Here is a 70857-nt window from a genome sequence, read left to right as displayed (position 1 = left end):
AATAAACAAGCTGCAACTCGGAAGGACGTTGAACGGGCTTTTGGGGTTTTTACAGGCTAGGTTTGCCATTCTACGACAACCCTCCCTTGCGTTTAACGAAGACATATTGTGTGACATAATGAAATCTTGTATCATTATGCACAACATGATTGTCGAAGATGAACGACACAACTATACTCGGGCCGAAGTTTTAAGAAGGTACTATGAACAAGATCGCCCGCAAATTACAAGACCCACTACAAGTGCTACAGTTAACAACAACGAGCCTTTTGAATTCAATGTTGGCCGACCGCCAAACGTTGATTTCGACACGTACGTCCAGAGAAGAATGTCACTACGTGATAGAGACACTCATGTTCAATTAAAAACGGATTTAGTGAAACACATTTGGCAAAAATATGGTTCTATTAATGAGTAAAAAAAAAATTTGTCGTAAGATTACAATTTAATAGAGTCTTATGTAATTGTACGTTAAAAATCTAGGTTCGTTATTGGTTTGTAGTATTAAATGTAGTCGTACGCCAATAAAATTTTATGTTGTATTAAATTTATAATTAATTAGCGATTAAAATTTCAATATTATGAATTAATATTTAATAATTGTATTAAATTAAATAATAATATAATTGTAATTAGTAGCTCTAAAAATTCATTTAACCAAAACATAATAAATAATAATAGGGTGATGTGTAAGAGAGAGAAATATTGGTGGGGTATGTGAAAAAGTAGGAGAGAGATTGATGAGCATTTTTTTTGCTCACTAGTGGGATAAAATTTGCTCACAAAAAATGCTCATGAGCAAATTTAGTTGGGAAGAGAGAGAAAGTGGGTAGAGAGAGAATGAGGAGAATTTTTTTTGCTCACTAGTGGGGATGCTCTAAGAGATCTATTGTACAATTTAACGGGTCTATTTTATATACAAGACCATAAAAACACGTAATGGGTCTGTAATAGTAGGCGCCAATATTATGTTTCGTGGTTCTAAATAAGAAGGTAATATAAAAGAACCGTTATAATTCACAACGGATCTCTTAGATAAGAGACATGTTGTTAGGTACAACGAGTCTTATACATATAAAGTAAAAAAAAAATGCAATTATTTAAAGTTAAAAAAAATAATGAGTAATAAAAGAGTTTCTACATAGTTCCATTATTCATTATTGTCACCTCTTGTTTTCCATTCCCTCCCAAATTCCTACCCAAAATAAACCCTTTCATCAAATAACTCTCTTCAATTTTTGATTGCCGCAATATCAATTCCAAACCAGTTGGTTTTTCATTACTTTCAATTCATTGCCGCCTGTATTGTTGGATTTTATCTCCCAAATTATTGAGATATATTTTAGGAAATTAATAGGATATATTTAGTTTCCATATTTTATGCCAAGCATATTATCTTTTTGAGATCTTTGGTTATTTCCTAATTCTATCGGGTTAGGGAAACCTTGTATTATTTATTGGCTATGGCCGTCATTAATGAAAGTTAAGCAATTGAGTTTATTCAATTTAGCATGGTATCAGAGGTAGATTAGGTTGTGTTGTGATCCGGGCCAATATTATGGACAACTCACATGTGAGGGGGAGTGTTGAGCCCATGAGAAAACCTACATGTGAGTGGTGTGTTGTCCCACATTGGTTGAGTTTATAAATGAGAGTTTGTGTTGGGATGTGTATCCCACATTGAAGAAAGAAGATAATTGTGTCCACTTTATAAGGTAAGGGGCTACTCCCCTCAAGAGCAGGTTAATTTTTTTTTTTTTACAAAAATCATAAAAATGGTTGGAGATGATATGACATCTCCACCGCAACCAAATACCACTACCATAAACACGGCTCAACAAAGCCAAAACCGCACAAAGTTGGACGGAAAGGCTCTAGAGTCTGCTGTCCGTACAGGGCTGCGAAGGAGCCGTGAGGACTCTGAAGGTTTTTGCAGCCATGGGGGAAGTATTCGGCCAATGTTGTTTCAAGTGCTTCTTCTAATGGCTTATTCTCTAATGCAATTACAGGATTGTTTGGTAATGTTAATATTCCCGACAATTTATTTGAAAGGAAAATTTGATGTTACCTCGTGGGTTATTGACACAGGGGCAACTCATCATGTAACCAGAGACAAATCATGGTTGTTCGATACTCAGGGTTTTAAGTGTCCTGTTGGCCTTCCCAATGGTGACACCGTATTGGCTTCTTTAATTGGTTATGTTCGCTTGTCGGAAAAGCTTATCCTAACTGGGGTTCTTTATGTTCCTAATTTGAGTTGCAAATTTCTTTCTGTGTCACAAATTACCGATGAGCTTAATTGTATTGTCCAATTTAACCCTTATATGTGTGTTGTACAGGATCAAACGAAGGAACTGATTGGAACGGGAGCTAGGAGAGACGGACTATACTATTTTAGCAATTTAGATTCGGTGAATCATGTTGATGTGGGTAAAGAAAGGTCGATCTTGGACTTGTGGCATCGTCAAATGGGTCATCCCTCCGAAAAAGTGGTTAAGTTACTTCCTCATGTCAGTGGCAATAAACATAATCTTGCTAAAGGGTGTGAAATATGTATGCGTGCTAAACATCTTAGAGATAAATTTCCTTTAAGTGATGGTAGAGCTTCTAGGATTTTTGAGAAAATACATTGTGATTTGTGGGGTTCGTATCGACATGTCTTTTCGTGTGGAGCTCATTATTTTTTTACTATTGTTGATGACTATTCCCGAGCTGTTTGAATTTATTTGTTGGTTGATAAAACTGAGGTTTTTCGAATGTTTTTAGCATTTGTTGCAATGGTTGATAGACAATTTTCTCAAACCATTAAGGTTGTGCAAAGTGATAATGGCACTGAATTTACTTGCTTGCATGATTATTTTAGTGCTACTGGAATTATTTTTCAAACCTCTTGTGTGGGGACTCCACAACAGAATGGGAGGGTCGAGAGAAAACACAAACACATTCTTGAAGTTGGGAGAGCTTTGAGGTTTCAAGCCAATTTTCCTATTTATTTTGGGGGGAATGTGTTCTTGCTACTGCTCATCTAATAATCGTACACCCACTCCCTTGTTACAAAATAAAACTCCATTTGAAATATTGTTCAATAAACCTCCCTTGTTTGATGCACTTCGTACTTTTAGATGTCTTTGCTTTGCTCATAATCAGAAAACAAATGGGGACAAATTTGCAAGTCGAAGTAGGAAATGTATTTTTGTGGGATATCCCTTTGGGAAGAAAGGGTGGAGATTGTATGACCTTGAGTCGAAAGTTTTTTTTGTGTCATGTGATGTGAAATTCGTAGAGGAAGTGTTTCCTTTTGGTAATCCGGATGTTGTGAATATAAAGACCATGGTTTTTTTATCAAAATAATGATGTTCATGAGGATTTCGTGGAGTATGAGGTTTTCGATGACAATGAGTTAATTTTAGGAGACGAGGGGGTTGTTTTAGAGGTTAATGAGCAGGCTGCCACGAGTATCAAGCACACAACTCAACACATGCAGCAGCCCGGGACAGATTACACCGCAGCCCAACCGCGGCATGAGGTACCTGAACGCAGACAGGCCGCAGGCACGTGCTCGGAAGCCGCGGGCGCGGGCTCCACTTTGCAGCAGCAAGGCAGCGTTTCTGCCTCCCCCGATGGAGTTCAATCGGGCGCAGGCTTAAGTGGACAGCACAGCAGCGACATTTCAGTCAACGAGCAACAACCGAGTGTCGAACCCTTGGGTAAGGGATTCCGTGAAAAGTTTCCGTCGGTCAAGCTCCGTGATTATGTGACACATTCTGTTTTTGCTAATAATCCGTCCTCTCCGTCTTCCATCACACCTTCAGGTACGCCTTACCCTTTAGCACACTATATAAATTGTGACATATTTTCTATGAATTATCGCAAGTTCCTTGCAGCTGTTGTTCTAGGAAAGGATCCAAAATCTTTTAGAGAAGCCATGAAATCTGAAGGTTGGCGATGTTCTATGAAAGAATAAATAAGGCATTGGAAGATAATGGGACTTGGACATTAGAGCGTCTTCCTCCCGGCAAGAAAGCTCTAGGCAGTCAATGGGTGTACAAGACGAAAGTTTTGTCTAATGGTGATATTTAACGTCTTAAGTCTCGTTTGGTTGTCTTTGGTAATCATCAACAAGAAGGTATTAATTATGGTGAGACCTTCGCTCTGGTCACAAAAATGACTACTGTTTGCGCTTTTCTTGCTATAGCAATCTCTAAAAACTAGGAGCTTCAGCAGATGGATGTTCATAATGCTTTTCTACATGGTGATCTGGAAGAGGAGGTGTACATGAAGTTACCTCCTTGTTTTGAGAGCTCGGATCCGAGCTTGGTGTGTCGTTTGGGAAAGTCTTTGTATGGGTTGAAACAGGCTCCAAGGTGTTGGTTTGCAAAATTGACTGCGGCTCTGAAAGGGTATGGTTTTCTCCAATCTTACTCTGATTACTCTCTTTTCACATACACTAAAGGCAATGTTCAGATTAATGTCTTAGTCTATGTTGATGATCTTATTATTTCTGGGAATGATTCCGCTGCATTGACTGTATTCAAGGCTTATCTTTGTGATTGTTTTAAGATGAAAGATCTTGGTCCTTTGAAGTATTTTTTGGGCATAGAAGTGGCTCATAGTAAATTTGGTTTGTTTTTGTGTCAACGAAAATACACCTTGGTTATTGTTTCTGAAGCAGGGTTATTAGGGGCAAAGCCAAGTGGTTTTCCGATTGAGCAAAATCACAGCTTAGTCTAGCTAGTGGTGAGTTACTTGTGAATCCTGAGCCTTATCGCAGATTGGTAGGCCGATTGATTTATCTCTCGGTTACTAGACTGGATTTGGCGTATTCTGTTCATATACTTTCTCAATTTATGCACGAGCCTCGCACTGAGCAATGGGAGGCAGCTCTGAGGGTAGTTCGTTATTTAAAGGGCACCCCGGGACAAAGTATTTTATTGAGTGCAGATAGTGACCTGACTTTGCAGGGTTGGTGTGATTCAGATTGGGCGGCATGTCCTCTTATTCGTCATTCGTTGACAGGTTGGCTTGTGTTTCTTGGTCATTCTCCTATTTCTTAGAAAACTAAGAAACAACCTACAGTTTCTACCTCTTCCGTTGAAGCCGAGTATCGATCTATGGCATCGATTACTCATGAGTTGAAATGGTTAAACGCTTTGCTATTGAGTTTGGGGGTTCAACACCCTAAGGCGATCAAATTGTTTTGTGATAGTCAATCTGCACTACATATAGCCAGAAATCCAGTTTTTCATGAACGAACGAAACACATTGAGATTAATTGTCATATTGTTCGTGATGCTATTACAGAGGGCTTAATTGCTCCATCATATGTTTCCATTAAGGAGCAATTAGCGGACGTTTTCACTAAGGCTCTTGGGAAGTCTCGGTTTGATACTCTTCTTTCCAAGTTGGGCATTTTTTATCCCCATGCTCCAATTTGAGGGGGGGTATTGAGATATATTTTAGGAAATTAATAGGATATATTTAGTTTCCATATCTTATGCCAAGCATATTATCTTTTTGAGATCTTTGGTTATTTCCTAATTCTATCGGGTTAGGGAAACCTTGTATTATTTATTGGCTATGGACGTCATTAATGAAAGTTAAGCAATTGAATTTATTCAATTTAGCACAAATTCCTAGCTACCCAAGAATGTGGAAGAATGTAATTCCCGAACTTGTTTTGTCAGCTCCGGCCAGTGATATTGCAATATAGTAGCCCATCTTTGGGTTTTCTTCAAAAAAAAAAAAAAGTGAGCAGCTCCTCCACATATAGTTGGATTTCCCACCTCCACGGCTCCACCGTACCGCAACTTTCATCCACCGCAAAGTTAAAGGTTAGAATTTTGGCTCAATTGATGCATTGATTGTATGCTTTGTAAAGGATATTTCAACGAGTCTCTTTGCTTATTTTTGTAGTAGTGCACCCTCGAACAAGCCTTTAGGGGCTTTAGGCATTGTAGAACTAGAAGAGCAAAATTAAGTGGAAGAGAGGCCGAAAGGGTGGAAGAAGAGGAGATGGGGAAAAGGCGAAGAAGCAAAAGCAGGGTATATAGTAGTGGTGGATTCAAGGAGGTCAGCGGCCAAACTATGTTCAATCATAAAATGTTCATTTTTATTATATTAAATGTTCGTTTTCAAAATAAAGGACCAACTAGAGTTAAAATTCAGTTTCCTTAGATCTAACTTCTTACATAAGAAGGTAGATAGAAGCAAGGAAAAAGGCTCACAGACTCACAAAGAAGGGATTGAGCAAGTCTCAATATGAAAATAATCGATGATTCGTGCACCCGGGTGTACCATTTGCATGACCAATATATATATGGCCGGACTAGAAGAACATAGCTTATAATTATAAGAACTTTATAAATTTATTATAAAAGAATGCAGTATTAAAATATAAAGAACACAATAATTTCTGAGAATCAATTTTAAAAAAACTTAAAAGATAATTACTATTTAATTTTTCTATTTAAATATTTTGTCATACTACCTCCGTTAACTTTTAGTTGCAACTTTGGGATATTATTTGTGAGATATAAAATATTCCAAAGTTGCAGCTAAAAGTTAACGGAGATTGTATATACGTTATACGGAATAAGTTTATACCAAGACTATTGCAGTAAGAACACAAACAAATCTCAAACAAGTTTTATTCGTAGGCATAATTAGACAACAACAACACTTTTTATTATTACAAGTACACAAACACATCATACAGAAGACATAGCAGATGATGACATCGAATAATCAAACTATAAAAGTTTGATCTAGTTCTGCTTATTTATTGACATAAACATTTACGGAATAGTAGTAAACACGTGCTGGTAGAAGATTTTAAACTATATAAGTTTGATCTGATCTGCTTATTTATTGAAGTAGCTTAGGCATTAGCAGGGAGATGATCTCAAGCTGAAATCATAGACCAAATTTGGGAGACAGAGCTTTCGTCGTAACAATTGAGATAAACTGAATAGATAGGAGGATGTACTTGAGTTACTTTGACATCCATCACCATACCAGTGGCCACATTTAAAATGGTGCCGTCGGATTCATTAATAATCCATGGCTCATTAGTCCATCCACCGCATGCTCCTACACTTATCCTATGTTGCCCATATTCAAAACGTAGACACCGGTCTTGGTGCTGTTCTGGCCTAATAGTACCATCTGGGTATAATGCCCACCTTTCGTCTTTAATATTTTCATCACACACGTCCATCTTTACCCTTCCAAGGCCGTCTTGTGTTAAGCAAAGTGAGTTATACTTATAATCAACAATCTTAATCACTGGTGGCCTGGTTTCGTATCGTTGGTGGGAAGCCAAATTTGTCTAGGTACATAGTGATGGTAATCAACAACAAGATTATCATTTGTATCTGCGGTCAAGGAGAGCCCGGATTTGGGATTTATAATCCTTCCGAGATTACTCTGAAATTCCCATTTGGTGGCATCAGGAACAGCAGTTTTACAGTCAAAGATCATTACATAGTTTCCTGGAGTATATCCATAAGTTGTTAAGCACTTTCCATTAGACCGAATTGTTTGGTCTGTACCAAAGATCCAAAGTTGATTTTCTTGTGCGTCTTTGCATTCACTTAGAACTATATCGTTTCCATTATGATATTCTCCGTTTTTCACAGTAACACACAGGCCATTAAATCCAGCGATGTACACCTTTTGCTCTAAATCAGCACCCTGATTTTTATCGTAACCTCTCATTTCATGTGGCGATACTACTGACAATAACGACGAAACAAAGTGTTGATTATTTGGAACATTAATTGAATTCCCTCGTCTTTCAATGGTGTCCTTGGTGTAGCCCATGCATGGTTCTGGTTGAACCAGTAAGACTAACCGGCAAGCACACACGGCTATAGCCCACAATAGCTTCATGTTTTTCTTAGCTTAGCAACTGTATCAAATTTTCACAATTCAGATTAACCATTTATGAAATTACTCATCAAAACACGATAGTAGAGAAATTGAGAGAACATGTTCCTATAATGAGTATGAATTCGAAACATCTAAATTGGTAAACGCGATCTGAATACTCTATTACAATGAAACTCTAGCATTTAATATGGACCCTATAGTCTTACTTAATCATGCGTTAGCTAAACTTTTTGATTAAGTCAATCTCGACAACATGTAGTGGCGGATCTTAAATAATTTTCTTTTAGAGGCTAAATATATTTTTGAACTTATGATATAAAGTAAATTTCTAATTAATATAAAAAAGGTTTATGTTTCTATCAAATTTGTTTATTTGATGGGAAAAAGTAGTACTTTAATCATTGTTAAAAATAAAATATTTTCAAGTTTTCTTAAAAAAAATGTGATAAAAAAATCCAAACATATTTGTTGCAACTAAACAATTAAAGTTAAAAGTTAACATATAATTAATGAGTAACTATTAAAAATTGACACATTTAACTCAAACATATAAGAGGTCTCAAGTACTAATTACTTATAAATGAACCATACTGTCAAAAAAAAAAAAAAAGTTTGATTATAATGTGATGTGGGATTGAGGTCACGCAGTAAGTGAAGTCAGTAATTTTTAGGGAATGTCTTAGTGGGCGTTTGGTTACTGTATTTTTTGAATTGAAAATGGATCGGATTTGATTAAACCGATATCGTTACCGTGTGTTTGGTTTGAAAGTATGATAACAATTACCATTACCTAAGGATAATGGTTATTCCTCATTTATTACCTCTCAAAAACTTGGGGTAACAAATACTCCTATCCTCCTCTTAACAAATACCTTTTTATGGTTAAACCAAACAAATGAAAAGGTATAGCTAAGTGATTCCTTGCCCTCCTCTTATTTGTTTCCTTTCCACTCCATTTTCATTTTCCGAACCAAACGACCTCTTAGAGTACCGGAAAGTGAAAGCATTTTATGCTATCAGGCTTTAACTAAATATTTTTGGGTTGTATCAGAGCTAGGCCCCAATACTTTTATTAGAGCTAAGATGTCAAGAAGATCGTGGATTCAAATCTCACTTCCCCACTCCCGTGAAATATTTAGTGCACAGTAGGAGGAGCCTTATGTTGCATCCATATATCAAGGTCAAGAGCTATGATGTGAGAGCATAATAGTGTATATACACCAATTCTAAACTTCAACTATCAATTAACATAAATTAAATTTTGTATCTAAGAATTTTAATAAAATACATTATTTTCCCTCAAAAAAAAGAAAAAAAAAACATTATTTTCTTGTAAATGTTAGTATATTTTTTCTTTTTGATTAATGAATTGGAAATGTTATTGTAGAATAAACATATATGTTAGTATATTTTTTCTTTTTGATTAATGAATTGGAAGTGTTATTGTAGAATAACCATATATGTTAGTATATTTTTTCTTTTTGATTAATGAATTGGAAATGTTATTGTAGAATAACCATAAGTTAAGAGTTTGTGTAGATTCTTTCATATTAAATAAATATATAACCATTAGTCATCCAATCCACCTATTTTATTTGCGAATGACAGATATGGATGATAGGTGAAGCAAATGACAAATGAATGTGGATGGAGTAGTATTCAATTGATAGATAAACGCGGATGAAGCTTCACCCGATCTGAAACCGATCTATTGACATCTCTAAATTACACTGTCTAAATTGGAAAATACTTTTTTTATTTTATTGAGCTATTTACCTATAAAATGCTTACAGATGATTAAATTTCAAAAAAGATTATCATGGAGTTGACTTTAGTTCCCATAATTTTAACTTCATGGAAGTAGAAATAAAACTCACAATAGTATGGAATAGATGTATTGAGATCAAAGAATTGCACCCAATAATTAAAAATATAAATACATAAAGTGTTGAGAAGAATAAGTTTACGTACATATTTTTGTGTGCGACCCTTAGTCTGCTTACTACTATGCTGCAACGACTTTGAGGATGAAGGACTTTTTTTTTTTTTTTTTTTGTAAGTTTTTTGACAGTGCTCAAAGAAGGAAGAATTAGAAGAAAATTGTTTGGGAGATTTAAGTTCAAGGCAGGGTGGCTTTTTATAGGCGTGGGAGCTACGGAGTACTATGCATGGCATTGCATGCATGTTTTTAATCTTTGCAGCATTTTCTCTCATACATTACTCCGTACATCACTAAAAACACAGCTAAAGGAACATTACAGTTTTTTTAAGTTTATTTTTTATTGATTTTTTTTATTATTATTATTCATAATCATGGATACACAATTATTGGTCTCTAATTAAATCTATCTGTTTTCGATTGATTATTGTATTTTTCTTCCAAACGTGTTTCTCAATTCGATCATAAAGATTTCTTGCCTCACTACTACAAATGTGGACTAAATTGCTAGAACCATTCATCGGTTTTCCTTTTCCGCTTCATCTCCCTGCTGGACACCAACAAATGCAATTACACACCAACAACCCACCCACAACCGTGAATCACATTCCCAAGTCCTGATGACCTGACTTGGCGTGTGCGCAAGTGTGTGGTATAAAACTCGCCTCCCTCTTACTCAACTATGTAATACAGTATTAAAATACTACAAGGATCTTTTATCAAAATGGTTAATTTTACAAAAGTGTTTACCAAAACGGCTTGCTAATTATAAATTTTAATTCCAAAACTAGCTAAATTTATTAACTTGGAAAGAAACTATTTGTTTCTTATATTCCTTTTCAGCCGGTTTGGTTCACTGTATGATTTTTTTTTTTTTTTGAATTTTGTTTTTGGTTTATTTATTTATTTATATTATTTTGTTTTTGGTTTTATTTATATATTTATTTAGAAATTCTAAAGCCATAGCTTAAAAATATCCCATTAATTGAGAGTGAGGGATAGCTCAAGTGATTAGAGCTTTCTTCCCGGTTCCAGGAGATCCTGGGATCGATTTTCACCCCTGCCCTTGTGGCTCATTAAACACCAAAATAAAAAAAAATAAAAAAATATCCCATTAATTTAAAAAAAAAAATAACATTCAACATTATATATTTAACTGTGTAACAATAATTCTCAATTTTTGTAAAAAGTTACACAAAATAAAAAAAAAATTATTCCAAACTTTCAATAAATAAATAATAGAACCCTTTTTTTAACTCATAAAGATAGAAATATATTAAGGACTAAAGACTTAAAGTTTCTAATGCACTTACAGGGAGAAAAGGTGTATTAGAATAAGACAAAGCCTAAAACTTAGAAAGCAAGCAGGAACAATGAAGTCTTTATTACTAATAACTAGAGTTATACAACTATTGATCATAGAATCATTTTATTTGCTCCAGAAACAACGATTATCAAAGCTTCTTCTAAGAGATTACAGATAAGAAACCCAAATCAAGTTGCAAATACAAGCTAAGTGTGTATTAATTATTATACATATACATGCTAAATACGTAGTAATAATCTAATAAATTTGAACAAGAATGGCTTACGAGATCAAGCAATCAAGTAGCAAATTGTTCTCCGAACATATTCATTGTCTGTCGTTATATATATATATATATATATATATATATATATATATATATATATATATATATATATATATATATATAAGTTTGATTTATTATACACATTAAACTCAAAAATATTTGAATTGTATATGACTTAAATTTTCCAACTTAAAAAAAATAAAAAATAAAAAATAAATCCTAACAATAAAATGAACCAAATTGGTTCAAAGGAAATTAAGAAATAGATAATTTTCTTCTAAGTCAATAATTTAGCTAGTTTTGGAATTAAATTTTATAATTAACTGTTTTGATAAATAATTTTGTGAAATTAGCCGTTATGGTAAAATATCCGTACTACAATATATAAACTAGGAGTAACACTTTTTTCTTTTAATACGGGACTTTTCCTTACTTTTGTTTCTCTCTCTCTTTTCTTTTCTTTACTTTACATCAAGAACTTCCAAGAGTTCTAACAATAATTATATCAACAACTAAGGGTTCAGATTTTAATAAAAGTTGATAATTTATTTATAATTTTACTTATTTTATTTATAAAAGTGATAAACTTAATTTTTTTTTTTTTTTCAATTTGAAAAAGGCTAAAAAGTACAACAATAATTTTCTTTTCCACAAAAGTAACAGAGAAAACAAGAAAAGGTACGTAAGAAATCATTATGATTGAATTTAGAACCACGTTTAAAAGAAAAATAAAAATAAAAAAATCAAACAAAAACAGATTTAAAGACCAATAATAGTGTACTCATGATTATACATAATAAAATTAAAAAAAAAAAATCAATAAAAAATAAAGTTAAAAAACTGTAATGTTCCATAAGTTGTTTTTTTTAGTGATGTACTATTGAGAGACATGAGTAAAATGCAGCAAATAGCCAAATATTAATAGATGATAAGGTCAAATTCAAGTGCAGTATTATTAATTTATTATTCCTACCACGTTATTTATGCTTTAAAATTTTGGACGATAGGTTATCATTGAAATTTCATGCAGCGTGAATCATCAATATGTTTTGGAATTATCTCAATAAATAGTTTATTAATAATATTTAATTATCATAATTTTTAATTATTAATAATTAATGATATTTTCAGTCCTCGCCAAAAAAAAAAAAAAAAAAAAAAAAAAGAAAATATATTTTCAGTCACAAGTTAGCATTGACATACGTGTATAAGAAATTATTTAAATACGTAGGGCTCTCCTTCATGGACTTATTCAAATCAAACTAAATAGTTTCACTCATATTTTGCGGTTATCTTAATGATTTTGATTGATTTTTTTTAATAAATTTACTTGATGGAATGAAAAGTTCAGTAATATTCTTTCAGTTCAATAAAAATAAATTCAGTAAAATTGGGAAAAATTAACTTTTGGTACCTCAAGAATAGGGTCTGTTGACTTTTGATACCTTTCTAATTTTTTTATTTTTTTTTTTTTTGACATCTATCAAATTTTAAAATTAAAGGTTTTGACATCTTCGTCCAATTTCCATTGATCTTTCCATTAGTGGGGCCTTGCCACCTTCTAGCCACCCCTTAGCCCCTTCAAGCTGGTGTCACTGTCGGTTTGCCGTTGGAGCAACCAGGCACGCAGCCCAACCACTATAGTGCAGCCGTCGCGGCCAGGCACGCAGCCTAGTCACCACAGCCGACCGACGATTCTTGCACGCTCTAGCCGCCGCCACCACTATAACCAACTCCTTCAAAACAACCACTCAAACTCCCATTAAATCCGTGCAACTCTAGCCACCATCACCAATCAAAAACCACCTCCATTAAAACCACCTCCCCCACTCCTGAAAACCCCAAACACTCATCCCCCACCATCAAATCTCCATTCAGCAACACCCCTGCTCCCTTGCAATCACCTCGCCACCATGACTGCAACCACCGTTAGCCGTCGAATTAACCATCAGCACCTCCGATTCGCATCACAACAGCCACCTGTTTGAGCGGTCACACACAATTCGCAGCGGCAGCAACCGCAAATCAACCTCACAACCAGCGCTACTCCATAAACTGCTCTACCAGTATCCCAATTTAATCACCACACTCAATTCGTAGCTGGTAGCCGCACCGTTTCTCTCTCGCAAGCAATAATTTAGTCGTTTCTCTCATGTTGTAGACGTTGGTGGTAGGGTCGCCGGTGTTGTGTTGCTGCTGTGTTTGCTGGGGAAAACTCGAATTTTAGTTGCTATTTTTTTGCTGTTGCTAACGGATTCTGTTAAGTGAGACAAAATCTATATTTTGTAACTTTAGTAGGTATCAAAGTAAAAAAAAAAAAAAACAGAATTGAAGAGTACCAAAAGTCAACAGGCCCCATTGTTGAGGTACTAAAAGTCAAATTTTCCTAAAAATAAGTTCAATTTGAAAAAAAAAATAGTTATAAGTTCAATAAAAATAAGTTCAGTTTACTAAAAATCAATAACATTGACATATAAAGAATATACATACTAGAGAATTAGTAAAGATAATTTTAGTTCAGTAAAATTAAATTTCTGTTTAGTAAAATTAATTTCAGTTTTGTAAAATTAATTTAATTCAGCAAACATATTTTAAGTTATGTATAACTAATTTCAGTTAAAAAAAATAAGATAGAGTTAACAAGATCTTAGGGTGTGTTTTATTTACCTAATTTTTACTTATTTGAATTTATTGGTAGGCAATCGCACACCTAACAAAAATAATAAAAATCTAACTAATGCTTCTAATTATGTAGTAGGGTAAAGTTAGGGTCAATCCTATATAAAAGGTAGTATGAATATTGAGTTGCTGACTTGTTGTGAATTATAACTAGTTAAGTCAATCAAATATAAGATTGAAATTATTAAATTACTAAAGCAAGAAAAACAAATAATAAAAAAAAAATCAAGAATTAAGTATCACTGCTAATATAATCAATACAAGACAAACTCCTACCCTAACCAGACAACCAATTAATTATATGTTCACTAGAAAAAGTAATCCCTAGATAGTACCAAATGTCTCTTTCGATTTATCAATGGCTTCTCTAATCACAATCAGATCTATTCTTGTGGAATCATGCAAAGTAGAGACATTAAACTCATTACTTAGTTTCCTAATCATTCATTCAACTACTCACATGAAGAACTTTAAACCCTTAATTTATCTATTCACATCCGTTGAAACTCAACTCTCGTTGCAATTAAAACAAAGTAATAATAACAATACTAATCATCTCTAACCTAGTATTGGCATAAACACAATTAATTAAGCATGAACAATAAGGTTTTTTCACCATATACCCATGAAACTTTTCAAATTCACCATATACCCCAATTTAACAAAAATGCCACCAAATGCCTAAATAACTAACGTACGTTAACTCCATTAGTCATTAAGGGTTAATTGCGCCACATGGCATCATATGCATGCATGTGGTTGATTACTTTTTAAAATTTATTTAATCTATACTTATATATTAAAAAGCGTTCCTAAAATCGTTTATGTGTCATGTCATTCCCCTCTCATAGCATTGTGCCACATCATCATTTAATGACACGTCATTACCAATTAACAAATCATTCCAACTATTATTAAAAAGCTTTTGATGGGTTTCGAACACTAGACCTCAAGGAAACAAGATCTACTTCCTTACCATTTTAGCCAATAACAATTGATGTCATCTATGCTTATAAATATAACTATAAATGACATGCATCAATTAAAAAGGAAATATGAGATAAGCAATTTGAAAAAAAAAAAATAAAAAAATAAGAGGAGTAAAATCAACATTTCACAAACAATAGTGTGTTAAAAATTATCTTTCTATACTCTTTATCAATTAGTAACATTATTTTTAACATTTATGCATACATACATAATCAATGATAATATATTTCATTTTGTCAAAAAAGATGATAATATATTTCATAAAAAAACAGTATAAAAAAACAATTTAATCAAAGTGGTTATCCGGTGCAACGCCCGGGCCGCACACTAGTTAATTATTAAAAATTAGAAAAATAAAAAATCATCTACACCCAACCACCATCCCCACCCACCATGCCTCCCCCCAAGCCCCAACCCCACTCAGCGGGCAGCCGGAGCCCCCTACCCGACACCGGAAGCGCCTCTCCCTCCCCTTATCCCTTCCGTCGAACCTCCCCCAGAGCCACCACCCCGAATTTTCTCTCTCCTTGGGCTGGAGCCCAACCCCCTCCCTTCTCTAGTTCTAGCATGTACCGACCTTGCCTAGCCCACCCACCTCCCCCGCTGTTGGCGTCGCACGCCACCCCTCCGACCTTCGCCCCCTTCCCCCTAAATTTTGATTTTAAGGTTTTGAGATGGTTTAAGGGGAAGGGGGCTGAGTTGGGTGGGGTGGTGGTAGGGTGGCTGGGTTTGGGCGGGGTTGGGTTTCTTTTTTTCTTTTAATTTTTTTGTTTAATTAAAATAATAATAAAAAGGAACCAATTAGAACATGTCACATGGCACAATTTACCTTTAATGACTAATGGAGTTGACGTTTGTATCATTTGGGCATTTAGTGACTGTAGGTGTCGCTCGAAATGCGCCTATGTGAATATGCTTGGCAATCATAGGAAGTTGGCTGGATTTGACATATAACGATTTGGGACAAAAAGTAGTGAGCCGCCAATAAGTGTTTAAGAAACATGTAAACCGTTCAAGGACCATAAAAGGCAACCACAAAAAAGGACAACCCGAAGGTAACAACGATTAGATTCGTGAAAGTTACTCCCCATTCATAATTCATGAGATTATGTGCTAAATCCATAATGGTCTTGAACCATAACTAGATATTCAGGGAATATGGTACAGATTGAGTCATGAACCTAATTTCGCATGCATTGGCCTCTACTCGATTCTTATAAAGACATGTATTAGTTGCAACTCAAAAGACATACAAACAATATTCAATTCACTTTAAATTATACTCCCTCCATCCCTTAATACAAAGCCTCATTTCCTTTTTGGGTAAACCAAAATACAATGCCTCTTTCTATTTAAAGATTGTATTTGTTACATTATTACCCTCTTTTTGATGAGTTGTCATCTTTATTCATTTACTTTTTTGTACTTTTAATATCAATTCTCAATACTTTCTCTCTCAATCTTTTCAATTATTCCTAATTACTTTTTCTCTCTCTATCTCTCTTTAACCCCACATGCACATATGTACTTTTAATCATTAGTCTTAAAGAATTTACAACTTTCTTAATTCCCGCTCAAAAACCAAAAGAGGCTTTGTATTAAGGGACGGAGGAAGTAATTAATCCAAGTTGGTTGAATATTTAATGCACACATAAATCTAATTATTGTGATCGCTGGAATTTAGCAACAAGATTATTGGGAACCTAAACTGGCTGCCAAATTATCTTATTAGGCGTGATTATTTGCAATTATGTATTCCCAATTAAACATTCAATTCAATGATCAAAACAAATGTAATAATATAAATCAAATAGAATAAGTAAGTATGTATAAAAATATTGGAAGCAACTTGATATTAATTAGAGAACAAATTAATAGCATCCTAAACATGATACTAAATATATTATTAATAAAATTTTAGGCATGATACTAACATGATTCATATAAGGGAAATTCTCAATGGTAGCCTCGTATTTTTGTTTTTTCTCAATGGTAGCCAATTTGTTTTACAATTCTCAATGGTAGCCTGAAACTTTTAAAAAGTTACAAACGTAAACTTATTCACTTAAAAACGTTAATTGTGTGCTAACTTTAATGAAATTTGGTTTTAAACATTTACTAAGGTTAGGTTTTAAACGTCTGAATCAAATGAAAAGCTTGAGAAAACGTTTAAAACCTAACAGACAATTAACATTTAAAACCTAACCTAACAGACAATAATTAACGTTTAAAACTTAAAAGACAATTAACTTTTAAAACCTAACCTAACAGACAATTAACGTTTAAAACCTAAAAGTCAATGAAAAGCTTGAAAAAACATTTAGTTAAACGTTTACTAAGGTTAGGTTTTAAATGTTAATTGTTTGTTAACTTTAATGAAACTTGGTTTAAAATGTTTACTAAGGTAGCCAATTTGATTCAAACGAACATTTGATTCAAACGATGAAACTAGAAAAAAGGAACATTTATGATGAATATTTTTTAAAAAGGAACATTTGATTTTTTAAAATCCAAATATTAACTTTGAATTTTAACACCATAAAAAAACACGAAGATGGATTTTAACACTACAAAAAAAAAATAATTAAAAAAATAACACCATCGAAAGTTTATAAATTTTGATTTTACCACCACTTAACATTTTCCATTCAAATTTTCATTAACTGGGGTTTATTGTGCCACGTGTCGCTATATTATTAGTTTGGACAAAAAAATTAAAAAAAAAAACCAAAACCCTTAAAACTAAACAAGCCACCCCAGCCCCACCGCCGGCGGCGCTCCACCATCACATCCTCACCCTAACCCTCCGGCGGCGCACCACCACCACATCCTCACCCTAATCCTCCCATTTCCAGCCCCAGCCATCGGAAAAAGCGCCGCCCTCCCTTTCCCCCTCCTCAAAACCGACCGTCGGTCCCCAGCGCCCACAAAAACGGTCGTTCGTTTTTCAAACAACCTAAAAACAAACGATCATCATCGCTACTTACGGTCAAAATCAACCAATTTAAGGTCAAAATCGACCATTTAGGCCCTAAATCAAATGATTTCGACCACTATCGGTCATTTTTGGTGGCCGTTTGTAAGGGTTATGAAAAACGACAGCTGTTTTTGGTGGTTGTTGGGGTGGGCTGTCGATTTTGGGGACAAGGAAAGGGAGGGAGAGGATTTTCCGGTGGCTGAAGCTGGGAACGGGGCCGTTAAAGAGAGCAAATGGTGGCGGCACGCTACCGGCGGCGGTGGGGCTGACAGTGAGGGTGGGATGGCTGGGATACTTTTAGGGTTTTTGTTTTTCTAAATTTTTTTTTAAACTAATAATATGCTGACACGTAGCATTATAAGTCTCATTAACGAATTTCATCCATAAATTAGTTAAGGGGTGGTAAAAGGCAAATTTTTAAAATTTTGTGGTGTTAAAATAAAATAAAATAAAAGTTTTTTTTTTTGTAGTGGTAAAAACCATTATTGAATTACTGAATCACGTCCGGTATTCAACGGGTAACGCCCGTATTTTAACACGACATTACAAACAACCACTAGCCACCAAACAACCACCACCACCAGCCAACTACTAGCCACCACTCCACATCATAATTTTTTTTTAAAAAAAACCTTTAGTCAACAACGATTTACACAAGCGGTGAATGAACGAATTTGCGGAATTGACGACCGCCATTGAAGAGGTCGCCTATGCGGACGGATTCGGTGAGTCATCTGAATTTTTGACGTTTTTATTATTATTTCATAATCGCTAGAGGAACGCCTGAAATTTTAGGATCTACCGTGGAACATTCTAAAATTTCAGACTTTCCTCGAATTGTATTTTCTATGTTCGTGGAAACGCCTGAAAATTTTGAATCTACCATGGGACATTCTAAAATTTCAGGCAAACCTTGGTAGGAATGCTTGAAATTTTAGAATGTTCCACGACAAATCCTAAAATTTCAGGCCTGGACGTTCAAAGTCGACGGAAAAAAAAAAAAAAAAAGTCGACTCACCTGCTTGTTTATGACGACTCCCTTGCCTTTTCAATTTCTCGACATCTGCGCCTCCCTTGTAGCATCGAAGCCAAAATTTTAAAAAAAAAAGGTTTTCTTGGTGGTTGAATTTGATGGTAACCGATGGTGGTGGTGGTTGATTTTGGGGGTTGAATTTGGGTGAAAGAGAAAGGTAGGTGAAAAGGGTGAAGAGAGAGAAAGGTAAAAGTGAAAAGAAAAAAAGTTTTAATGGGTTTAAAAGGATGGTTTTTAAAGGCATGTTCATTTTAAAATACGAGCGTTATAAATACTGAACGTGATTTAGTACCCGAACCATTATTGTGTTGTTAAAATTCAAAATTCCTTTTTTTTAAACTAGGGCAGTCAAAGCGCGCGTTGCGCGCGGAGTGGATGAGTTAATGGATCAGTAAAGGAATATCTCTCTATTGCTTAACCTTAATTTTTGGTTTTGCAGTAAATTAACCCTATGCAACCCATAATTCCCTTAACAATTCCCTTGAATCCCTTCTTTCTTTCTTCCCCTTTTCACCATAATTAGTTTGGTTTCCTTTCTTTCTAGTACATCTATTTCGGCACAATCATAGATTAATTTCATTAGTTTCAATGTCCTTTAAACACGATTATATGTAAGTCGTTAATTTCGACCTTCACAAAATATAGAAAAAAAAAAAAAAACTCCCACATTTAGCAACAACCTTTCATTGTTTAGTGACTAATGTTGTCATGTAATAAAATCATAAACCCCATTAAATTTAATATAGAAAATTTTAAACTTTATTATTCCATTCATCATTTAATTTCTAATTAATTGATGGGTCTTTAGAATAATTACAAAATTACACTTGGGAGTAAGAAGGTAAAAAAACATTTTGAGGGGTATAATAGTCCGTGCACTATTCATAAAAACAATCTCCAACTTTTTATAAGGTAATTACAAAATTACACTTGGGAGTAAGAAGGTAAAAAAACATTTTGAGGGGTATAATAGTCCGTGCACTATTCATAAAAACAATCTCCAACTTTTTATAAGGTAGGGAAAACAAAAATTTTCATTTGAAAAAGGGTTAAAATGGCCAAATACACAGAGTGAGATTATTCCACGTTTGCGCTGCCCTGCGGCAGTCCTCCCTCTCTCTCCTCCATTGAAGCGACTTGTGAGCATTGTTTACCGTCTGAGGTAATTTTTTCTTTTTTAATCATCGAATATCAATTTCAAAATCTAGTGGTAATCGTTAATTTAATTCAATTTAGGGTTCTTCTAAGTTGGATTGATTATTAAAATATTGGGTTATTAATTCTCGAAGAATTTAACGTAATTACTGGAAGATTAGTTTAATAATTGAGTCAACTTTGGTTTATATAACTTGGGAGTGTTAGCTTTCAATGTCTTTGATTTGGGTGTTGTTTTCTTGCTTCTGCTGCTGTATTACTAATTTATGGAGTATGGTTTAGTATGTGGGTTATTAATGAAAACAAAAATTCAAAGAAATTGTCAAGTTGTTGGGAATTTTGCAGATTATGAGAATATTGTTATTGTATAATTTATGACATGGATTTCTTAGTTGTGTTCTCTTCTGAAGATTGTTTTGAATTTGAATTAATATGTTGAATTTTGATGTAAAATGAGCTTGATTTTCAGCTTGAATGTGTGAAAATTGTCATGAGTTTGGTGAAGAAAATCAAGTTACATCAATACATTCGCTGTCATCTTTATTGTGTAAGCCGACATTGTCATGGAGGCGGTTTTGATGGGGAGGATGTAAGGGTGATTCCCTTTGGAGGAGAAGTCGATGATCCATTGTATTTAGATTTACCGGGGCCTCCTCGATGCAAATCGGAGAGGAAGCCGTATGTAACTCCCATGAAAACCCTTATAAAGAGAGCTAAGGAGGAAAGGGAATTGTTGAGGTTGAATCCTTGTCGAGTCCTTGAGCATCCCCCAGATAATGGCCTTCTTGTTCCTGAGCTTGTGGAAGTGTCTAGACGAGTTTATTGGGCACGGGAGTCTCTTCTCATTGGCGTCTCCAAGCTCCTTTCCTTCATACCTGTTCTCAGATGCAGGTTAGTTTTGTATATTGCGTTATTTTTCAATAAGTTGTTCTCCAGTAACTACACCATTTCGTAGAAAGATTGGTTCTTGAACTTGAAAAGTTGTTTTCACTAGTATTTCTTGGTTACTTAATATAAATTTACCTGTTGAATTTTTCAAGTCATTTATGATTGCTATCATTTAATAATCATTAGCCAAAGAAAGTTATTTGTTCTTCTATCAACTTCTTGTCATGTGTTTTTAAAATCAGGGTGTGCTTCAAGGTATATCCAATACCATGTTTGATATGTAGGAATTTTTAATGAACACATCTTGCAATTGAAAAAAAAAGGTCTTAGTTGACATAGTACAATAGTAGTAAAAATGGTACACCAACTTATTGTGTATAGATGGTAATTTCTGTGAAAATGGTTTTAACTTCTGCCCGTGATGGATAGCAAAATCGAATCAATGCATCTATCTGTGACTGTTTTACTGACTCAGTTGATAATAGCTGCTGTATTGGTTAGAGCATTACATTACTGGACAGCTGCTATGACTGTTTGTCTCATGTTTGGCATCCAAGAAACATAAAACATAAGAGTAGATATTGTGTTTCTGTTAACACTATGATAGCAGCCAATATATGTTGCAACATCTGGAGAAAAAAAACGAAAAAAAAAAAACAGTAATTGAATTCTCTCTTAGATGGTGCATCAACAGGATAACCATTATTTGGACTTGTAGGCTTAGCCTAAGCTTCTCTAAACGATGTGACAATATTTTTAATTATGAGCTTTAGTCAGTTAATTATTGGCTTGTTTATTTTGCCAGTACATGTAGATGACTTTTGGTTCGTTTCAGGTTCTGCTCAGAAATTCATATTGGCCATGTTGGGCATGAAATTCGTACCTGTACTGGACCAAGGAGTGGTTTTCGCAGTGCTATGCATGATTGGAAAAAAGGACGCTTAACTGATGTAATCGACTTTCCCAAATGCTTCCACCTTAATGACCGCGTTGGGAAACCAAGAGTTGTTCATAATGAGAGATTTGATGTCCCTCGCGTCTCTGCAATATTGGAACTCTGTATACAAGCTGGTGTTAATCTAGAACAGTATCCTGTGAGGAGGAGAACAAAACCTGTCTACTGTATTGAAGGAAGAATCGTAGACTTCGATCCTGAAATGGATGAGAGTAATGCAAATCATGATAAAGGTCGTAGTGATGATAATCTCAAAATAGATTCTGGTTTCATGACAGAAGTAGAAGATATGAAAGGTGATTCTATAAAAGATCTTATTCATCCATTGGTACAACTGAATCCTGAGAAGGGAGGAAGCTTGAAAGAATTGAGCATTGGGACAATGACATCTTGGTTTGAGATGATATCAGGTGCGCGAAAGATCATGGAGAAATACTCAGTATGGACGTGTGGTTACTGCCCTGAGGTTCAGGTGGGTCCCAAAGGACACAAGCTGAGGATGTGCAAAGCCAGTAGGCACCAGTCTCGTGATGGTTTGCATGCGTGGCAAGAGGCAACCATAGATGATCTTGTGGGCCCCAACTATGTCTGGCATGTTCGAGATCCTACTGGCCCACCCTTGTGCAACAATTTAAAAAGATACTATGGCAAGGCTCCAGCTGTGGTAGAGCTGTGTGTGCAGGCAGGTGCGCCTGTTCCAGAACAATACCAAAGCATGTTGAGATTAGATGTGGTTCCTCCCGATATTGATGAGGTGGATCTTGTTGTATGATGCTTGTTACAAATAAAATGTTCATTGATATGTGATGGTGAAACCTTTCTCGCAGTGAGCAAGTGGACAGAACAATGGAAATTTAGTGATACCTTACTGATTGCATCGATGAACTCACATGGATCAAACTAAAAATGAAAAGCAGAGAACTATTTCTAATGAGTTTATTCCCTTGCTCTTATTGTCGTGATGTTCATGACATTGCGTCAAGCCATCAACATGGCTAGCTAGCCCAAGGATTCTGGCTTGGGGTGCTTCAATGCTACAACTTTGAATATTTGCATATGATGGTCTATTGTCATTTCTTAATAAAGAAGCTGATCAAGCAGTGAAGCCTGGTAAAGGATATTTTTTTTACATGTGGTATCAAACATATTTCCCTTTCATGTTATGCTACTTTCCCTCTCTCCTAGCCGGACAAACAAAAAGTAATTATTCGCCTCTGCTAGTGAGTCTGCAGGAAACTGTCCATTTAATCAACTCCTCTACATTTGTCAAGCCATGCACTGGTTTTGTCTGATCTTTAATGTGGCTTAATATTGAGTTTGAATAGTGTCTGTGCTGAAGTTGCTCCAGCTCATGCATCAAAAATGAGGCTAACTGTCCACCTTGTTACATTTCAGGAGCTAACTCCAATGGCGTACGAATTATAACAGTAGACAAACATCGCTCACTCAGCTGGAAGCCCTAGCTGCTAGAAGGACGACTTGGTTTCCTAATGAAGCTGTTGTTGCATGAGGGCCATGAGATAATGAGATGCAGAAACAAGTATGTTCTTGAAGTTTTGCGCTCATCAAACTGCACTATAAACTTATGAAGACCTGCTAATGGTTGTAACCTATACCTACACAGTATTCAATTCTGGAGTGCTTTGAGGAAGCACTTTCTGAAGCTCCCATGACCCGAAATTTTTATCAATCCTGTAAATTAGCCATTGTCTGAGCTAGCTTTGTAAAGACTAATGGGTCTAAATTAATAATTATCCTCCAGAGTTTTGTTTTGGACTTTAATAACAAATTAATACGAAGTAGTTATTATTATTAACAATCTTTAAATTGTAGAAAAACTCGTGAGAATATGATGAAAAAATGATAATGAGTGCTAAAAGTTGATGAAGTAAGGAAGAGTTAATCTAAAATTCTCAAGGTTTTTGTTAGTTTTGTATCAGATTCAGTACTTCGTATCTTGGAGCAGAGAAAGCATTGTTTGATGCAATTGGGTCAAGTTCGTTGTTACCACAAATTATTTAAAAGTCAAGGTCCTTAATGTTGCCAAAGGAGAATGAATTGCAAATTGTGCAACTATGTATTGAGCATTTGAGCTTATTGATGATGGCCTGATAAGTAGTCGAGAACTCGAGATCATTCCTGTTTATCTCTTGACAATAATCAATTATGGCGGTAGATTGGTTTGTAAATTAAGTTTGCTAGCCTAATACTTGTATTTGTAACCCTTACAAAACCTTAGATGTGATCGATTTACAATGGTAAAGGCAAGATGAGAAGTCTAGTTCTCCTCGAGTGGTTAGGCATAAGTATATAAGAAGGGGCACTCTTGACTATTGGCGTAAAAATGAGAATCTAGAATCAAACAACACTTGGCTGCGCCAAATGAAAATTTAGGATGCACAATTTGAAGGTCGAGAATCTCTAACTAAAGAGACGCTGCAACATATGTTAGTTATCGATTGATTGTTGGTGCAGTGGTGATTGGGACTGTACTTGGTTGGAAGGATTGCATGTTTGATCCCTGCACCAATAATTGAGAGGGTATTGGAACATAATCATACAAAACTCATCATGAACCCATATAAGGGTAACATGGTGGAACACCGCCAAAAAAAAAAAAAAAAAAAAAAAAAAAAAGCATATGTTAGTTAAATTAGTTTCATATCTTGAAAGACTAGCAATTAGCTACAAAAATTAAAATTTGATATTTATTCTTCGCAACTCCAAATAGAATCAGTAGAGACTTATTGGTAAATTAACTTTGTTTTTAGTATTGATTAATAAAAGAAATTCTCGATGGTAGCCTTCTACTATTGCTTACTCCCTCTGTCCTATAATACTTGACGCATTCAAACATTGCACACATGTCAATGCACTAGTTTGACTTTATTTTTATATAATTAAATATTACTGAAAATTATTTAAAATATTATATTGTGAAACTTTATATTAAAATCTATCTAACAACATATTTTATGATAAACTATATTTTTATTATGTTATTAAAAGATTATGGTCAAATATAATGCATGAATAGTGAAAAAAGTCCAACGTCTCATGTATTATGGGACGGAGGAAGTATTTTTTATGGTAGACAATATTTGTTTTTCCTCAATGGTAGCTTCCTACTTTTTAAAAGTTACAATCGTAACCTTAATTATGTATTTCTGTTAAATTTCTATTAAATCTAACCTTATTTTTATGAGACGTTTAATTTAATGGTGTCCGTCAAGGAGGATTGAAGCATTTGTAAGTTACCCTAGGTAAGACAATTTCACACTATTTCTTATCTAAAATTAATAAAAATCCGTTAATATAAATTTATAACTCAGAGAGGTGCCTATAAGTATATAACATCCATTTTTGTACATGTAAATATGCCACATAGATCGCCTTTGAGACTTTGATGGAGGAAATATAAATATAGTGTTAAAATGTCTCACAACTATTAAAAAAAAATAAAAAGGTATAATGAAGAGAGAGAAAGAAGGAGAGAAATAGGAAGTATAAAAAAAGTGATGTGGACCCTATTAATACTTTTCAGACATATGTTCAAATCATGAGAAATGGTGAGTTAGTACTTAATAGTAACTCACAACACTCTCCCTCCTCTTTGTGAGTTAACTCACCATTGTGGAAAGTGACCCATAAGTTACTCATGGTAAGGAGCACTCTTCACTGCTAAGTAACTGACATGTTCATATTTAAAAGATGACAAGTATCACTTACAAAACAAAATATGATTAGGAGATAGAGTGGTGAGTAACCTTAACATTGTAGATTAAAAAATAAGGTGACTCATAATAATAACTTTAAGATAGTGGAAAGTGAGGTGGGAGATGATTTGAAAGAGAGAGAAATAAATAAGGTGATTTGTAATGGTTGTTAGTTACCCACCATTGCCCATGCTCTCACGTGTAAAACGGACAAAATTTATAAGGACCACTACCACTAAGGGCCTGTTCTCTTCAGCTTAATTTCAGTTCAGTTCGATTCCAATCAGTTCAGTTCAGTTCCAATCAATTCATTTCAGTTCAATTCAGTTGTTTTCAGTAAAACAGAATAGGTCCCGAGTCTATATTTTGTTCCATTGAAATTTTAGTTGAATTTTTTTTAGCACCATTGAAACTATATTTTATACAACAGAGAGTGTATCATCAATTGCCTCATCATCCTCGACTAGTTCAAAAGACTCAATTTCTTTCAATATGTTGGCTGGAAGGTAGTCAGCAAAAAATTCCAACTTCCAGCCAATATTTTTATCCCACATATCATTCACAGAATAATCAAGCACACTAGCAGGGGGATCCATACAAGTAATAGCTAACAAAGGCTCTTTGTTAACCCATCTATAATGCCAGAACAGGGCTTTCCTGCCATTTCCTACAACCAAGCTTATGCCTTTGCGCAGCACATCAGCACTACTCACAATACCTTTCCTAGCGTTCGATGCATTAGCTCTTTCTTTGAACATGTCTAGATCACATCGAGCATCACAATATTTGTATCGCAACACTTTCGACCACAAGGAATTTGGTTCAGCCAAAACACGCCACCCAAGCTTAGCCAAAAATCCCGCATTAGCCTGCCTTATTGAACGCAAACCCAGCCCACCTTCTCTTTTTGGTTTAGTTATTGTTTTCCAAGAGACAAGATGAACTTTGCGGTTTCCTTCTGTCTCACACCAAATAAAACCATGAGCTTTCTTATCAATCTCATCACAAATCGACCTAGGAAGTTTAGTCAATTGCATAGTGTAATAGAGGATAGAAGACAAGCACGATTGGACCAAAGTCGTCCTCCCAACCATGGATAAAGTCTTAGACTTCCAACCCGCAAGCTTTGAGTTAATGCGGTCAATTAGATACATATAATCCTACTTTCTTGTTCTGCCATTTATCGTTAGAACACCCAAATATCTCCCAAAATCAGTCGTGGTTTCCATCTCCAACTCACTGCATATTGCATCCCGCACATCCAGATTAGTATTTTCTGAAAAGTAGACTCGGGATTTATCCAAACTGACTTTACTTCCAGAAACTCGACAAAAATGGTCAAGGCATTGTCTCATCACCCTGGCCTGATCCGGAGCAGCCTCACAAAAAAGAATCAAATCATCTGCGAATGCCAAGTGAGAAATATCCAGTCCCTTTCTACTCACCTTCCCAGGGATCCAATTACCACAACGAACTTCATACTCTACTAAATGTGCTAAACGCTCCATACATATCACATATAAATACGAAGACAAAGGATCGCCTTGCCGAATGCCACGTGAGGGAGAGAACGGAGGAGTAGGTTCTCCATTCCACAGGATTTGAAGCTTAGTAGACGTCACACAATTCATAATTAGATCCACCATGTATTGACGTAAATGCAACTCAAGAAGAGAGTCACGAATAAAACTCCAACGCAATTAATCATAAGCTTTTTCAAAGTCGATTTTCACTGCCATGTATCCCTTCCGGTCTTGTTTTCTTCTCATAGTATGCAACATTTCTTGTACGATAATTACATTATCCGTGATTTGCCTCCTAGGAACAAAGGAACACTGTATAGGCGAGATAAGGCTAGGAAGCATTGGTTTAATCCTGTTAACAATGACCTTTGTAAAAATTTTATAAATAATGTTACAAAGGTAGGCCAATTGGACGGAATTGTTTTGGGTTACAAGTCACCTCAACTTTCGGAATAAATGACCTTTGTAACAATTTTATAAATAATGTTACGAAGGCCAATTGGACGGAATTGTTTTGGGTTACAAGGCACCTCAACTTTCGGATCGGAATAAGCACTAGAAAGGCATCATTCAATCCCTCTGGAAAGTCATTTACTTCAAGTACATCTTTAACCAACCGCATCAAACTAGGAGCAACCAAATCCCAGTAATTCTGATAAAACAGGGGTTGAAAGCCATCTGGGCCCGGGGCTTTATAAGGCTTCATCCCCATCAAAGCCCTTCGGATTTCAAAGTTATCAAACGGACGAGACAGAAGGCTCCATTCATCAGCACTCAAATTTGGATATTGGTCAATTAAAAGATGTTCCCCTAAAAACTCAACTATTTCCTCTTGAAAGATAGCCTCCTAAAAATTAGTCACCATTAATTTAATCTGATCCGGACAGTGGACCCAATTCCCATTACCATCTTGAAGGCTTCAATTCGATTCCTCTTACGTCGGATAATAGTTGACAAATGGAAGTACATAGTGTTGCGATCCCCATCCCGAATAGCATCAACCCGGGATTTTTGAAACCACAACATCTCCTCTTGATCAAGTACTTCATCAAGTTCCTTCCGCAAAATCGTTTCTCGCTTAAGAAGATGAGAGATTCGACCCTTAGACAGAGCCTTCTGAATACCTTCCAATCGTTTCCACAATTCCTTCTTTTTCTAGAAAATATTGTGAAATTCTGTTTTATTCCATTCATTCAACATATCAGCAAATCTTTCGAGAAAATCAATGAGAGGTTCCTGGTTTCTCCAATTAGCATGAAAAAAATCATCAAACTTCGAGTGACTCATCTACGCCGCCTGGAAGCGAAAAGGACGAATAGCAAAAGGAATCGAGGCAAAACCATTTGTGCTAATTAGAATAGGCCAATGATCAAATTTTGCCTTTGGAAGACTTCGAACTGAACCTTCAGGGAATGTCAGTCTCCACTCCTCATTCACCAACGCTCGATCCAATCTTGCATATTTAAAAGTTTAAGGGGAATTTCCCCTGAACCAAGTATGCTCTGATCCTGAGAAAGATAAGTCCAGCAAGGCATTGTTGTTAATCCAATCCAAAAAATCTTTACACCTTTTTTGCATTTCCGACCTGCCACAACCATTCCTTTCAGACATATTAATACCCTGAACATTCCACACTAAGATTTTGATTAACATATTAAACATATCAAATATGGAGTATCGATCATAAACATTCAAAGGAACGTCAGGTAGAAGAGCTAGGAATGCTTCTTGAAGGAGTCTCATCGGCTCCCTCGTCTCGTAAGGAATCATCACTGTTGCCATCAAATCCGGTGGATTATGCAACGGAGGAAGGTATGAATTCACTAGAATTTGCATTTTGTTGACTAGGGGATGAGAAGAAACCATGGTTGGTCCCTCCATCGGGTAGTCGATGAACATGTCGTATGATGGTGGAATGCGGGTCTCCAAGGTAATTGGCACTTATCCTTTAAATATAGAGAAAATGCTTTTGTCACTTTAAACCACAACTCTTCAAATTCTACTTTCTATTTTGGCATTATTCTTTACAAATTAAGATACATATCATGTTAAATTTCACGTAGTAACGTGAGTAGTTGAGCATGATTTGATAAACAAAGTAATTTTAGATATTTTCCAATTGCACCTACTAAGTAGAAGGTAACGACATAGGGGGTAATAATAGCTCAACCAGAATATCGTGAATGACGATACATATGTATAAGTTACTTTTCAAAAACTTTATCCTTAAACTAAACGAGATTTTTATTTTGAGACGCTATCTTAAAACTCGTGATTTATATTAATTTTAAATTTAAAAAAAATGTGAATGAATAAATGATACCTACACCCAAAAATGGACCGCCTTATATTTGAGTTTTCAGTTCAACTTTGTGGCAGCAGCAACCGCAACCACCAAGGAAGAGAAGAGGAGAGAGAAAAATGAGCGAAATGAACGGCGGAGGAATACTAAAGAAACCCAAGAGAGAGATTGATGCAGATGCTGAAGATGATAAAAGAAATTTAACCATTAATAACTATAGTATTACCAAAGATAATGATAATGGTGTTGTTAATGATGATTCTGATGATGATGGAAGTGCTAGTACTAGCAGATATGATGAACAAGAAGAAGCCCTTGTTGCTCTTATTGAACATCGTACCAAAGAAGTTGAACATCTTAAAACTCGCATCGCTTATTACCAAACTCAGGTTTTCTTCAATTTTCATTTCTTGTTTAATTGTTTGAATTTACTGCATTATTTTGTATGAGAATTTAATGGGTTTTAGGATTTGTAATTCTTGTATTATATTGATGTTTGGTGATGGGTTCTTGAATTTTGATGATTTGGGTTGTTGAATTTTGGGTTTTTTTTTTTGTTCTTTATCATAATGGGTATGCAATATATGAATTAGGGTTGATTTAAATGAGTATGAATGTATGATTGTGTTTAAGTTCGTAAAGGGATCAATTTGGAAATATTTTGTCTGAAATTTATAATTGGAAAAGTGAACATTTTCATTTTACAATGCTAAATGTTGTTGTTCTTTTGCTTTTGTTCATATAAAAGTTGTATCTTGTAAAAAGTTGCTTGGGCACGGACCGATTGGTGACGAAAATAAAGGAAGGGAGAAAAAGGAAGTGAAAAGATTGGGAAGAAATTATTGTTCTTGTTGTTAAACGTACTCAGGTTTAGTGATTAGGAAGAAAGGGGAATTGACTTTCTATTTTTAAGGGTTTGGAGAGTTCAATGGTAAGGAAATGAAATGAACTCTTGTTAGCTTTCTTAATTTTCTCAAATTCCAGTTAATTTGGTGCAGAAATGAATTGAGACCATAAAAAAGGAGCTTTGGTATCAAATTATTTTCCCTTTTTACTTGGTCTTTTCTTTCTCCCAATTCATTATAATCAGACAAGAACTGTTAGAACTACAAACTTTATTTTCACATCTTTAAAATAAAGAAATACTCCATACTAACAATTTATCATATTGGGAAATGACATAGAATACAGACTTTAAGTTTGAAACGAAAAAGGGAATTTTGTAGATGAGGAATATGGAACCTAAAGAAGATAGGCAATAGATTGTATTGCATATATCAGCAAAGATGCTGAATGAGGCCTACGGATGTTGAAGTTGGAAAGTTGTCAAGAGTTCTTGAGGGGAATTTTTTTAATCTGTGCTTTATCTAGACGAGAGTGAGAAGCTTGGAACTAAAAGCATTTCAACGACTTATTAAATTTTCCTGCCTAGAATTTATTTGGGTGGCCAATTACACGTTTTAGAAGCTATTACTTCTGACGAAACATACTGAAAATTTACCTTTGTTCTCTTTTCATCGGGTTGAGGTATATTTTGCTGATGATAACTTAGGATTTTGTTCAACAAATCTTGAAGGAACCACTGCCTAATTTTTTAGTAAAATTCTGCAGCTTAAACAAGCAGAACAGAGATTAGATGATTCACAAAATAAGTTGGTTAATGTTCGGCGCAAAATAAGTGACATTAAGTGGAATATTCCGCTTGGTCTTAAAAAGGAGCATAGATCTAATCCAGTGAATGGAGGTTCCTCCCAGCGTCAGTTGCAATCCAAACCACAACTTTTGATTCCAGGTGCTAACCAAAAATCTTCCCGGCCAATGACTGTGGCTGAAACTGGTCCAAAAGCTTCACCCAGTCATCATGATAGTCCTGTGAAGGCAAGAGGAGATAGATCTCATGGTCCAAAAGCATCACCCAGTCGCCGTGATAGTCCTGTGAAGGCAAGGGGAGATAAATCTCATGGTCCAAAAGCTTCACCCAGTCGTCATGATAGTCCTGTGAAGGCAAGAGGCGATAGATCTCATGGAACTCCTAGATCAGAAGATGCAAAGTCCCAGGCTGTAGGGGAAAAGAGGAAGCTTGGTAAGATATACCTGCCTACATCATGGAATTGTTGATTATAGTAACAGTTTTTAGCTTCTTGGGTTCCCATGCTGAAATGAATATGCTTTTTCCTCACACAATGGTGTTTACAGAATGCAGAGAACATATTGAATTAACATCCAAAGTACGCAGCTCTTCTTCCCCAACTATGATTCAAAGCTATGCAAGTACTCATATCTCAAGTCAGCATAAAAGGAAGCTCAGAAGTCTGACTATATGTCCTGTGATTGATAAGCTCTTCATTACCAGGTAGAGATCTAACTTGGTTTGCCTTTACGGTTCTTGAATTGCCTTTTTTTTACTTTTTTCGAAATTTTTAAATATATTCTGGGCGTCAGTTTTATTCTGTTGTGACAATTCATCAGTAGAGAAGATGTGAAATAAATCTCTAGTTTGCAAGTTCATCTGCTTAAGAGATTTGGAAATTGTAACAATTATTAGTGATACAATAATAATTACTTTTAAGTGCCGTGTTTGTAAGGGTCACTTGAAGTTTTTTCATTGATCCTACCATAGTTTATTACTTTTAAGTACCGTGTTTGTAAGGGTCACTTGAAGTTTTTTCATTAATCCTATGATAGTTTACTCCTTCACAAGTACTGTATTTGTAAGGTTAAAACTATGAAGTTTACATCTCATCCTTCTGATTAAATAATACAAAATAAGCCAGTGTGAACAGGTATCTATCCATTTAGAAAAACTGTCATGGATGTTAACACTCTTGTTCAGGAGGACAGAGATAGATTGACTCAGCATTAGATATTAGCCAATCAGCATTGGCATAAAGGATGTGTCGATTTGCTAATTACTAATGGTGGCTCTAAACATGCTGTTTCCCGTGATGGAAGGAATATTATCTGCATTTTTTAAAATGATTTTTTTACCAAGTTACAAGCTGCTAAATATTTCATTTTGTGTTGTTGATATGCTCCAGTGCACTTGATGGAATGGTGAATTTATGGCAGATCCAGGCTAAAGGGTATGTAATATCTGACTCTCTTATCTGTTTATAAGATTGTTCCATGTATTGTAGTTATTGTTGATTTCTGACTGGGATCTTGAGTGAAATAATCTGTTATCACAAGGCAATTCAGATGTGGAATATTCAATGAAATAAAAAGCATCAGAAGTTCTGTACGGTGCATATATAAAAACATGTTTAATTTTTAAATACTTTCCCCCCATCCTGCCTCCTAGTCAAATTGTGATTCTTATCCTTTATGTGACTTGTGTCATGTTCTTTCAATATTGTTTATGTTGTAAAGGTAGCTCTGATGTGTCTTCAGGAGTGGATGGGAGTATGAAATGTGCTTGATGAAACATAAAACTTGTCCTTTCTTCCTTTTCCATACCTTTCCTTTTTCCCTTTTTTTTTATTTTAATTTTTGTCCTTTTTCCATTTTGTTTTGAGGCTGGAGTTCAATGAAATGACTCTGTGAGTGAGGCTATGCTTATGGTTAATATTTTATGTGGTGAAAGATACAAACCCAAATTAGCTTTATGTCATTTGCGACTTTGCATGAACACTAACAAAATAATTAGTATAATAATTAGTATTAGGAAAGCATTGTACATGTGAATGCAAGGGGCATCTCTATCCCTTATCTTTGAATCACAAATGTGTTTAATTATTTATTATGGAGTTTGATAGTTGAGGCATATGTGAGCTTATACGGTTGCTCACTTGCTCTAGTGAAGTAGGAGTGTAGGACTTCTCCATGGAAGCTAACTTGGTGTTAAATTGCTGATATCTTGATCAGTCTAATTTAGCCTTTTATTTTTATTTTAATTTTTTTTAAAACATTCAAAGTTTGTATAGTTGTTTGGTTGAAACATATTATGTGGAAGGATAGCCATCTTATTATTTAGATCTTAAGAATTTGGCTAACTTATAAATGTTTATTTGCTTTTTTTATGCTTAAGAATGTCAGTATGTAAACTCTACTTCAACCCAGCTCTTGTAATTGTGCTTATTGATTTGAATTATGATATGATATGCGATATATATTTCTATAATATTGTTTGAACAGACATGTGAATACAAACTCTGTCAGCATTAATCCAATCTGTAATGAAGAATGGAGATATAAGGGGATTGAGTGTAGCTCAAAAAGCTCAGTGAAAGTGCTAGCATTACTTTGCTTTATCAATTCCTTCTTCTAAGCTTACTATTTTAGGCACTGATTGGTATCTGCATGTTTTTTGTACTGTAATCTAGATCAGGTGCAACTCTTTTGAGCTCTACAGAATGTCTATCTCCAAAACAGAGGAGATGGCCCGAAGATATAGCTTGGCATCCGGAAGGGAATAGGCTAGTTGCCGTGTATAGTGCTGATGGTGGGGATAACCAGATATCAGTGCTGAATTTGAACAAAAGCCAGGTACTGGACTACTTCTGTGTCTCACCCTCTTGTTATATCATTGTACCATAGATTGTTAATATTTCTGTAAAATAAGGAGATTTGAGTGATGTCTAATATTTATGACTTTGACAGAGAGCTCGTGTATCTTTCCTGGAGGAGAAGCCGCACATCAAGGGTATCATCAATAGTGTTGCATTCATGCCTTGGGATGATACTTGTTTTATGACAGGTGGTAGTGATCATGCTGTCATATCTTGGAATGAGAAAGATGGTGGTGATGTATGGAAACCAAAGACATTGCATAGGAATCTGCATTCATCTGCAGTCATGGGAGTTGCTGGGATGCGCCACAAGCAAATGGTAGTGTCTGCCGGTGCTGATAAGAGAATAATTGGATATGATGTGCTTGCTGGAAGGGCGGATTACAAACATCAAATAGATAGCAAATGCATGAGTGTGCTTCCTAATCCATGTGACTACCACCTTTTCATGGTTCAGACAGGGTAAATGGCATCCTTACTCATGCAATGATATTTCTTCTATATTGTGTGCTTTTGGCTTCTATATTCTTCTATATTGAAGTGTTGCTTAGTATATTGTTTTGAATTTGAGGGGGAAGTAAAAAAGTTCTGCAAGAAGAAATGAGAATATGTGTGGGTAGGAGGTAGTGATGTGCTTCACACTTTTATTTTTCCTTGCCTGCATTAGGAATCCATATTTTGTGAATCAGCCAATGTTGTGATACCTTTACAAGCTGGTGGTTGCAGGCCAATTAGCTGAACTATCACTTCATAAAAGTGGCAATGAAAAGCTAATAGAGCAGTGAGGTATTTGAACTATGAGTATTGTTTGTTTTTGGAATTGATAGATGATTTCATTATTTGATAGACTTTAAGCATCTACAATTAACATTAAATTCAATTACACATATTTGACACTTTACACGCCCTTTGTCTTATCTTTTTCCGATGATGCAGCCTTCTTCTAGGGGTTCGAACCATCTTGGGGACTAGGGTTTTAGGGAGGAGATAAAGAAAGGTAGTGGTGGTATATTTACTGTATAGCATATCTGACTTATAAAATATTAACACTATTATGAATTTCACATTTGAACAATCATGCAAACAACTCTGCATATTGTTTCATTTTGCCAGCTCCAAGTTGCATCTTTCTTGCATTCTGTCTAGAACCAGGCTTCTACTACTCTTTTTATTGGAGTTAATTCTTAAATAGGTTTGTGGTTGAACTGATGGAATCAGTTCGTTTTGTCTGTTTTCCCCTTCAAAGCTAGATCTTGTTGGTTCCAATTTTAGGTGGTGTACACTTCTGAGAGTTTTGGCAATATATTTTATAGTAATTGAAAGTGACTATAAGAAGACCACTGATCAGAATATTATTCAAGCTTCTTATGCATTGCTGTAATCTGAACTTTTGCATCTTATGAGAATTCAGTGTTTTGAATTTATATTCTGGTTTTTTTTTGAGACAGGCCAACAGGGTTGAGAACTTGAGTTTAAATGAAATTATATTGTATCTTGTCCTTGCTCATGATTCATAAACCTTGGAAGTTACTTTTATTTGTGGAAAACTTCTGGAAATTAGAGTAGAATTAAGCACTGTTATAGGAGATTGAAATCTTTATTGTTACGCAGTACTTTATCTAGTAATCTGATGATCCCAAAACTTGAAGCTGCCCTTGTCCCAAAATTCCAAGTACGTGTCTTGCTTCTTATGAGTTATGCATTATGTTTCAGGACCCCAGAAAGGCAACTTCGACTGTTTGATATTAGGCTTAGGAACTCAGAACTTCATGCTTTTGGGTGGAAGCAAGAAAGCAGTGAGTCTCAGTCAGCTTTGATTAATCAGGCATGGTCTCCTGATGGTTTGTACCTCACTTCAGGTTCAGCAGACCCAATGATTCATGTATTTGATATCAGATACAACTCTCACAAGCCTTCTCAATCTGTGAAAGCTCATCATAAACGGGTTTTTAAAGCTGAGTGGCACCCCACGTTGCCACTTCTCGTCTCTATATCTTCTGACTTGAACATTGGACTTCACAAGATTTGATGAAAGTCCAGGCTTGTCTATCTTCTGCTCCAAAGTTTTGGTTTTTCTTATTTCCCCCTAGGTTTTTGTCTTGAGGGATACCTCACTTCCTTTGGATTACAGAAAGGAATTGTATGCTATTGTCTTAGGAAGTAGGACAATGCCTAGGGATGCTGCACAAATGCTAAAGTGCGGCAGTTCTCCTGGGGTGGTTGATAGACAGATCTGCCTTTGTTATACAAACATGATTTTGACCTGTAAGATTAGATTAGCAGTCCAATTGTTTTCCAATTTTCTTTATAGTATATCGGCATCTGCTTGTATGTAAGACCTCTGTTCTAAAGCTTTCGATAATGGTGTTCGTGTTTGGTTGAATGCTGCAGAATTACAGATCGAAAAAGTTTGGGATTTCCGTTCTACCTGACTGTTTGGTTCGACATTATCTCACTCATGTCTGATTCTGCACCAAATACTACAATATCACAAACTCAGCAATCCCGAACCTGAATATTTTTCAATTGACCTAGAACTGCTGTACAGTAAATCTCTTAAAATTACCCTATACGAAAGAGTTACTGTTCTTCCCGTAAATAATTATCATGTCAACACAATCTTTTTCTTCGTATGATATAAGGATATACATGTATCATCTCGACACTCCACCAAAATTCAGCAGTAATGTACAAGTATTGGTAAAGCTATTAATTTTTCTCAAGGTAACTACTAAATCTAGACAACAAAAAGCGTCATGACTATCAATTCCGAACAAAAGGAGTATATTTCAAGTTAGAGTACATTTATTTAGGAGCGATTTCCCTCATTATAGTTGGATCAAAAATTAATTCCCATTATACATTGGTTTAAAAATAAATTCCCAAGGTACCGCCCAAGTAGGATCGGTGCTTAGTTCAGCTTAGAACCGCTAATGTCGTTAGCGGTTCATTAGCGGTTTTTTTTTTAAAAAAAAAATAATTAAAAAGAGACCAGTTGTTACAAAAACAGGTCTCTTTCGACTCTTTGTTCTTATTATTATGAATTATTAAGAAAAGGACACCTACAAGCTACACCTAGAGCTGTCAAAAGCTGACCCGATTCAAAATACCGACCCGAACCCGATTACTAACAGACACGTCTGAACCCGAAAAAAATGGAAATCCGAACCCGATCTGATCCAACCTAGAACCAACCCTAGACCACAGTAAAGCGGGTTTGTCAGTTTGTGTTTTTTTTTTTCAAAAGGAATATAAACCTGTTATTTCAAAATGTGGTCTCTTTTTGCACATATAAAGTGTGCAAGGAGGGAAAGAGACCTGTTACTAATAAAAGGCGGTCTCTTTTTAAAACCGCTAGGTTCTAAAACAAAACCGATGTTGTTATTAATGGTTTATGGTGAATCAAAATAAAACCCCATACCAATCTACGTGGACAGTATTTGGGGAATTTATTTTCAAAACGATGTATAAAGGGAATTTGTTTCATTTATACATTATTGTGGGAAATCATGTTGTTAATGTGTTTGTATACGTGCTTGAGTTTTTGGATAAAGTCGGGTGTGAGCGAATAGGTCCCAAAGTTAAGATTATTTAAAAATATTTCAAATTTGGGATTAAAAATGATTTCAGTTTTGTAGAGAGAGAAAACTGAAAACCGGCAATCTCTAGAGAGAAAAGCTAGAAGTCGTGATGAAGATAACGGCAATTGTGGTTCTGAAATGCGGGTCGAGCGAAGAAAATCCTATAATTTTAGCAAATGCATCGGATGTGAGTACTTTCGGGTTCTTCCAGAGATCCAGCGTTCGTGAATTCATCGTCTTCGTCTCTCGTACTGTTGCCAAACGCACCCTTCCTGCCCAACGTCAATCTGTTCAACATGAAGGTTTCCATTTTTTTGTAATTGGTCTTCTTTATTGCTTGTTTTTGTGACCAATTTTAGGATTATTCCATTTTTTGGGTTGATTGAAATTCAATGATTCGTTCTGCAAGGTTATTTGATCATTAATTATTTTAGGATCATCAAATTGCTCATTGGATAATTATTGAGTTTTTTTTTTTTTTTTTCTTGGTTTGATCAGAATACAAGGTGCATGCTTACAATAGAGGGGGCCTTTGTGCACTGGGTTTTATGGATGACCCCTACCCAGTCCGGAGTGCATTTTCGCTGCTAACCCAGGTACTTGGCCTGTTACATGTATAGTGATTTTCTTATGGCATAGGCAATAAGCCTCTGCTGGTATCTCATCTGCTTCTATGTTCATACTAGTGCATAATGGTGCTAAATTTACAATTTGAACATAATTGTGGATAATTGTGTCTTTAGTCTCTATTATAACTCATCAAGTATTGTCTGTCAAATTGATCTAACAGAGTAGGTTACACTGGAACATGTGTAACATTGGAGTTAGCAACATGGCTGTTGACACATACCATGTCTTCAAACCAACAATTGCTTTCTATTAGGTGAAGATGAAAATAAATTGGACTTGTAATTTGAATGACCTATTGATGAAATGGAAGGATAAAATCTTAGTGGACTTTTTTTTGGCATTAAGATCCTTTTTGGTTGGGGGCCTTGTTGGTTTCTTGATTGTTGAAATGAAGATGGCCATAGGGCGTGGTTGACATGACAATCAGGCATATACAATTAGTGACGTGCCCACTATTCTAATACCTTCCTGATTGACCGAAGAGTGATTGGGGAGGGGGAGGGGGGGTGTGGAGGGACGAAGAAGTGTCACCGAATTTCATCCATTCTTGACAGTCTTATGAAGTAAAGTAATTTACTAATTTGTAGATCAAGGGTTCAAATGGTAAAAACTTTTATTTTGTCTTTTAGAGATAAAATTTAGAATGTAAGGCTTTGTTGAAATGTTTGTGTGTCTGTGTACTGTTACTTTATGTTTCCTGCTGTCCTCTCTTATGATTCCTAACCGCACTTGTCGGTCTTTATAGGTGTTAGATGAATACCAAAAGGCATTTGGTGACTCATGGAAAGGTGTAACTTCTGATAGCACACAACCATGGCCTTATTTGAATGAGGCTTTGGCCAAGTACCAGGTAACCGTGTTGGCATTTTTAATTAGACAATTATGTTGGTTGAGGTATTTTAAATGTGTATGCCTTTTGAGACAGAATTGATCATGGTTTCTTTTACTAAATCTACAGGACCCAGCTGAAGCTGATAAGCTACTAAAGATTCAAAGGGAGCTGGATGAAACTAAGATTATTCTTGTATGAAATTTGCACTGTCATCTGAGTAACATAGCCTATTTCAGTATGTTCTTTGCTTGCTAAAACTGTGATTTGACAGCTTGTATCTTACGATCAATCTATTCTATTAACCTTATTATCTACTTGGCACCAACTCTTAAAAGTTTGCTTTGCCTTGCTTCACATATACATGTCTTTACATGTACTTGTCTACTGAATTTATGCCATTTTTGTTTTGTTACATACATTTTTAGGTACAAAAGCTCTTTATCTTCCTGCCCAGCCTTCATTAATTAAAGCAGCAGCTTTTACTGCTTTAGGTTATGTAATATCAAATTTGAACCATTTGAGTGTAAAGATTTGGTAATTCTAGGAAGCTATGTCAATGCTAAGAGTTTTGTTGATAGTTTTTTTGTTTTTTTTTTTTTTTTTTTTTTTTTTTTTGGACATGTATTACTTTAATATGTATATTTATACTTGCAACTGCAATACTGCTTTACGGTCAAAATGCATACAAGGGCATATTGTTGGTAGGTGTAATGGCACTATTGCAGGAATGGTCTGCTTGTCTGATAATTTTTAATTGTTATTTTTTTATTAATCCTTTTTTTTCAATTTTCTGCAGCATAAGACAATTGATAGTGTCCTAGAGCGTGGTGAAAGGCTGGATAGCTTGGTAGAAAAGAGTTCAGATCTTAGTGCTGCATCACAGGTGTCTATTCGATCATTGCTCGTAACTTTTAGCTATTTTTAAGTTTGGTGTTTGCTTTTATGTATATATTTCTTGCAAGTGGTGTTTTTTCCTTGTACTTCTGCCAGATATGCGTGTGTTTGAGAATTTGCTGCTCTTTATGTGTGTGTGTGTGTGTGTGTTAGAATGTGATGTGCGGAATAATTGTCTGCAGCTTTTTTTGGCATTGTACATTCCATCAGAGTTCTCATGATTTGTACTGAGATTTAGATATTTGAATGCAATAAAGATACCCACAGGTACCTGCAAAAGGCAGAACTCTTGGTTTTCTCTTTGGAGATTTTACTCAAAACAAGCTCTAACCAGAAAGGATCGGATCTGAAATTAACACTCTGAAAAATAATTATGAAGTATATAGGAGTACATAGATAGAAAAGGAGAGATTGGGTGGGGGGGGATAGGGGGGCGTTGAAACCAAACAAGGGAAAACTAACTTGCAATTGCGGTTTTCCTTGCAAATATATTTTTCATGAAACTAATTTTCATTGAAAATGTTTTACATCAAACTAATAGGGGCCTAAACCATGCTAGATGTGAAATCACCTTCTTTTGGACTTTAGGAATGGGAGAATGAAGCATTGGAAATAAATGATTAAAGAATGAGAACAGCAGTTTGGGTTTGTGTTTTAACAAGTATGAGTTCAATGTTATTGGCTATAGAATTTTTATCTGTTATCTTGTTTCGATGATAATCAGTTTAATTGTTTAAATTGAAATTGTGATATGCATGACAAACAAGAATTTATTTAGCTTGAAGCTTAAATTTTTATTATTATTATTTTTTATTTTTATTTTTATTTTTTTGGCATCAAGGTTGTGACGTTGTAGCTCAAGTGTTGGGAAAAATCTTTATCTTTTTTGCATTGCAACTACAATGCCATGATGATAACTTACGGTAACAAATTTTTGTTTTTGGCACAGATGTTCTACAAGCAAGCAAAAAAGACCAACTCATGCTGTACAATATTATGAGTTTTTATAGAGGGATTCTATGCAACTAATTCTGCCTTAGACAGTTCAACATACAAATGTGGAGACGATGAAGAATGGGGACTTTCATCTGTTCATACAAATCACCTATTATATTCGTGAAATTTATTTTTGTATTTTCTCTTTTTTTTTCCTGGATTGATGTTATGTTTGGATAGAGAGAAATGGAGGGAAAGGAAGAGAAGAGAAATTGAGAGATGCATCCTCCCTTGTTTGGATATCTAATGTAAGGAGGAAAGGGGAGGGAATTGGAGGGATCCATTTCCTTCCACTTTTGTTGGAGAGATTTGGAAGGAAAATGGAAGGTCTCCTTCTCCCTCCCCTCACCTCCCTTTCCCTTTCCTCTTTTTCCTTCCCCTTCCTTTCCCTTCACTATTGTTATCCAAACATAGTGTAAACTATTGTAGTTTGTAATGTATAGTTGAAAGATGTCAGCTTGTGCATCTCCACATTCCAAATGTAGTTAGATGATCGTCTTTTCATATTCTAGTTATTACGCATTCAATTAAACCCAACAAAATAATTTTTTTCCTAACATGCAGCTCACGTTGTTGTCAATTCCAACTGGCCTACCGCCTACATACTCAACAACGCAAATTACGTACTCATAAATTCTAGTAGTTGGCAATTAGCATGCCCAATTATAACATTCTAAACAATCTAATACTACTATTGTGTGCATATTTTTTTCAGGACCATATACTACATAAGTGCTACATTCTACAAGTAATTCGAGTCATTTAAATTCGGTTGATAATAAATTTGGTTAATCATACATTCCCCTCTTGTCACGCTATTGCTGTCACTGCTTGAGCTAAGCTACTTGTGTAGTTTATTTAGAGAGAATTGAAAGACTACTTAGATAACGCGAAAAATTCCAAAAAATAAAAAAATCGAGAAAGAGTAAGTGAAAAATCACGAATGGAAGACACCAGTGAAGGGAGTGATGTCAAGGAGATCATCCAAGGCAAGGAAAATACTGCAGAACAACATAAACTATCACTTATGAGATCCTTTGTTGAATGCCGTGATCCTTCTTCTAAGGTTTTCTCTTTTTCAATTCCTTTTTTTTTTTTTTTTTTTTTGGCATAATCTATATATATACAAAAGAACATTTTTTGTTAGGTTTGTTCTGCATATAATTGGTAAAAGTACGGACACAAAATTTAAAGTCGCCTTTTGGACCTTAATTAGCTAAGATTATCCTAAAAACAGAATACTTAATAATAAAAAATTAAAAAAAAAAAAAAAAAAAAAAAAACTAATCATCAAAGAGTACTTGGGAGCAAATAGTATGATAATGTCGAAAACTTTGAACAAAAGTTAGGTCTTCTAGTTAGTCTTTGCCTTCGTTTGATCAGCATAACAAATTTCAAAAGACTACTGTAAAATTTTCAAAAAATGATTAGTTTGAAAGTGTGTAGTACTCTAATTTAATATGCATGAAAAAAGTTTCTTTATATTTTTATGCATGATCCAATAACATACACTGAACTTAAGCTAAAAAGTTTCTAAAATGCACACCAGGAGGTAGATGACTTGACACTTAGAAGATTCTTAAGAGCACGCGATCTAGATGTGGAGAAAGCAGGGGCGATGTTTTTGAAGTATCTGAAATGGAGGAAAACATTCATACCTAATGGATACGTATCAGAGTCAGAAATACAGAATGAACTTTCTCAAAACAAAGCTTTTGTAGGAGGTAACGATAAGAAAGGACGTCCTATATTGGTTGTATTGGCTCGTAGACACTTCCAAAACACCACAGCTGGAGGTTCTGATGAATTCAAACGTATGCATTCATTCTCATCTTAGCTTATTCATCTTTACTGCTAGATAGGCTTCTGATGTACAGCTGCGCGCACCAGCTGCAGGAAATTAAATTTGGTGTTCTGATGACATGGTTTTCTGGTGGGTTTTACAGGGTTTGCTGCATATGTTCTTGACAAGATATGCACAAGGTTACTACAGCAACTTTCTTAAGACTTTGTGGTCTTTTTATTTTTGTTGTTGAATAATTCTACTAGGCTACTAGCTAGTGAATAATGTTTGAATTTATATTAGATGATCACCTGAAATGTAAGGTTTATTGGTATTTTTTGTGGTTAATGTGTGTCAACATTGATGTTGAAAGCCTAATTAAATGTATCAATTGATCTAATTATTCAAACAGGATGCCCCTTGGACAGGAGAAGTTTTGTGCTATTGGAGATCTTCAAGGATGGGGGTACTCAAACAGCGACATCCGTGGATATCTTGGGGCTCTCTCTATCTTGCAGGTATAACCAGTTTAATTTTGTTATGCTTTAGACAAATGTCCTACTCCTAACACTCTAGCTGATGTACCTTTCCGGATTACTATTTTAACGGCCCATTTTGTAGGTGGTAATAATATAAGATCATGATTTCTCCCTGACTACTACTCCCCTAGAAAAATTGGCCTAATACAAGTTTATAAACCAACTTCATACGAGTATATTACATTTAACTTCATACACATCTAATTTGCAAAAAAGATAATTGTATATTATAAAAATTCTTAGCTTGCTAATATGAAGGGTTTGTGAGAGCGAGGGATAGCTCAAATGGTTAGAGCTTCTCTCCTAATTTCAGGAAATCCTAGGATCGATTCTCACCCCTACCCTTGTGGCTCTTTAAACACCAAAAAAAATATGAAGGGTTTGTTTGCAGGACTGTTATCCAGAAAGACTAGGTAAGCTGTTCATAGTCCATGCACCAAGGATCTTTATGGCAGTATGGAAGATTATTTACCCATTCATCGACGACAAAACCAAGACCAAAGTAAGTGTTCCAAATCAAAGCAAATTGTCAAAAGTTTGCAAGTTCATCAACAAAAAATTACAAGTATAGTGTAATTTACAAGGCTAGATTTCATGACTGAAACCATAATCCATTTTCGCGGTTATTTACAGATAGTATTCGTGGAGAAACGGCAGCTAACATCAACCATGCTAGAAGATATCGATGAGAGTCAACTTCCTGATATATATGGAGGCAAACTGCCACTGAAGCCTATTCAGGTTGCCTGACAGTACATAAATATAGCATTTTAGAAACAAAAACCTTCAGAAGTAGAGCTCCAACAGTCCAACTGTTGTCACTATTATTCATGTTTAATCCCTTTGAACGTACCATCTAACTATCTGAGCAGAAGTACATATTATTCTCTGAATTGGCAAGCAGAGTACTACAGACATTTTTTCAACTTGTGTTAGATTGTTATATACTACGGAGTATAATTGTCTGTCATTGTTTGATGAAAACGGAGTACCAATAATATTATCTATATTTGTTTTACTGAGTCGGTTGATATTATATTTCCGTTCTTTGCTATATATATATATATATATATATATATATATATATATATATATATAGGTCACATTAATAATTTAGTACTTCTATTTCTCAAAATTAAGAAAACAATAGTTTGAGCACATAAAATTTCAGATTACGAAGAATAATGGTACGTAGTCTAGCTTAATGACCCCGAATCACATGGTCGATTATTAAATGTGACGAGAAAAGAGGGGAGTATTAGATCAATGAGCTGATTTCCTCAATTGAAAAAGATGTATAACATGAATTTAATTATTTTCTAATTCTCCTATAAACCAGGACTCCAAATTTCCAAAACCTTACCCCTCCCCCTCTTCTTCCAAGTATCTCTATAATCGCTCCCGTGAAAGATAGGCACTTACCATTATTAGCATTACCCAACCTCATTGGCTATTCAAAGACACCGACAAAATTGTAGTCACTGAAAAACCTTCCGTATTCGATAGTAATTTCAATTATCGAGGAATTCATGTATGCAAGTTATATCAGTATATTTTAAAATAAAGTGAACAAGTTGTCATCAAAGGTTGAATTTAAAAACAAAAATTAAAAATACACAAGCACAGAAAACTTATAACAATTCCAGGAAACTGCTTGTTTAGTGATATAAAAGTGGTTGGTAGAGTCCAATCAGTTATGCTATATCAATTTTGGAAACAACCATATCTTTCACGCTAACATAAATACAAGTAGTTGGCAAAATCCGCCCAATTATGCTAGCTACTCCCGACGTCAACTTCACCGATGTATTATAATCGCAATATTTTGACTTTTATTTTATTTTTATACTTCTTTCGTTTTTTTAGTTGACACTATTTGACTTTTACACTATTCACATGCTATACTTTGACTTGTTTTTGTAATTTATAGATATAATCAAATATAGTCATGTGCGATCTTGTTTGAATTGTCTATATGTATATTTTATTAATATTCACTTTTTATAATTTTATAATATTGATAATTGAAGTTATTAAGCGTTAAAAACATGCATTGGCAAGTGTGATAATAGAAAGGTGTCAACTAAAAAAAATAGAGGAAGTACTAGATTAGTCTCGTGCGATGCACGATTTTGACAAATATAAATTTTTAAATTTTCAAAATTGTAAAGTTATTGGACTAAGTTTAAATTTAACTATTTTTGTGCCCCGTGCGATATCCGGGTTGTTTATTGAATTTTGAGATAAATTTTTAATCCAATTGTCAAACTTTAAAATATATTACTGATAGCAAATTAGTTTACTTTTGTGACGATTTGCTATCTAATATGCATGTAATGAATAACAATAATGTTGGTGGAAATGTTCGATTTAATACATGAGAAAAATAAAAAATTTGCAAAAAATAAATTAAATAAAATAAATATTCAAAGCCTATAACTAGAAGTGACCCAATCAGAGATGCCTCATGACCCACCCTAATTGACAAGGTTATATAGTAAAAAAATTCTATTTGATAATTTTTGAGAATTATACTCTAATAATTACTTTGAATAAAATTATAATTCAATATGTAAATCTGAAGTATTGGTATTTAATCGAAAATAAAACTCTAAACTAGAAATTTTATCCTAAAATTCTATCCAAACTGAATTCTAAACTGAAGGATTTATGTCTTCATCAAGTGCATTTACTAAATATATAATGGATCAAATTATGGAGATAATTAAGTTCGTTCTTTCGGGTCGTCATTATCTGTTGCTAGACATGATCAATGATCTTTGGGTTAGTCAGATAGTCTAAAGCCCAATAGAATGGATCCTATAAGGTCACACAAAAGAGTGCTGGATTGAACAAAAGAAAGAAGGCCATTATTGGGCCTCATGGAAGGTGGCCGACCATGTGGGATAAAAGGGAGAGTATTGTGGACTTGGTTAGTGTTTGACATACAACACTTGAGTAGTCAATTGAGAATAGACTTGCTAGCAACCAAACCCTAAAGCCTCACGCACATACTCTCTCCTCTTCCCTCATGACCGCACACGCCGGTGGTGCGTGTGGTGCACGATGGTGGTCATGGTTAGTTGTTCATGGCTCAGTTTTCTCCTCCCCTCTCCGTAGAAGGTGGTTCGAAGTGTTCGTGCCCAACTACCTAGCAGTAGTGGAGGTTCAATCCCATCTCGTGGACTAAGTACAAGAGCAACGCTTGGGGCTCTATTATCTCCCTAATTGACAGTCAATCACGCGTCAAAGGTAAGTATTATGTGATTCTTTATGTGTTATGCTTGTAGATCCTGTTTAGATGCAAACGAATATGATTCGTGAAATTCCGCATTAAAGTACCTATAATCCTACATAAACTAACTTTTTTTTTTATCTTACAAAGTCTATTTAAATCTATCCAACGTAGCGCGACACTTGGCGAAAAGTTGAAATGACCCAAGCTAATTTAAATTTGAAATATTACTCCGTATTATATACGACTAGTATGAGTATACAAGATAATAAGCATCTTTTAAATTTTATATAGATCACTATAATCTAATTAAAAAACCTCATAATTAAGGGCATGATCTCTTCACTTTAAAAAAAAAAAAAGGTTTTAGGTCAGAGAATTTCGTTCTATCCAGGCAGGTCTAATACAATTACTAGCTTTTATTAAATACTAGTATTTCAGTTTACCATTATACAAAATATCCCATAAGTTTTGAACACTCAACTCATAGATTTAAACTAAATTAAAGAGAAAGTCTCAACAATTTCAAGATGATGGAGAGTTATTTTCTTTAAATTCTTGTTTTTCACTTACATCTAAATCAAAGGTTGTAGATAGGGACTTACTTGCAATTTCAATAATTCCTTAGCTACTAGCTTGACCATTGGAGCTAGAAAACTCAATTAGCTTTGCCAAGCTAATTTGCTTGGAAATTAAACTTGCCAAAATAAAATGTCCATTACACCAATTAAGCTCTTTCTATGTATTTTCTATCTGACCAATACTACTAAGCTAATAGCTAGCCATTGAAGCAAAAGGTAGCTAAATTGATAATTAGATTAAAAGTTTATGTGACATGGACCGCATGAAGTTGCTCTTAGTATTTAAAAACACAAATCAAAGTTGACGCATGTCTTCATTCTTTTTCACTTTTCTTTATTCATTCTCTCTCCTTATGTTTTAAAAGTAATTCTCTTCATCTCCCCCTTTATTTCTTTTTTTTTTTTTTTTTTTTTTGAAACTTCTCCCCCTTTATTTCTCATTAACTTTTATATTTTGTAATCTCTATTTTAATTCAATAACAAATTAAATTTACTAAACCTTCTCCTCTTCTCCTTCCATCTTTCAATTTAATTTATTCACATTCATAATTCAATTCTTTAACCCCTTATCTTCCCTCTCTCCTAATATAAATATAAATTTTTAATAAAGCTTTTCACATTACTTAAGTTCCAAAAAAATATAAAAAAAATTAGATAAACATCTCTCAAAATTCCATGTAAAATTTCTACAACAATGAAGATAATGATTGAAAAGGAAAATATTGAGGCGGCAAAGAAGGAAGACTTTTTGACAAGAAAAGTGAAGAATTTCATGCAAGAATAATACTCCCTCCGTCTCCGATTGATAGTCACTTTTGCCATTTTTGGGCACCCAAAATGTTAGTCACATTTGTTTTTTTTCAAGTACTATTAATATTATTTTTTTACCAAATTTCTCTAACATTTGCAAAAATATTTGTGCAAATTTAACTTTCCAATATAAATTTTACTTTTCCATGTACTTTAATTACTTTCTCTCTCTACTTTTTTGCATACCTAATGTAAATTTACTTTTTCAATGTACTTTCTTTAATTCTCCTTAATTCCCGTGATTTTTCTTCAAAAGTGACTATCAATCGGGGACGGAGGGAGTAATACTATGGAAATTCTATAGGATGACATTGCTTGCATGTCATGGGCCTTTATTTTTCAAGATATTAAATGCACTATAAGAGACATATATTGGTAAAGACTAACGAAGATCATGCCTTCATATTTGATGTAAAATTGTAAAATTATAATAAGTGTTTGGTATTTAGTTTTTATACAAATTGTTGATTAAATATCATGCAACTAGAGATTTGATTTTATAATTTTAAGCCATTTTTTCCTACAATTATTACTACTAATTCATAAAATATTATAACATGTCAAAAGACGATGAAATGAATTCATTCAAGTAATTTGTAAAGTTTTTTTTTTTTTTTTTTTTACAAAATAATTTATAAAGTTTTAAATATAATTAATAACTTATGCACATAACCCATGCGTAGAACGGGTCTAAAAACTACATATGTTTAATTGAGCAAGCCGGTATAACCCCGTGCCACAAAGGCACACACTAGTTCATAGTTAAGCTTAAACTCTTTCAAACTAAAGTCAAAATTTGATCAAAGTCGTTTATAACAGATATGTTAGGTAGCATTTATCACGAGTAATTCTTTTCAATTGCTACTGTATAATTCTTCTCTTAAAGAGAATATTTTACAAATAATTTTGACAAGTATTCAATGAGAATTGCCATGTGTCAGACTGTCAGTGGCTAACTTAAAAACTATGAAATATGTCAAATAACTCATTGCTGTAAAAAAATAAAAAATGATAAACATAACCCTTGGCTAAAAAGGGAAATATTGAGGAAAAATTAACATTAATTACACCGATCTGAGCGTGATTTTGTTATGAATTCCCAACTTAATTCCATTTTAGAAAGTATATTTAATACTTATATATAATCCTTAGAACTACATATAACATTACCAAAAAAAAAAAAAAAAAAAAAAAAAAAGCACGGAGTAATAATTATTATCCATTTTTTTTATTTTATAAACAAACCTCATGTCAAGTTAAATACAAAAAGTACTAGTCCGATTTACAATACCAACGTCAACGTACTTCTCGTCTAAGCTCTATTCAACTTAGACCTGACAAATGGATCGTTTGGATCGGTATGAGTCAAGTCATTTTGAGTCGGGTCAAATTCGGGTTAACAGATATTCAGGTTGGGTTTTGGTCGGGTCAATTCTGATTTCGGGTCGAGTTCTAGTTAACACTTCGGGTCGCCTTTTTTTCCTACTTGAATAATCTATTTATCCAAAATCTAAACTATGACTTTATTTCATAATCACTTTATTATATGTATGATTAGTAATATAAGGAAAATTTGACAATACCACCAAAATTTTTCTTTTCTTTTTTTTTTTTAATTTTACAACCAACTACTTTTTAAAACGTCAAAACTTCCCACCTACTTGACTCTCAACTCAAATTTGATGCCATGGGGACCCAGTAACTACCTTTTCCCTCTCTTCTCTTTTTACTCGATTTCTCATTCCCATGTATTGTAATTCTTTCAAAATTGGGGAAAAACTTCAATTCGTGAAATAATTAACATGAATATATAATTTAATTTGAGGTTTTTCCCCGATTTTGAGAAGTGTACAATATAGAGGAATGAGAAATTGAGAGAGAAAGAAAGAAAAGTAGGGAAATAAGGTGAGAATTTAGTTCGTGGGCCCCACATGACATCACACTTCAATTCAGAGTCAAGTAGGTGAGAAGTTTTGATATATTTAAAAATAGTTGGTGATAAAATTCAAAAAAAATAAAAAATTGTAGGTGGTTAATTGCTAAAACAGTAACAATGGTAGTTGATAATTGTCAAATTTTTAGTATTATAATTAATAATTTTGTCAAGATCATGTGGTATTGTTTTTAATTAGTGTTGAATGATATCATAATAACTAGTAGGATGTTAAGCTCTCAATGGTCACCATCATAGTTGAAAGGTTTTTTTTCCTTACCATCAGACTTAACATTTTTCAATTTATTAGTTTTGAAACCTTATAATACCATCGTTTTATATTATTTGCAACGATTAGACATATAAAATTAACAATTTAAAAAAATGTACTACTACGAGCTAATGAAGTTGACAATTTAAAAGTAATCCCAAATATTAAAATATAAAAATGGTCCACAATCAATACTTTCTACTTTTCTAGTTGTACAAACTACTTAAGTCAAGTCGTGCCATAAATTTCTGTTAAGCCCATATGCTTGGCTCATATTATTGCCGTTCTATTCCTCTATCTCCCTCACTTTCTCTCTCTAAATATATTTGTGGTAATTGAGAGAGAAACTTAGAGAGAGATTAACTAACAAAGAAATGCAGACCCATGAAGCAATAATACATGATGAAGAGATCCCAGAAATTAAATCAGAGAGAGTTCATCAAAATTATAATAATAATGGCAAAGAGATCAAGGAAAATTCTATGGAGCAACATAAAGTCTCTCTTATGAGAACCATTGTTGATCGTCGAGATCCCTCGGCTAAGGTTAGTATCGAACTTATGTGTGTAACATCTTCGGTAATTTAAAGTGGTTGTATGATTTAAAGCTTAGTCTATCATTATGATCGGAATTATATATTGTCGAGTGTGTTATATTAAGTGATAGTTCAAGTAGAGGTTCATGATTAATTTATATGCAAAAGGAATAGAAATTATTAACAAAGACAAAAGGGGAAATCATGGAGAAAATAGTGTGTCAATAATGCTCTGGATTGTTCTAGGATAACATTCAAATACCCTATAATTTTGTTCATAACCAGCCACCAAACCCGGAAGAAGACAGCACGTGACTAAGTGAATCTGTTAACTTTTTATTCTTTACGTGCTATTTAGAATTGAACCAACTAAACTAATCGACATCGTGTTAACACCTTGTATCATTGGCCTAGCCCACAAGTGCCTCTGGTCCGTCCCATGAGTCCCATGAGGCCATGGCCAAAATTAGTCCACCTTTATGGCTGACAATGTTGATAAGCTCTCCAATAATTACATTTTTTCTGGGTGCTTGCAATGTTTTTAGTTATGATTGCTTATGAGAAATCATCGCGCTAGATTTAGTTTTAATGGGTAAAAATAATTTTAATCTTGTATTTCATATTTGATAAAATGGTTAAGGATAGGTCTCGGCACCAAGGCAGGGCCCATTTTAGGCCATGATCTAGCCTAGTAGTAAATGAGTAAGACAAATGAAAATTTTCAACTGCTGAACAAATTAAGATTAGTCAAGTAAATTAAACCTATCAAATGAAGTAGACGCCGAGACAATCTCCAAGAATACTACTCTTCCCATCCCTAAATTAAAAGCCTCTTTCTCTTTATTACGTGAGTAATAAATGCTAAAAAGAGACTTTGTATTAAGGGACGGAGAGAGTAATGTATTAAACATCGGTTAATGATCCTTAAAACTTCAAAGAATCACTGACATTCTCGATTTTTAGCTCATAGGATAAGTTTAGGACCGTAAAACTTGCACAACAAATGGTAGACACGCTCACACGGACACATTACAACAATGGCATGTTACTGCATACATTCGATCTCAACATACGTATAGTAGTGATACAGTCTCCATAACAAAATGTATTGTATGCATCAGGAGGCGGATGACTTGATGTTGAGAAGATTCTTAAGAGCCCGCGAACTGGATGTGGAGAAAGCAGCAGGGTTGTTCTTGAGGTATCTCAAATGGAGGAGGGCATTTGTACCCAATGGCTTTATCTCAGAGAAGGAGATAGAGTATGATCTTGGCCACAAAAAAATGTTTCTGCAAGGCTTTGATAAGCAAGGCCGCCCAATTAACCTTGTCTTGGGAAGTAAACATTTCCAAAATCCCAAACCGGGAGGTCTTGATGAGTTCAAGCGTATGTTACTTACTCTTATTATCTGCGAAAACACAGTTTTTCAATCTTCTGCAATACTATGAAACTTTGGCTAAGTTCTACCAGCTTGTTCTGGTTTCGTTGGTTTTACAGGATTCTGTGTTTACTGTCTTGACAAGATATGCTCAAGGTTATGCTCTGCACAATCTCATATGACAGTCCTTCATTTTAGTTGTGCAATCAAATGATTTTTACTGCCTGACTAAACTGCAACATTGTATCTGATTACTATACCAGGATACCGCCTGGACAGGAAAAGTATCTGGGTATTGCAGATCTTCAAGGATGGGGATATTCTAACAGTGACGTCCGTGCATACATAGGGGTTCTCACTCTACTGCAGGTATATGCAATTATGCAACTCAGGCATAGGCATACATACTGACAATTTGATCAACATATTCCCTCGTTACTTTCAGAATAAAAAAATGTATTGACACTTCAATGCTTGTGTGTATTGCAGGAATGTTACCCAGAAAGATTGGGGAAGATGTTAATAGTACACGCCCCAAGAATCTTTATGACAGTGTGGAAGATCATCTGCCCTTTCATAGATGAAAAAACCAAGACTAAGGTAATTCAAAAATTGTCTTATAAGTCAGTGTTCTAATTTAGTATGCTAGTTATACAAGCATGCATTAAAAAATTTCCGTAACATAAAGAATAAATTTTGCTATAGAAGTTAAGTAAGAAGTAATATGAAACATTCCATCTGTTAATTAAAATTACCATTTTCGCACTTTGCAGATGGTATTTGTGGAGAATCGGCACCTGAAATCAACCTTGCTTGAACACATTGACGAGAGCCAGCTCCCTGACATATATGGAGGCAAACTACCGCTAGTACCTATTCAAGATGCCTGACAGTAATTAGTATAACAGAGCGAGACACAAAGACAAATGATATTCAGGAAACAAAATTTTCAAAAAAATTGAAATGTTTCCTGCTCCACGGATAGTTTAGATGGCATATTCCATCACTTCCACGCAAATATAAGTAGCCGGAAGTATCAATAGCATAAACCTCTGTAGTTCATGTTGAATTATGAACTACTAGGGCTTTGTGACTGTATAAGATATCCATCATACTGCTCCATCACTGACTAGTGTAATATTATCACTAGGAAGTGATCACTGTCTATTAGTTTAGATGGCATATTCCATCACTTTGCTACCAATGTCAGTTTCAGAATATTTCTACAATTATTCACATTCACAAACTTTATTTGTGATCTTGTATATCTTCAATTCATTAATTGCCTGAAAAAGAAGTGAACCCAACTACTTGTTCATTCTATTCAAAAGATTGAAAGAGAAGGGATTGGGAGGAAAAGTAAGGGATCCATTTCCGTTATTCTGGTCTCAATTTGGTACTCGGACAGCAAAAAAATGCTAGAGAATAGAGCTGATCATGGACTGAGCCAAGTTTGATTAGCTCTGAGAGTGAGGCCAATTTATATCCACTCTATAATACTAGGTAAGATAAATCCGTTTGAAAGTGGAAAGATTTCTAGAAAAACCTTGCTTCACCTCCACTCTCCTCGACTAATTTGGACACTAGACACGTATCTAAGTTTGACACTTCTAGCCGAATCTGGATAACATAGACGAATACAAACAACAGCTCTTACAGGACTGTTAGCAAATTAACTAGGTTGGCATTGGCTTCATTTGGTTTGTTAGTTTATAACGTCATGAAAGAGTTGCATTATTTTTCAAAAGGATCATACAAAATACAAATGAAAGATTTTGGTGACAATAAAGTGTGGTCACGACTTGTCATTTGTCCACGCCATACACATGCAGTCAATAAATACAGCTAGTTAGTTGAATATTATAATACCTAAATAAATACATACAATTAAATATCAACTTTCCTGACGACCCATCAAAAAAAATAAATATCAACACTTTTGTATAGCTAACCAAGATCTCAAGTTTCCCATCTCTCTCATCTTCCACAAAACAATCACCTCCACTAAAACCGGTGGGAAAATGAATTCAAGATATCAAGTAGTTGGTATGACCAATAATAAGACATGAATGAATTTCCAAAACTTTTGTAGTCATAAGGGTTTGTATATCACTCGAGGTTGTGTGATCAAACCCCACCGGCCCTAGCCATTAAGACGCAAATTAGATCCTACACGAATACACCCTGGTGATTCATTTAACGTACCTTACCTATCAAAAACCATACACAATAACATACAACACACAAAATTGGTCATTTATTCTGGGTTGATAATTTTTGGGTCGGTCATTCTTTTTGCTGTCACAATATTGTTATCGTTTAACCTTTCCTCCATAATCACTATTCAGCAACTTAGAAACACAAAGGAGAGAGAAAATAGAAATACAGAGGATGGCAGAAACAGATCATGCGAGTAATGGCATGGAAAGCAAGGATGACACAGCAGAGCAACATAAGCTCTCCCTGATGAGAGTTTTCGTCGAAAGCCGAGATCCCTCTTCTAAGGTTTTCTACTCTACTTCTTTTCTTGTAAGATGGATTAACTTGTGAACTTTAATAAGCATTTCGTGTAACAGCTCATGCTACTCTAGCTAATTGTCCTCCATAACATGTTGCCTTAAACATTATCTCTGACATTAAAAATTCAGAAGTCAAACTAACTAAACTATTCATCAAGATTAAAGATCACAAAACAATTAATATTGCTACAATATACATCACAAAACAAAGTATTGTATTCTTGGTGTCGTACTCAAGGGCCGAGATTGAATCTCGTCTATGTCATTTACCGTTAGTGACTTTATTTATGTATTCCAAAAACAATAATTTTTGTACAAAACTGAAGGGTTTCTGATGTGCACACCAGGAGGTAGATGACTTGATGTTGAGAAGATTTCTAAGAGCTCGTGATCTAAATGTGGAGAAGGCGGGTGCCATGTTCCTAAAGTATTTGAAATGGAGGAAGACCTTTTTACCAAAAGGTTGTGTCACAAAAGATGAGATACAGTATGACCTTTCCCATAACAAAATTCATCTAGGAGGTGTAGACAAGAAAGGACGCCCTATTGTGGTCGCGTTTGCAGGTCGACACTACCAAAATTCCAAATCAGGGGGTCTTGATGAGTTTAAGCGTATGTCTCTTACTGTTTAACTATTACTACTTTAGCTGCAACAAAAAAGTTAGTTTCTGCTCTAAACATACTTCTCTGGTGGGTTCCTGAACAGGTCTTGTTGTGTATACTCTTGACACATTATGCGCAAGGTACCTCTCTGGTTTTCATTCTTATACACAAAGTGAAGTATACAATGCATTCTAGTAAGGTCGTCTTCATTAAAATGGTTTCTATTGATCTTTAGTACAGTCTCTGGGGTGAAATTTGCTACTCTCAAACCATCCAGACACAATGTTGTACATACATATAAAAAAAGAAGTTATAAAGTGAGAGGAGATGAACAAAATAATCCCATCTCGGAGATGGGGAGATCAAGTTGCCTAAATAATAAAGGCTCATATGTTTTAGGCCATCCCAAATCCTAGACTACTACAGCAGATTTCGGAGATAATTGTGGCTAAGTGTGTCATTCATTGATGTTTGTAGCGTAACTAATATATAGGTAATTATAAAACAGGATGCCTGCTGGACAGGAAAAATTTCTTGCTATAGGTGATCTACAGGGCTGGGGATACTCCAACAGTGACATCCGAGGATATCTTGGGGCACTCTCTATTTTGCAGGTAAATGCAGTTTTAGTTGCATTTGGCCCTATGTTTACTAACACTATTATCATATTCCTAATAAGAGCCCCTTGAGAGAAATCAGAGGGGAAACATTATAGTTCAATGATCATTTGAATCCTAGAGTTTGTGGCAATGGCACATTTGTCACAAACTACTCACAGATGAATAATGACGTAGCCAAAAAAAAAAAAAAAAAAAATATCTATCTATATCACAGAAAGAAAATAATGTGTTATGGGTGTGTTTCAGGATTGCTACCCAGAAAGATTAGGGAAGTTGTTCATAGTGCACGCACCAAAAATCTTTATGGCGGTATGGAAGGTTATCTACCCCTTCATCGATGACAACACCAAGACCAAAGTGAGTGCTCGAAAGCACTTTGCCCTCTATGATTTTATTTTTATTTTCCTTTTTTGGTTTTGGGGGAGAGGGATGGTTGTTAAATCTCATTAACATAAAGGATGAGACCATGAGGGTATTACTTACATAGCATGATTCCATGTGAGAAACCATCACCATTCTTCACACTTTTGCAGATAGAATTTGTGGAGAAAAAACAGATGAAATCGACCATGCTAGAAGACATTGAGGAGAGCCAACTTCCAGACATATATGGAGGCAAACTGCCAATAGTGCCCATTCAAGATGCTTGAAGATACTGTAGCACTACAAAGCCACAAGGACACCCTTTAGGATCCACAGCCGTCAAAAGAACTCAGTCAGCGTGATCCTACATTGCTGATCACTCCCGTTGATCATCTCTGGAAAAGTGTTTATTCATTAGATTTGCAGGCAGAATCACAATTGTTATGTGTTTAGCTATTGTTGAATTATGAAATACCAATGTCTGTATGATGACAACAATATATACATATTAATATATACATTGTACCTGCATGCTATGCACATGTTGTTATCGTCACCAGAAAGGAATAAATCTTGCTACTTCTAAACAGAGACAGCATTCTCCAAATCGCTCCAAATCGCAATGAATTTCATAGTAATAGTCATAGTAATACATGTTCTACAAATTATATGTTAATCTAAGTCTCAAAAAACAAAAAAAAAAAAAAAAAAAAAAAAGTTTCAAATGAGTTCAAAACGAAATTCAAATGGGATGGTACCTAAATTCCTTGATACAGGAAACCAAACTCTCTCCCCCCACTTATTGATATCCCTGCATTGTACGTGGCAGGCACATGGAAACTGTCAAAATGACACATTGATATGGCTCGCTAACAACCATGACCAATAAACTCGAAACCAAATAAATCCCCATTCAGAATTGCTACAGTTCATAGTCTGTGGATTAGGTTCAACACCCCAAAGATTTAGGTACCATCCCATGTTATATGCTTTAGCTAAGGTCAATTTGGGATACTCTAAATCCGGAGATGATTTGAGAATCAAACAGACCAACACGCATCACATAAGCTATTCAGAAAAAAAACAATCACGTCATAATAACACTGAATACATAAAGTCACTACCTGAGTGTTATAGGCTTGAATAAGCAAGAAACATTCAAGTATATTTCAAATTAAAGCCAGTAGAACCAATAAAAAAAAATTCTGATTATCCTATTTTACTGTGTGAAACCCACAGCAAAGCCAAGGTAAAACTGTACTCTACTTAAATAACAAAATTTACTATCACATAAGAGAGCTCAGTCAGCTCACAATTATTCCTGCAGAGTAAAGGAATTACAAGTGTTCTAATACACTCCAAGTTAAAGCTTGCTTGGGAATATATGGTTTACCTAGAGTTTATACAAGGAATTAACAGATTAAGCGACAGCATTCAAACATAATATTACTAGCAGACCATGTTATATCACCATTTCTACCCATGTAAGTACTGGCGGGTTAAGCCATGGGCATTTGAACAAATTTTAAATAGCAGAAGTTCACTGGAAAAAAAATAAATAAATAATAATAAGAATAATAATAATTAAATTAATAAGACATTAGGTCCAGGAAAAGCTTCCAAATGTACTATTCACACCAACTGGAAATAAGACTACTCTACAAGTCAGCCACAAGTCCATGACCCACCTCAGCACCTCCCTATTCCAAAACAATTCCAATATTCAAGTCCAGCTCCAGCCATAACACCCAAAGGATGACCCAGCCCAGGTATCCATAGATTCTTAGAACCAGCTTATAGTTCATCTGCAAGTGCAAGCAGGGTAGAAAATGGAAAGTTGTCAACCCACAATGAAAAAAAAGGAAAGGTCACTCCTGGTTTCACTGCTCAATTGAGAATTATCACAACATAAACTTATTTGGTAAATCCAAAATTACTAGCAGCTCACAGCCTCTATAAATACGTAACTCGATGCAATGCTCGTAGCTAAAATCTACCTCCTTTCTTTTACATTACAGTAAGACTCACTCAAAAACAGATTCATTAAATTTATAAAACTTGAGCTTTGGTCTCCAAATCCATCAAATCCTTCTATAGTTCTATACCAACATCTCAGCGGGAAAGTTTTACAAAGTCTACCAGCAGATACCTTAACCAAAAAGCTGCATGGGGCACAATTTTAGGATATTACTCGTCCAACTAAGTAAGAAAGTCAGGAACTTGCAGAGGTACGAACATGCATTTTCTCAGCATCCTTGAGAGCCAAGAAATTGATATGGAACACCAGCAATTGGGCCTTTAATAAACCAGCCACATAAGGTGCAACATTGTAACTCACACATAGATATAAGTGGATTCCTATTCTTTCCATGATTTCTACAGCATAGTAACCCACATATAGAGACAAAGGTCAGTGTTTTAGTTCCATGTTCCATCTATGTATGAAAGGACAGCAAAGTATATCCTCGAACCAATTGATTTCATTCAACAAAAGCATCAGGCGCAAGGTAGATAACAATCAGTTAACGATGTAGAAGAACACCGTGCACTCAACAAGCTTGTGAGAAAAAAAATCCAGGTCACATCTTTAGATGACTACGAATCCAAATTGCAATTTAAGGCAACAATCTTGATGAGGACACTTAGAAGCATGGCAGCAGTAAAAATGTAATATTAACTAATACAGCACCTGCAGAGCAGAAATTCAAAGTCAACACCTAAAAATGAAAATTTAAAAAGGAGTTCAAGAGACAAAAAAAATGGTATCATAGATTCATAGGCAGCCAAGCACAGCCACTGACAGAGAAGCTCCTGGACTAAAGTCTAAAATGGATCGACTAGACACCCAATCAAACAAAGACAAACTACTTCATTGCGAGAATAAGATTAGTAGCTGCAGACTTTCCAAATCCAATTCTCCGATACCTTGTACATGAGAGGCATGTGACTATAAGAAACATGTACACTTTTTCTGCAATTCTGCATTCTAAAGGCTACGCAAGGAACATGACATTATAATCCAGAAAAAAATCTTGATCACATAACAACATACTCCCTAATTTAACTAATAACCAAACATGTTCAGTTCGTTGTGCCAAATCTAAACCCAAACAAGTTCGTGGTCATCAAATTTCAAATATTTAGATACATCTTACTAGTTCCTCTAATTGTTCATGAATTTACTTTTATCTACTCTAAGCCACAGAGATGCTTAAAGACAATGAATGATAATTGGCTATAATCACTTACATATTGTTTAAGTGGTTTCCGACAAAGGTGAAAGTTACTTTGGAGTGTAATATTAAAAACTAATTATCTGGTCCACAGACTAGTGCCTCAGAATGTTCAAATTATTGGCACAGCAAAGTAGCAAACTGACCAAGAATTTTTTTTAAAAAAAAAAACAAAGATGGGCAGTATGGAATTTCATTACCCGAGTACAATAGAACCTTGAAAGTTGTAAGAATAACTAAGTTTCATTTATTTCTTCCAATATAACCTTGGAATTATAACTAACTAAGGGTCTGTTCTCATCAGATTAATTTTAGTTTAGTTCAGTTCAGTTTATGTCTAATGATATTGCTAATGATATAAAGCCAAATTTCATACTTTTAAGCTTATATTACAACAATGACAATAATAATAATAATAATAATAATAATAATAATAATTATTATTATTATTATTATTATTATTATTATTATTATTATTATGGTTTCATTCCCTTCTCCTTTTCTTCGCTTGGGGAATTAGATAAGGAGATTGTTGCGTTGCTGAAGCGGATTCAGAGTTTCTCGACGACGCAAGACATTAAGGCTCGTGCTGCAGCTCATATCTTCAGTAGGGTAGGCTTTGCTATAGCTAGAGGTGTGGGGGCCCAGATTGTATCTCGGCTTCCCACTAATTTATCGTAGGTTGTATGATTTTTGGTTTTGAGATATAATAATAATAATAATAATAATAATAATAATAATAATGACTATTATACGGTTATACCATTTTTCACTTAATGACTATTACACCATATTTCATTATTTGACGAGCTAGGAGTAAAAAACTAAAAATAGGATCAAGTTAGTTTTTAAATAAGACCGGCCCAACTCTTTTTTTTTTTTAATTATTTTATATTTTCCATTTTGAGAATTTTTTAAAAAGTGTTTTGTGTTCTTTTGTCATTTTAATATTTTAGTTTTTAATTATATAGTATATTTGTTTAAAATGTTTTGGGGTTCCATGTTTTTAACATATTTTTCATAAATATTTTAATTATATAGTATATTTTTCTTAAATATTTTAATATGTGTATTTGTATATACACATATGTATAATAATAAATAATCAAAGATCATTAATCAGTAGTTAAAAATCACTAATTAATAAGTTCAGTTCAGCTCTAATAAGTTCGATTCAGTTCAGTTCAGTTCAGTTCAGTTCAGTTCATTTCAGTCAATGAGAACAGGCCCTAAGTTTCACACGCTTGGACATGCATATTCTTCTTCTAACATTGACCAACAAAGACTTAGAAAGAGGGGTTAATGGAAGAAGAAACAGACAAAAACAGATTCAACATAAGTGGAATACCTTCATTACTTCATATCCAATCTTGAAGCAGAACAACACAACTAACTGATCATTTTTCGTCTCTCTAGCTTAAGCTGATCTATCAGCTTACCAATCTAACTTTGTCAGCCTTGTATATCCTCACTAAGAAACAGCCTCATGTATGAAGGAAATTTCATACGTTCATTAGAACTTGTTGAGCACTCACCAGTAATCCCCACACGAACAAGAACCAGCTTCAAACTTGTGAAATCGGACACGATCCCTAACAATGATCACCCTTGCCAACATCCTTGAAACTATTTTAAACCAAGAATGACAGTCATAGCAAGTTCGTAAGTTCTTTGTAATTCGAATTTCCGTTCTCGGACTAGTTTTAAGCACTCCAAAAGCTAATGCTAATTTCTCACTGTGGAAAATCAAATTCTCCTCCTTTTCCTCCTCTGAAACATCCATCAAAACCAAGTCTGTTGCAGGAACATAACCCCCTAACTTGGCTCTTTTAATCAATTGTTTCATAATATTGTATATTGCCCCCGTTTCAGGGTGTGCCTTAGTACCTGCCTTAAAATGGTGTATGATCCCCGCTAATTCAATCCAACTTTTTCCATGATCCTTGTGGATCCCCTCCCTTTTCATCTCCTCTCTCATGTTTGCAGAGCTGCTCCACTTGTTTAAAGAACAATATGTGTTTGACAGCAATACATAATCACCACCATCAAGGGATGATATATTTCTAATGGCAATTTCACCTAGTGGTGCATTTCTGTAAGTTCTACAAGCACTGAGAAGTGCCTTCCATATTACCACATCAGGTTTCATTGACATTGCTCTGATGGTGGCATAAGCTTCTTCCAGTCGTCCAGCACGACCTAAAATATCAACCATGGTTCCATAATGCTCAAGTTCTGGCTCTATAGAGTATTTTCTATTCATCATGTCAAAATATTTCTTTCCCAACTCAACTAAACCACAATGACTACATGCAACTAAAATTCCAAGAAACGTTATACTATCAGGAAAAATATTTTCCTCTTCCATTCGAGAGAATACAGAAATAGCATCAGTGGCAAGACCATGAACTGCCAAGCCAGTAATCATCGAATTCCAAACGGACACACTACTGCTTCTGCAGCCATCAAAAATTTCTTTTGCTATTTCTATTTTCCCACATTTTGCATACATATCTATAATTGCAGACAGCAAAATGTCATTCAAAGCAATTTCCTTCTCGATCAAGCGATTATGTATCCATAAAGCATGATCAAGAGCTCCAAGTCGTGCACACCCAGCAATAACAGAAGAAAATGTAAACTCATCCGGCTCAATACCCAATAAGCACATATCCTTAAACATTCTTAATGCCTCCTCTAATCTACAATTTTTAACACAGCCACCAATCAAGGAATTCCATGAGACAACATCTTTTAAAGGCATGTTAAAAAACGCCCTTTTGGCAGCCTCAACATCTCCATTCTTCATAAACCTTGAAATCATTATATTGCCGGTAATCAAATCAACATTCCAACATGGGGTTTCATCTAGGAGGCGGCGGGCAAAATCAAGCTTCCCACAATTAATATAAGTCAGCAGCAAATGAGATACGAGCGAATAGTCCAAGCCAAATCCTAATTTAATAATCTTGGCATGGGTTTCAAGTACTGCTTTCGAATCCAAGGAGGTTTTACAGTCATCAAGAACACATTTAAGCATTTGAAAATCTGGGGAAAAAAAATGAGAAAACATATTCAACTTGCCATGAATATACTTAATTTAAAAATATTAGGACACTATTCACACAATCTAATTGGACTATGTTTGATGATTTATACTTACAATATAAGTGTATAACATAATCATGCATGATTTTGTAAGATACTCAACATATATACTACAAATACATCAACTTTTTTTATTTTACAACTTTATTCATTGATTATTGTAGACTTTAATGGTTGAAGCTATGCATTCACAAGCATGAAAATATAAACATTAGAACTAATTGCTAAGCTTTAAATGATGAAACAATGCATTTAAAAAAATACCCAATTAAATTAAAATACATAGAGGGTTCATATTTAGTTGAAATCAAAATTTTGTAGAAGGCAATAAACAAACAAGAAGTGAGCATTTCTCGCCTTATTCGTCTACATCAACTTCAGCAAATAAAAATCATCAATTTCCCATTGATTATAATAAAAAGATAACAACAAAGAAGAAGAATGGAAAGCAGGATATTAAAATTTTACCAAAAAAAAAAAAAAGGATTGATTGATGAAGAAAAATAGACCTGTTGCAATGGCAGCGGCAGAAAGGGGTGGAGAAATAGAAGAAAAGCGACGAGAAAAGAGGAGAGAGAGGCACATCATCGTGTTCCGGTGAAGCGTCGGCATGTTATAACATTTCCTCCGTTGTTTTAAATTCAAATGATACACGAATTATTTTGTAAGTACTGTACTCCCTAGTTTACAATTTCTCCTATAGGAACTTTTAGATCTAAGCTTGTCCCAATTTCCCTCACTGATAAATAGACATTATTATTATAAGGCAAATTTGTCAAAAAAAACCTTTTAAATGCACTATTTTGCGAAAATAACCTTTTAAAAGCTTTTTTGTAAAAGAAAACCCAAAGTTAATTTTTTTGTTTAAAACAACCTAGTCCTACTAATACACCTAATTAACCTTTAATCTCTTCTAATTAACCTCTAATTCACATTTTACTACTTAATAATTAAATTAATTTATAAATTAAAAAAAAAAAAAAAAAAAAAAAAAAAAAAAAACCCCACCCCACCTGCCCACCACCAGCCATCCAGCCACCCTCCCTCTCCTTTTCCCCTTCCCTTGACAGCAGCCCCCTCCCCCATTTGAGCCGCCGGCTTGAACCCATACCGCCGGCCCGGCGACCCACATCCCTTTCCCCCTTACCCCCTCCTTTCTTCTTCATCAATTTCCTCCAAAAATTCCTAGTTTCATCTTTCTCTCTCCTACCTCAATCATGGTTATCAATGGCTTCTCCATCTCAATTTCCTTAAATTATCTCACAAAAACCCTAATTTATCAATTGAAGACTTTAATTTCACCTTGAAATTTCTCTCTCCTCCTTCCACGGGAAGAGGAGGGCCCTTGTGGAAGCTTTGCCCGCCCCGACTTCTTTCGCGAGAAACCTCTAATTGTGCAAACTCTGATTATTGTTCTCGACCATCTTTGAACACGATGTTGTATTTCGAGAATTCATGGTCGAGTTGATGTTTCTGGGTGTGGGTATTTTCGTGGAGGGCTGGCGATGGGAGTGAGGCGGTTTCTGGGTGGTGGTTGACGACGAGAGTAGGCTAGCTGGTAGTAGGTTGTGGCTAGGGTGGTTTTCGTGGTTGGCTTGGAAGGAGGCTACGATTCTGGTGGCTTAGTCGGTGGTGGGGCTGCTGCTAGGGGAGGGGGAAAGGGAGTGGGTGGGTGGCTGGTGGTAGAGATGGTGGTTTGTGTTTTTTTTTTATTTAATTATAAACTAATTTTATTATTAAATAGTTAGAGAGTAATTAGAAGTAATTAGTGGTTAATCAGGTGAATTAGAGGTATCAGTTTGTCTTCAACAAAAATTAGCCGTGTTTGGGTTTTCTTTTATAAAAAAGCTTTTAAAAGGTTTTTTTTCGCAAAACAGTGCATTTAAAAGGTTTTTTTTTTTACAAATTTGCCTTATTATAAATACTACGGAGTACTATGTAACACCCCCAAACCCCCCTCTACGGAAATACTAGTATAATACGTATAATTATACCGTAGAGATAGACTTAGGCGTATTACCGCCGCGTGATTACGCAAGGCTACTCAACTTACTAACAAAACAATACTTTGCAGCGGAAACTTCAAAACTCTTCTTTATTAATAATAACTATAGATAGAAACCAATGTTATGAGTACTCAAAAATAGATACAAAGACCACGATTCCTAATAAGTTAGTGAAACCAAATCCCAGAACTCCAATGCATCAATTTATTCACTTCACCTGAAATAACACTGCTTACCATTACGGTAAACAGGGCGAACCAAAACAAATAAGAAATACGGGTTAGCAAATATGCTAAGTACGGTAAGTGCAAGATAATTAAATTCAATTTATTTGCAAACATGCTTTTGAAATCAATTCCAATAATAATTCCAATAATTCCAAACTCATGATTCAAAACCAATTCTCAATATTCAAATCCCAATAATCAATAAAACCAATTCCAATTATTTTAAAACCAATTAAACCAATTTAACCAATTCCTCTCCCAAGTGTGCACACCCCCCAAGCTAGTCTCCTTATGTTACAAGGCTATTCTTGAGAAAAGACCCGGTCATACAAAGTCCAAGGCCTTATCAAAATACCAAATCCGCATAGTGGGATTACTAACATGCTTATAAAGCATAAATAATAAATTTAGTTCAATGATTAAATAAATCCTCTTTAAATCCAATAATTCCAACCTTTAATAATAATAATTCAAACTCCCGTTTTTTTTTTTATAAATCCAACAAGCTTTCAAAACCAATCCTTTTTAAACATGAATAATAAATTAATTAATCAAAACATGTTATAAAAATCAATACTCCAATTTAATTATTAAAACCAATCTTTTAAACATACTTTTATTTCATAAACCATAATTCAAGTCAATTTAATTCAATCACCATAAAATCATTCAAACATGCTCATTCAAATCAATCTCTTTTTTTTTTCAAGGTATCTAACCACCTAACGTACCTTGATCCTTGCTTAGCCAAAAACACTTCAAAAGAACTCTCAAGTAGCTTGATCAAAAACACCCTACAAATAAATATAACCTTAATTAATATAAGGTTAACAAATAATCACAACAATGAAATTAAAAATCCCCAACTATATGTACATGAAACTTTTAAATTAATTTTCATAAACATCATTAAAAATCTAATTTATATAATTAAAACTACTCATAATAATTTTTATAAATCCCCCATAATAATAATAATAATAATAATTGAATAAGAGAAGAGAAAGAGAAAAGATAAGAAACCAAGGAAAAGAGAAGAATTGGATTTTCGTTGGAAAGAATAGGCAGAACTTGCAGAGGCTATAACTCCTTTGATATAACTCCGAATTGGGTGATTATTGAGCCTAACCTCAAGGACTTTTCGAGAGGAACAATCTTTTGTGAAACAGCAATACCCCAAAAACTGACCAGAAGTGCCCGAAAATTGGCTTCAAAGATAAACGGGATGATTTGTGTAAAAAGTGGAGAAGAAAAAAAGAGAATTGGTGTGAAGAATGTGAGAGGTATGGAGGGGTATTTATAGGCTAGCTCATGCAAGAATTATGGTAAGAGAATTTGGGAAGAATTATGGTAAGTAGGGTTTAAGGGATTACTTAGAGAAGTGAGTAAAGATTTAAGGAAAGTTTTGATATTGAAGAGATTGTGTATAATTGAATATGGAAGGTATGATTGTCATGAAAAATATTAAGGAAATTGGAATTACTTGGGGAATAATTAAGAAAAATAGATGGCAAGAAAATATAATGATTGGATACTAAAAAGATGGAGAATTAGATTTAAGGAAAATAGGAGATTTTAAGGAGATAATTAAAATACAATTTACCAAAAAATATTTTTCCCAAAATCTACATGGGATGGCCGAAATTTTTGAGCTTTCCTAAGCTCATATTTTCGGCCCTCCTATTTAGTACTTTAGGAAATTATTTTGCTAGTTTTAAGGAATTAAAATAATTGTGTAAATAATATTTATTGTAATAAATAATTAAATAATAAAATACCAAATATTCACCAAATAATTTAACTAATAAAATCAGATTTTCTCTTAGGAAAATCCGAAATTTATTAGCCAAATAAATGGGATTTTCGGACTTATTAAAATAATAATAAAATATAGCTTTTGCCTTAATTAAAATATCCAAAATATATAAATAATCCGGTTTTTAAAATAGGATAAATGGATAATAAATCTTATCCAAAATAATAATTTGTTTTTAAAATACTTTTGGCGCCAAAATTCAAATATCGTTTTGGCTCCAAGATTTAAATAGTAAGTTAAATTACTAAAATACCCTTTTTAGAAAATAATAATTAATTAATTAATTAGAAAAATACGTATAAAAATACGGGGTATTACATACTACGTAAATCAACAATTTTATAATCACCATTAACTGTGTGAAGCCCATATTATAATATTGTAAAAAAAAATGATTTATTAACAAAAGATTTATGTGATAACTAGTTTATGTTTTATTACTGAGAGAAACCTTGTATTTTCTGTACTCTGTAATTATTTTCTCCAATATTCTTTTAAATGACACGCTTACAGTTATTTTTTTTTAAAGTGACACATTTTCTCTTTTGAAAATTGGTAAGATAATTTAATCGTTGGACAAACACCCTAAAGCCAAACAATTCTACCTAAACCAACCTAAGACAATTCTAAAGTAAATAAAGGACCGAATCCACATGGAATGGATTTGAGTTCACCAAGAGTACAAAACAGTTGAAAGCTAGTTCGGTCACAAGATTGAGGTTTTGCTAATAAACTATTATGGAGATAATCATTAGGGAGAAATAGGATCCAACACCAAGTAAACCGATAGATCAATACAATAGGCAAACATGAATCAAACCTCGGTGATGAAATAGGAACTCGACATTGTCTTCTTTCGAAGTCACAACACTAAGCATTCCTAAACCAAACTCAACTAACGAGATAGGTCAACCGCAAGTCTTAATGATAGAGAGTTGACTACTAACTCGGGTTTGTCTTTCAATCAGTTCGAGAAAGCGATGTAGCGCAAGTAATTGGGATTTCTCACCTTATTATTGCAACTCAGACTACAGCATCATCTAAACAAGGAACCGTAATCAAGATAGAAATTCAATATAATCATACAAGAAAAAGCTCTCAACTAGACCTCATCTTTCAATGCAAGCATAGAAGTGAATACATGAGCAATAAGTAGTCATCCAATTACACATGCAAATAATAATTCTTTAATAATTAATAATCAACCTAAAGTAAACCTGCAAGCACAAATAATCAATCAATGGCTTGGTTGGGTCTTCACCCAACCCCTAGCTAAGAGACTACTCACTAATCATGGAGTTTAAAATTCTAACAACAATGTCTAAGTTCAACATTAATCTAACATATTGAGAGAAGTGATAAGTACAAAGTAGATTTAACATGCAACAACAATTAAGCAAGATTTAGAAAGGAATTAGCAATTCAAAGTAAATAAAAACAGAAAATATAAAGAGAGTTAGAGGAAAGAGATTACCTAAGAAGCTTCCAAGTTGAGAAATGCTTGAAATCAAGAACACGTACAAACATCAATTAATCTATTACAATGATTGAGTTGAGAGAAACTAAGGTAATTAATGAGAGTTCTAATAAACTAAGGGCCTAAGAAAGCTAAAGGGAAGAAGATGTGTACAAATGAAGACAAGGGTGGTATTAACACCCCCTAAATTTACATTGTAAAATCCGTCAAAAATCTGACAAGGAGGAGCGCCCGCTCTAACAACAAAAGCACCTGTCTAGTGCTAGGAGCGCCCGCTCCTAGCTTGTGTGAATGGCTACAAAATTGCGTAAAAAATACCACAATAAGTGGACAAATAGATCACTTATCAAAATCCCTTACATTTTAATAATATAGCATTACCCATTAATGGTCCCCAAGCCACTTTCTCTTAGGCCCTCGCTCACTTCACCTTTAAAAAATAATAATCAGTAAAAATAAATTCAGTTCAGTAAAAATTAATAAGTTTAAAGAAGAAATATAATAAAGGATTAGTAAAAATAATTTCAATTCAATAAAAATAATAATTCGAAAAAAGTAGTTTCAATTCAACAAAAAAAAGGTAAATTGAGTACGGTCTTAATTACTTTATCACTAATTTAGGACTCGTGTCATGCACGGTCTATTCACTAATTTAGGACTCGTGCCATGCACGGTCTATTTATATACGGAGTAGATCGTATGGAATATTATAATAATTATGAACAAATTGTGCATACCTTTAATTGACATTGTCTTATATATAAACCATAATTTCCTAAAACTTGCACCATCTTTCAATTAAACAATAACAAACAAAGCACTTTCCAATTCATCAACAACCCTAACTTGCAATTTATACCTTGAAACAGGCTCCACATAATTTTATTGACTTTTCTTAAACTAATTGAATCTTTCTTATCTTTGTTAACTCCTAGATTGCATGGTTTTATATCACCGTAGTCATTATAATATGTACTCGTACAATAAAAAAAATTATTCATCACTTCATCTACTTACATATAGTAATACTAAAATTCTTTGAATCATACAACCCTTTAGACCAGCAAGTAAATATATTGTTGTAAAATTTATATGTTTGCTTTTTTTTTTGGAAGGATATATCAATATTTACATGTTTGCGCTTTGGAAAATTATATAAAATCTTCTAGAATACTGAGTAAGTAAGTACATTGCTATTTTCATTTATATATGCAAATTATTTGTTTCTTAAATAATTTTTTTTTTAAAAAAAACACTAAGGACACACCAAGAGATGACACGTATCATTTCTGACGTGTCTTTTAGTACATTGTTATAGATTAATTGATTTCTCACCCCTTCAATGGTTCCCACTCTCTCACATCCTTTACTTTACAATAAAGTAATCCTTCCTATATATTTTATTACTTGTTCCACTTTTCTTTTATGAACGTATTTTATTACTTGACCTATTACCTTTTTTTGGAAACTTTTACAGAAAATTTACAAATTGCAGTCATTTAAAGTTCGTATTTTGCAAATTGCAGCTATTTAAAAACAAAATTGCAAATTACAGCCCAAAAGTTCGTATAAATTGTAAATTGCAACCCGATTCAACTTTTTCATCGGTTTACAAGTCAAAAAATCTTCGATTAAGGTTTTAGGGGCCATTTTAGCCCTTAAGGGCCCGAATTGAACTCGGAATTAGCAAAAAAATAATGCAAGTGCCTTGTTTTGCGTAACAAAAATGTATCGATTTGTGGAAAACTGTAAAAATGAGACACGTTATTTTTGTGCTAATTCCGAGCTCAATTCGGACTCCTAAGGACTAAAATGACCCCTAAAACCTTAATCAAAGATTTTTCGACATGTAAACCGATGAAAAAGTTGAATCGGGCTGCAATTTACAATTTATACGAACTTTTGGGCTGCAATTTGCAATTATTTTAAAATGGCTGCATTCTGCAAAATACGAACTTTAAATGACTGTAATTTGCAAATTTTCCAACTTTTAACAATCTAATATATATATATATATAAAGGGGAGTTTTTCCTCGAGTTTTTAGAGAGCCACGTAGGATTTAATTTTCTTAGTGCGCCATGTAGGATTATAAATTTAAGTTGTAGCCAATTAAATAAAAGATTATTAATTTCTTTTACAATTAAATAATTCAAATGACACGTAAGCAAAATTAACGAATGAAATTTTAAAGTTTAAATTAATTAAATACAAAATATTATCTTTTGAGATTAAGAATTTTATCTAATATTTTAAAACTAATATCATAACAATTTTAATCGCATAAGTATGAAAAATATTTTTAAAAAAATACTAACAAACCGTGCATCGCACGGGTTTCATCTAGTATTATACTATTTCCTTCCCTATTAGTTATCTCCTCGTATCCTTTTTTTTTTTTTTTGAAACCTTATCCCCTCATATCATATTTTCATATTTTTCACATTCTCTCTCCTCCCCACTTATATTCGTTTTTGTGTTTTTAGATTTTTTTATTCTTCAACTACTAACCTCACTTTCAATATTTTATCAACTACTTTTGCATGCCCCCGGTTTTCAATAATTTTATTGTACATCGAACATTTTTGCGAAAAGTGACCCTTTTTATTACAAAAGTGACCCATATTTTCACAAAAGTGACCCTTTTTTTCAAAAAAGTGACCTTTTTTTTCTTCACAAAAGTGACCTTTTTTTCACAAAAACAGAGTATCAAAATAAATAAAATAAACACAAAATGCAAAA

At 34.3% G+C, this 70857-nt stretch overlaps 8 protein-coding genes across 8 annotated transcripts; 6 read left to right on the top strand and 2 right to left on the bottom strand.

Moving 5' to 3' along the window:
* Positions 1-6901: 6901 nt before the first annotated feature.
* On the bottom strand, positions 6902-7216 carry LOC145566301 (agglutinin-1-like). Its single transcript, XM_081625760.1, has one exon. It carries the CDS (start codon positions 7214-7216, stop codon positions 6902-6904), a length of 315 nt encoding a protein of 104 aa, XP_081481886.1.
* Positions 7217-20155: 12939 nt separating this feature from the next.
* On the top strand, positions 20156-22975 carry LOC145568594 (APO protein 3, mitochondrial-like). The gene is made up of 3 exons (XM_081628027.1): positions 20156-20262; positions 20725-21146; positions 21979-22975. Exons 2-3 carry the CDS (start codon positions 20746-20748, stop codon positions 22868-22870), a joined length of 1293 nt encoding a protein of 430 aa, XP_081484153.1. The 5' UTR covers positions 20156-20262; positions 20725-20745; the 3' UTR covers positions 22871-22975.
* A 6622-nt stretch (positions 22976-29597) lies between these two features.
* LOC145568593 (uncharacterized) lies at positions 29598-36509 on the top strand. Its single transcript, XM_081628026.1, has 7 exons — positions 29598-30028; positions 31251-31722; positions 31836-31992; positions 32678-32722; positions 33962-34124; positions 34239-34609; positions 35861-36509. Exons 1-7 carry the CDS (start codon positions 29759-29761, stop codon positions 36174-36176), a joined length of 1794 nt encoding a protein of 597 aa, XP_081484152.1. The 5' UTR covers positions 29598-29758; the 3' UTR covers positions 36177-36509.
* Positions 36510-37790: 1281 nt separating this feature from the next.
* LOC145568592 (VAMP-like protein YKT61) lies at positions 37791-41317 on the top strand. Its single transcript, XM_081628025.1, has 6 exons — positions 37791-38030; positions 38227-38324; positions 39104-39208; positions 39317-39382; positions 39987-40073; positions 41034-41317. Exons 1-6 carry the CDS (start codon positions 37838-37840, stop codon positions 41082-41084), a joined length of 600 nt encoding a protein of 199 aa, XP_081484151.1. The 5' UTR covers positions 37791-37837; the 3' UTR covers positions 41085-41317.
* A 504-nt stretch (positions 41318-41821) lies between these two features.
* On the top strand, positions 41822-44384 carry LOC145568591 (uncharacterized). The gene is made up of 6 exons (XM_081628024.1): positions 41822-42146; positions 42630-42894; positions 43027-43063; positions 43276-43381; positions 43794-43904; positions 44036-44384. Exons 1-6 carry the CDS (start codon positions 42024-42026, stop codon positions 44150-44152), a joined length of 759 nt encoding a protein of 252 aa, XP_081484150.1. The 5' UTR covers positions 41822-42023; the 3' UTR covers positions 44153-44384.
* A 6113-nt stretch (positions 44385-50497) lies between these two features.
* LOC145568590 (uncharacterized) lies at positions 50498-53452 on the top strand. Its single transcript, XM_081628023.1, has 6 exons — positions 50498-50777; positions 51889-52153; positions 52265-52301; positions 52409-52514; positions 52635-52745; positions 52919-53452. The coding sequence occupies exons 1-6, from the start codon at positions 50607-50609 to the stop codon at positions 53033-53035; spliced, it is 807 nt and encodes a 268-aa protein (XP_081484149.1). The 5' UTR covers positions 50498-50606; the 3' UTR covers positions 53036-53452.
* Positions 53453-54096: 644 nt separating this feature from the next.
* LOC145568589 (uncharacterized) lies at positions 54097-56561 on the top strand. The gene is made up of 6 exons (XM_081628022.1): positions 54097-54650; positions 55012-55276; positions 55371-55407; positions 55776-55881; positions 56134-56244; positions 56421-56561. Exons 1-6 carry the CDS (start codon positions 54537-54539, stop codon positions 56535-56537), a joined length of 750 nt encoding a protein of 249 aa, XP_081484148.1. The 5' UTR covers positions 54097-54536; the 3' UTR covers positions 56538-56561.
* On the bottom strand, positions 56507-63265 carry LOC145568588 (pentatricopeptide repeat-containing protein At5g50990-like). The gene is made up of 3 exons (XM_081628021.1): positions 63101-63265; positions 60832-62531; positions 56507-56645 (listed from the first exon to the last, which is right to left on the bottom strand). The coding sequence occupies exons 1-2, from the start codon at positions 63201-63203 to the stop codon at positions 61015-61017; spliced, it is 1620 nt and encodes a 539-aa protein (XP_081484147.1). The 5' UTR covers positions 63204-63265; the 3' UTR covers positions 56507-56645; positions 60832-61014.
* Positions 63266-70857: the final 7592 nt, after the last annotated feature.

This window comes from Chenopodium album, chromosome 11, assembly GCF_948465745.1.
Source record: "Chenopodium album chromosome 11, dcCheAlbu1.1, whole genome shotgun sequence".
Lineage (NCBI taxonomy): Eukaryota > Viridiplantae > Streptophyta > Magnoliopsida > Caryophyllales > Amaranthaceae > Chenopodium > Chenopodium album.
This window is presented reverse-complemented; position numbering and strand designations above follow the sequence as displayed.

What these genes read in the sequence shown, in the direction of transcription:
- LOC145568594 (XM_081628027.1), top strand. Translation starts at nt 20,746, where the DNA reads ATGAGTTTGGTGAAGAAAATCAAGTTACATCAATACATTCGCTGTCAT. An exon ending in ATACCTGTTCTCAGATGCAG is followed by an intron (nt 21,147 to 21,978) that starts GTTAGTTTTGTA and finishes GGTTCGTTTCAG; the next exon opens with GTTCTGCTCAGAAATTCATA.
- LOC145568589 (XM_081628022.1), top strand. Translation starts at nt 54,537, where the DNA reads ATGGCAGAAACAGATCATGCGAGTAATGGCATGGAAAGCAAGGATGAC. An exon ending in GCCGAGATCCCTCTTCTAAG is followed by an intron (nt 54,651 to 55,011) that starts GTTTTCTACTCT and finishes TGTGCACACCAG; the next exon opens with GAGGTAGATGACTTGATGTT. An exon ending in ATGACAACACCAAGACCAAA is followed by an intron (nt 56,245 to 56,420) that starts GTGAGTGCTCGA and finishes ACACTTTTGCAG; the next exon opens with ATAGAATTTGTGGAGAAAAA.
- LOC145568590 (XM_081628023.1), top strand. Translation starts at nt 50,607, where the DNA reads ATGCAGACCCATGAAGCAATAATACATGATGAAGAGATCCCAGAAATT. An exon ending in GTCGAGATCCCTCGGCTAAG is followed by an intron (nt 50,778 to 51,888) that starts GTTAGTATCGAA and finishes TGTATGCATCAG; the next exon opens with GAGGCGGATGACTTGATGTT. An exon ending in CTTGACAAGATATGCTCAAG is followed by an intron (nt 52,302 to 52,408) that starts GTTATGCTCTGC and finishes TTACTATACCAG; the next exon opens with GATACCGCCTGGACAGGAAA.
- LOC145568591 (XM_081628024.1), top strand. Translation starts at nt 42,024, where the DNA reads ATGGAAGACACCAGTGAAGGGAGTGATGTCAAGGAGATCATCCAAGGC. An exon ending in GCCGTGATCCTTCTTCTAAG is followed by an intron (nt 42,147 to 42,629) that starts GTTTTCTCTTTT and finishes AATGCACACCAG; the next exon opens with GAGGTAGATGACTTGACACT. An exon ending in ACGACAAAACCAAGACCAAA is followed by an intron (nt 43,905 to 44,035) that starts GTAAGTGTTCCA and finishes GGTTATTTACAG; the next exon opens with ATAGTATTCGTGGAGAAACG.
- LOC145568588 (XM_081628021.1), bottom strand. Translation starts at nt 63,203, where the DNA reads ATGCCGACGCTTCACCGGAACACGATGATGTGCCTCTCTCTCCTCTTT. An exon ending in TGCCGCTGCCATTGCAACAG is followed by an intron (nt 62,532 to 63,100) that starts GTCTATTTTTCT and finishes TTTTTTCCCCAG; the next exon opens with ATTTTCAAATGCTTAAATGT.
- LOC145568593 (XM_081628026.1), top strand. Translation starts at nt 29,759, where the DNA reads ATGAGCGAAATGAACGGCGGAGGAATACTAAAGAAACCCAAGAGAGAG. An exon ending in TCGCTTATTACCAAACTCAG is followed by an intron (nt 30,029 to 31,250) that starts GTTTTCTTCAAT and finishes AAAATTCTGCAG; the next exon opens with CTTAAACAAGCAGAACAGAG. An exon ending in TGAATTTGAACAAAAGCCAG is followed by an intron (nt 34,125 to 34,238) that starts GTACTGGACTAC and finishes TGACTTTGACAG; the next exon opens with AGAGCTCGTGTATCTTTCCT.
- LOC145566301 (XM_081625760.1), bottom strand. Translation starts at nt 7,216, where the DNA reads ATGGACGTGTGTGATGAAAATATTAAAGACGAAAGGTGGGCATTATAC.
- LOC145568592 (XM_081628025.1), top strand. Translation starts at nt 37,838, where the DNA reads ATGAAGATAACGGCAATTGTGGTTCTGAAATGCGGGTCGAGCGAAGAA. An exon ending in CATTTTCGCTGCTAACCCAG is followed by an intron (nt 38,325 to 39,103) that starts GTACTTGGCCTG and finishes CGGTCTTTATAG; the next exon opens with GTGTTAGATGAATACCAAAA. An exon ending in ATGAAACTAAGATTATTCTT is followed by an intron (nt 39,383 to 39,986) that starts GTATGAAATTTG and finishes AATTTTCTGCAG; the next exon opens with CATAAGACAATTGATAGTGT.